General features: G+C 43.3%; 2 protein-coding genes across 2 annotated transcripts; both read left to right on the forward strand.

Moving 5' to 3' along the window:
• Positions 1-265: 265 nt before the first annotated feature.
• Positions 266-32,931, forward strand: LOC141069545 (solute carrier family 2, facilitated glucose transporter member 11-like). The gene is made up of 13 exons (XM_073559199.1): positions 266-376; positions 1,710-1,865; positions 1,960-2,058; positions 12,659-12,819; positions 13,429-13,553; positions 13,645-13,774; positions 13,942-14,090; positions 14,583-14,770; positions 16,475-16,585; positions 18,208-18,309; positions 21,127-21,202; positions 22,750-22,877; positions 32,328-32,931. Exons 1-13 carry the CDS (start codon positions 266-268, stop codon positions 32,523-32,525), a joined length of 1,734 nt encoding a protein of 577 aa, XP_073415300.1. The 3' UTR covers positions 32,526-32,931.
• A 10,284-nt stretch (positions 32,932-43,215) lies between these two features.
• On the forward strand, positions 43,216-58,078 carry LOC141069532 (macrophage migration inhibitory factor-like). Its single transcript, XM_073559173.1, has 3 exons — positions 43,216-43,466; positions 45,314-45,486; positions 57,815-58,078. The coding sequence occupies exons 1-3, from the start codon at positions 43,359-43,361 to the stop codon at positions 57,879-57,881; spliced, it is 348 nt and encodes a 115-aa protein (XP_073415274.1). The 5' UTR covers positions 43,216-43,358; the 3' UTR covers positions 57,882-58,078.
• Positions 58,079-72,089: the final 14,011 nt, after the last annotated feature.

Consider the following 72,089-nt stretch of genomic DNA (forward strand, 5'->3'; position numbering starts at 1 on the left):
CTTAGCCTGAAATATCTAATCCAAAGGTCACCATGGTATGTAAAAATTTAACTTCATTCAACTCTTTGACCAGCAACTTCTTATAAACCCTGCAGTACTCAGAGACAACACAAGGAATAGAGCTCACACAGTCCTTCCAAAATGTCATCATGGATGAAGGAATTGGTAAGTATTCATTCTCATTAGGACTGATGTAAAGCTATAGAGCACGACTGCTGGCAAAACGTAATTTATTATTGAAGAGACTAGACAGGTGCCGTGGATGATGGGAAAGATTTATCAAAACTGGATTAAAAGCAAGAGGGAAGCATTTGCCAACATAACCATTCAAGGTTCAGCTTTAGGACTCATTCACTCCAGCAAATCATATGGTCGTGTACTGTCAGTGTTATTATAGACAGCAAACCAATGTTATTCAATAGGGCTGTTCAGAATGGCACACAGATTATAATCGCCATTTTTTTCTAGATGAAAATTGAAGCATTTTTCATATCCTCATCTAAATCTGGTCATAATTTACTCAAAAGGTTGCCATTGTCTTCTGTAGATACAGTATAAGATTTACTCATGCTTATGCCTGGTTCAAAGGAGCGTATGAGAGGAGACACAGATTAGATATTAGAACAAAACTTTTTGACAGTTAGAGTGATCAATGAGTGGAACAGACTGCCACGAGAGGTGGTGAGTTCTCCTTCAATGGAAGTCTTCAAACAGAGGCTGGACAGACATCTGTCTGGGATAATTTAGTGAATCCTGCTTTGAGCAGGGGGTTGGACCAGATGGCCCAGGAGGTCCCTTCCAACGCTACCATTCTATGATTCTATGAAAAATCATCCGATTTTTATAAAAAGAAAGTTGGAAAAAGTCTAATGCAACATGGATGATCCATATGGGATCCGACTTTTTTTGCCACCCATAGACTACAATGGGCGAGTATCATGTGAATGAGCTCTAATAGTCACCATGCATATTAATAAAAAGTCATCCAAACATACTATTTTTAGTGAGACTAGGTCTCCATCTAATTGAATATAGAAAATCATGCCTAAATTTAATCACAAATGGACTTAAGTCCAAGGGAAGTGGGCAACTCGATATAAAGGCATACAACAGAGACACAATTGAGTTCAGAAAATGCCCAATAAGTAAGAACTACATCATGAAATACACACAGAATAATATCTTGTGCAAAAATATCAAAATTTTTATTAGACTATTAAAGCATTAAAATATCAGTAATTACAAAATATGAGTCGGTACATTGGTGAAAGACAACATGGCCAGAACACCCGGTAAGATATAGTAATCAGGTGAATGGGGGCTAGCAAAAGGGGTTTACAGGAGAAATAGGTGACCCCAAGTCCAAAAATGGGCATATAGTCAAAAACTATGTGTCAAAGTAAATACAAATAATGCCCTGACTGGGGTAATTGCCTTTATATGCCATTTGCACTGCTCAGTAACCAACCTTATAAATCCCACAGTATATTGCGAAGCTCCCCAAAATTCAACCGTCAGTACATATAAAAAAATAACTATTTCTTACCCATAGTGGTTAGTCCCGGGGTCCCGCCACCGCCCCTACGCGTTTCGCACACAAGGGCTTCCTCGGGGGGCCGTATGCCATCTAATATGTATTATGACCTCTCAAATTTCCTACAACAAAAGCTGAGACAAGTATGATTTGACTTGTTTAATTTTAACACTAGAAGTTTCCTTTTTCCTGGGAGAGAAGTCACCGCCAGAAATGTTTGGTAGCAGCCTACTCCCATCTGCGCAATGAAAACACAAGGATGAACAGCACAAACACAGTGGTCTTGCTTTCAGTGAATGACAATGTCATTGCTCGGCTATTAATATATGAAGTAATATGCCTTATGTAAATATATATTTATCCTTATGCCTTGTTCACGAACCACATCAACATAATCATATTTTACGCTTTCATTGTGTTTTCAGGTTCAATATCGCGGGCTATTCATGTTGATCTTTGTATTGGGAATTGGAGGATCTTTTCAATATGGATTTCAAATATCCATCATGAACTCTCCTTCTCAGGTCAGTATGTAATACCGCTTCATCACTGAGAATAACTGTTTGAATCACTTCAGCTGTAGATGCACCTAGATTTTCACCTTGAGGTGAACATAGTAAATGCAAAACACTATACCTGGAGAAAGAATCCCATTAAGTAATACAAAAATATATTTAATCTTTTAGCTATGGTGTAATTTTAAAGTTAATGTAAAAAAAAATTTTTCACATCATGTGGATGTTTCCAGTCCCAAATTTTGATACAGATATAGGATTAAAATTTCACCCATTGCATGGAAAAGATGCACCCATTTCATGATGCACATGGTTTGTGTGCAGTGTCTAAAAGTCTACCAGATACAGAACCATGTATTCCAACCAGTCTTTTGACAAGTATTGCCTTGTATCTCCAAACCCACAGTGGCTATTTCGCTGCTTTAATTTAGTGCATTTTAGGTAAATTCTCACCATAGAAAAACTGAGAACATGATACCTGTGTACAAAATTTCACAATTATGAGCGCAGGCTTTTCCTAATAACTGTGACGCTGAGTCACTTTTCACGAACAAGCCATAAGACGGCATAATCAAGGAGTCCAAGGTCAAAAGCCAGGAGGGTACATAATAAACAGAAGGAAGAGACAATGACGTAGTCAAGTAATGATTCGAGGCAAAAATACCAGGAAAATTGCAGATCAGAGCAAAGGGATTAAACAGACAGATGGTTAGAACAAGGTCCAAGGTCAGGTAATAAAAGATCAACAAACAGAACACAAGGCACAGAGAGACAAACCACACAAAAGCTGAATGTTATGTCTGGTAATGGTCTGGGACTAACAGCCCAGTTAATTAGCCTGGTAATCACCTGGGACAATGAACACCTGGAGTCAGCCAGCACCTCCCAATCTCAGATTGGATTGCTGAGCTGTCAATCAAAACATCGACAGTTCAGCACACCCCTGCACCAGACTGGACAACTGAGCTGTCAATGAAAGTACTGACAGCTTCAACACACCCCTGTACCAGATTGGATAGCTGAGCCATTAGTAACTGCATCCCAGACACACTGATGAGTGGAATCGTGACAATAACTAAGTGGAGATATTTATGTAAATTGGTATCTTTCCCATTGGGACATTTAGGAATTTTGCACATCTGTTATGAGATGAGAGACATAAACTTAATTTTCTATTTCTAAATGTATCTGACATGGTGTTATTAGCATAAATTCTACCATCAAATTGAATATTGCATTGATTGTTACTTAACAGTTACAACATTTGTCAGTTTGAAGATATTTGTAATAATATTTGTCATCTGCTCTGGCTACAATTCTATCACTGAGAGTCTAACACACACACACATGGAGAAAAAACTGTTGGCACCCTTCTGCTAAAGTAAGAAAAACTCACAATGATCACCATAATTAAACTGAAACTGATAAAGTAATTTTCAACATAAATTTATTGAATATCAACTAATAAAAATCAGACATTACTTATGAATTGTGGCTCTATAGAAAAAAAAATAAGGAAAATGGCCTGGACAAAAATCTTTTGCTCTTAGCCATTCTTTGATGTTTTTAGCATTGTGTTATGGGTAATTATGCTGTTGGAGGACTCACGACGACTCAGACCAAGCTTTCTGACACTAGGTAGCACATTTTGCTACAGAATACCTTGATAGTCTCAAAATTTAATTGTGCCCTGCACATATTCAAGACAACCTGTGCCAGATGCAGAAAAACAGACCCAACTGGAGATGAATGAACCGGAACAGTAAAGTTTGGCATCCTTACAGAACACCTACTGTTTTGGCACAGACACTGAAACCGGACATCCGTGTTACTGTTTGGGTTGACAGCATGGCAAACACTGCTACAGATAATAATAATTTAATAATCTAAAAAACGGCATGGGGTCCCCCCAATTTTTCTTAGGCTGGTATTTACCCCTGCCAACCTAAAAATAGCAGCCCGCAACTGCCCAGAAAAGGCACATCTATTAGATGCGCCAATTCTGGCTCTTTGCCTGGATATTCCCACTTGCCTTGTAGGGGTGGTAAGTGGGGTTCATATTAGTGGGACTGATGTCACCTTTGTATTGTCTGGTGACATCAAGCCCAGGGGTTAGTAATGGAGAGGTGTTTATAAGACATCTATCCATTACTAATCCTATAGCTGTATTGTAAATAAAGACACAATTTTATTTGAAATAAAACAAAACACTTTTCCGTTTCTATTCAAAAATATCAATCGCAGTTATACTCACCTCACGCCCATTTCCCCTGAGCCATCATCTTCTGTAATAAAATAAAAATTTAAAACAACCATATCCCTTACCTGTCTGTTGTTTTGTCCCATGCCATAATCCATGTTTGGGGAATAAATAGTTTTCAACCTGGAGTGTGCCAAGATGCGTCCGACCAAGTTGAGAATCACTGGGGAAAGAGCAGCTGCGAGCACAGCCTCAGTAACTAGCAGTGACGAAGAGGTTACTGCCGGTCACTGTGTTCCCAGCCGGGCTGAACTGCATGAGATCCCCACTAGCACCAGTGGTTCTCAGCCTGGACGGCCGCACCTTGGCACCATCCAGGTTGAAAACTCTTTATCCCCCAGACATGGATTACAGCATGGGACAGAACGACACGAGGTGAGGGATATTGTTGTTTTTTATTTTCTTTATTTTTGTTTTATTACAGGAGACAAGGAATTCAGTGGAATTAGGCGTTAGATGAGTATAACTGTGTTTGCTATTTTTATATAAATAAGTAAAAGTGTGTTTTGTTTTCTTTCAAATAAAATACCGTATATACTCGAGTATAAGCCGAGGCCCCTAATTTTGCCACAAAAAACTGGGAAAACTTATTGACTCGAGTATCAGCCTAGGGTGGGAAATGCAGCAGCTACTGGTAAGTTTCAAAAATAAAAATAGATACCAATAAAAGTAAAATTAATTGAGGCATCAGTAGGTTAAATGTTTTTGAATATCCATATTGAATCAGGAGCCCCATATAATGCTCCATAAAGTTCATGATGGGCCCCATAAGATGCTTCAAACAAAAAATATGTCCCATATAATGCTGCAGAAGTGTGAATGGTGGCCCCATAACATGCTCCATATTAATATATGCCCCATATAATGCTGCCCAAAGGTTAATGGTGGCCCCATAAGATGCTCCATAGAACAATATACCCCATATTCTGCTCCATAAAGGTAAGGTTGATGGCCCCATAAGATGCTCCATAGATATTTATGCCCCATATGCTGCTCCATAAAGGTTGATGGCCCCATAAGATGCTCCATAGATATATTTGCTCCATATGCTGCTCCATAAAGGTTGAAGGCCCCATAAGATGGCCAATAGATATATATGCCCCATATGCTGCTCCATAAAGGTTGATGGCCCCATAAGATGCTCCATAGATATATATTCCCCATATGCTGCTCCATAAAAGTTGATGGCCCCATATGATGCCCCATACAATGCTCCATAAAGGTTGATGGCCTCATAAGATGCTCCACAGATATATATGCCCCATATGCTGCTGCGATTAAAAAAAAGACATACTCACCTGTCGTCGCTGGGGGCCAGGTGCCGGTGTCCTGAGAAGGCGGGGACACCGGCGCACTATGGGGGCCAGGTGCTGGTGTCGCCGCTGGCTCAGGCCCCTGACACCTGGGATATTCACCTGTCCCCGTTCCATCACCACACGCTGCTCTGTCTTCCATGTCTATGCAGTGACTGTTCAGGCAGAGGGCACGCACTAACCACGTCATCTCACCTACGGCCTGAACTTCACAGCCAGAGGACGCGGAAGACAGAGCGGCGTTCGGTGGTGGTACGGGGACTGGTGAATATCACATGGCTCTCCCAGTCCTCCCCATCATACTCACCCCCTTCTGGCATGGTCTCTGCAGTCCCTGCTTCTCCAATGGTCTCCGACGCCAGCAGCTCCTTCCAGTGTTCAGCGGTCACGTGGTACCACTCATTAAAGTAATGAATATGCACATATTCATTACTTTAATGAGCACTACTACGTGACCGCTGAACACAGGAAGAGCTGCAGTGCCAGAGACAATCTGAGAAGCAGGGAAGTACACAGACCGCACCAGGAGGGGGTGAGTATGATCTGAAAGCCGCGCTCTCCCTCCCCCGCCGACCCCCTGGGACAATGACTCGAGTATAAGCCGAGAGGGGGGCGCTTTCATCTTAAAAAAAATGGGTTGAAAATCTCGGCTTATACTCGAGTAAATACGGTACTTTACTCTGGCTGCATCTTTATTTACTATATAACTAAAGGATTAGTAATGGATAGGTGACGTATAGACGCCTCTTTATTACTAATCCATTGGCTTGATGTCACCTGACAATACAAACGTGACATCAACCCCCCAAATATGAACCCCACTTGCCACTGCTACAGAGCAAGTGGGAAAAGCCAAGCAAAACACCAGAATTGGCACATCTAATAGATGCAACTTTTCCGGGCGGCTGTGGGCTGTTATTTTTAGGTTGAGGGGGGCAATATCCTTCGCCACTTACCAGCCTGAGAATACCAGCCCCCAGCTGCCTGCTGTAGCTTGGCTGGTTGTCAAAAATGGGATGGACCCCACGCTTTTTTTTAATTGTTTATTTAAACCCATCTATTCTTGATAACCAGCCTTGCTGAAGCTGACAGCTGAGGGTTGCAGCCTCCAGCTGTGAGTTTTGCCTAGCTGGTTATCAAATATACAGGGGAACTCACACCGTTTTTTCATTTAAATTATTTATTTACAGTGCAAGAGCCAGCTGATGAATACTCCCTGCTCTCGCTGTTATTAGAGACAGCATCGGCTGATGTGAGCAGTAGTTTCATCAGCTGACAGCAGTAAACTTTACACCTCCAATCACAGCTACGCGCTCACGCTGTCTTTTGACAGCGTGGGTATCGCGTCTGTCTGCCTGGTGGTGATGATTTTACCACTGATCAGAAGCGGTGTTTGCCACGCTGTCATGCACATGACAGCGTGGCACACACCCAGTGTGTTGGCAGCTGAACTCGAACAGTAACACGGTGAAGTCCATTTTCGGTGTCCGTGTCCGAACACTAGGTGTTCAATACGGATGCTAAACATTACTGTTCAGGTTTGCCCAGCTCTACTAATGACAGGACACACCTTAGTTTAAATAGTCCCTATGGTCAAATATTTTTTTTATTAACTGATGAACTACAATTGAAAAGCAATGTCTGATTTTGATATTCAGTAAATTTAAATTGATAATTACTTTTGTCAGTTTCAAGTAATTTCAGTGACCAATGTAGACTTTTCTTACTTTAATAGAAGGGCACCAACAATTTTATATTGATTCAATGATGAATTGAATAAACCACACAAATTAAGATTCCACTGGTGGGCAATGGTATATACACACATACACGCTGCTAAAAGTTTGGGGATCACAACAAATTTTATTTCTCACAAAGTTTTGCTGTGTCGGTGTTTTAGATCTTTTAGTCAGATGTTTGTATGGTTACTTAAGTACAATTCTAAACATATTATAAGTCTTTTTTTACTTGTACTGACAAATAAATCAAGTTTAGGCAAAGAGAAGAGAATATTTTCAGTGTCCACCCTAATTCTCCAATACTTATGCAATTAGCCCTGAAATGCCAGATATCAGCTTCTTGGACTAATCCTCAAAAAGAGAAAAAAATCCTTCAAAAAATTCAGATACCTTACATATATTGATATGTTTTTTGTGCACTTTTTATGTTTCTTTCAGGGTGCAGTTGGGCCCAAATGGTTCTGTAAACTGTGGCCTCTGTTCACACGGGATGCATTCTAGTTGGCACTGGGCAGCCCCCCCTATATGGTGTTACTAAGAGGTTGTGAACCAGAAGCCCTGCATTCCCTGTGTGAACATTGCCACATACGGATTATTTCTTCTGCACTGGTGTACCACACGGCCAATCCCTGATTGTAGGCTGGCTGTTTAATTTGGTATTTATGCACCTGTGCAGCTGCCATTTTACTTGGGTCCGCTGCACCCTGGATTAGTGCAGATGCATTTAGACCTGTCTGGTTTGTAGCTGAATTTTTTGGAGGATTTTTTTCCTCTTTTTGAGGTTTTCATGTTAGAGTAGGACTGGCAAGTGTAAGGAACTCTGGGACTAATCCTGTCTGATGGCAACACATTCTTTTCTAATCAGTCCTTGGAGTTTATCCCATAGATTGTAAGTTGAAAGCAGGGTCCTCACTCCTTCTGTAACTTTTGAAATATGTTACATTGTATTGTTTATATTGTTGGTACATGTCCCTGATTAATTGTAAGGTGCTGCGGAATATGTTAGCGCTATATAAATAAAAATTATTCTTCTCACAATTTCTGTATTTTTATTTGTCAACCCGCTTTTTGAGGATTGAGATCCTGAAGTTACCTTACCATGGACTTAAAATGTCAATGTTTTGTTCAGGAAAGATGTATATCTTTGTACAGTGTTAGCCAGTAGATAGAAAAATATTCAGGATTGAGAGTCCTCAGTGGTTGATACCTTTTAATGGCTAACTGAAAAGATGGTAACACATTGCAAGCTTTCGAGACTACTCAGGTCTCTTCATCAGGTTATACTAATACAAAATCTGAAGTCACATATTTATGCACAATACAGCCTAGAAAAAATGCAATAGATAAGACAAGTGACGTGAAGCAGGACTATCAATATGGGAGAGGGAGAAACATAAATATAAACCAAATTACAAGAGCCACCAGGTTGTCAAGGAATCACCTGCTACATTACAAAGCTAAAGAAGAAAATAACCGAGTGCCTCTAGTAGTCACCTACAACCCAAATCTGGAGGTGCTAAGGGGAGCTGCACGGAAATTACAACCTTTACTACAAAAAGATGCCCGATTAAAATCCATTTTTCCAGACCCCCCACTGCTGTGTTTTAGGCAGCCCCCAAATTTAAGAAGCATCATTGTCAGAAGCTCCCTGTCCTCTCCAACAGCTGCAGGAACCTTTCCTTGCAACCAGAAAAAATGTAAAACCTGTCCATTTATAATGACCACGGACAAGATAAAGATCCCCAACTCACATCAGGACTACAAGATCCCAGGTACTTTCACCTGCATTACATCTAATGTGGTGTACTTAATTATTTGTACTAAATGTCCAACTGGGGGTCTGTATGTGGGGGAGACAGGGCAAAAGCTTAGAACAAGGATGAATGCTCATCGTCACACAATAAGAGAAAAAATAATGGATCTACCTGTGGCAAAACATTTCTGTATCCCTGATCACAACAACGTGGATATGAAATTACTGGTATTGAAAGGTAACTTCAATTCTCAAAGAGAGAGACGAGTTTGGGAGTACAAATTTATGACGACCTTTGACACTCTCAGTGCTGGAATGAATGTGTCGCATGGATTTATGTCTTTTTACATCAATTAAGGAATTTCCTTTTAAAACCTTGTGGGGGCATCACAACACAGAACTAGACCCCAATCAGAGGACCATAAAACATCCGGACTCCTTATCTATGAACTGGTCCAATGTTTATATTTATGTTTCTCCCTCTCCCATATTGATAGTTCTGCTTCACGTCACTTGTCTTATCCATTGCATTTTTTCTAGGCTGTATTGTGCATAAATATGTGACTTCAGATTTTGTATTAGTCTAGCCTGATGAAGAGACCTGAGTAGTCTCGAAAGCTTGCAATGTGTTACCATCTTTTCAGTTAGCCATTAAAAGGTATCAACTACTGAGGACTCTCAATCCTGAATGTTTTGTTCAGTGAGCTATTTAGTTATTATCACTTTTCCATTGTGACATGGTCTCCATCATACTGGAAAAAAGCACTGTTCATGACCAATTGCTGTTGGCTCTTTGGGAGAAGTTGCTCTTGGAGGATGTTTAGACACCATTCTTTATTCATGTAAGTGTTCTTGGGCAAAATTGTGAGTGTGCCCACTTCCCTGCACGAAAAGCAACCCCACACACAGGGCTCATAGTAATGCTCACTTTTTATTCTACTTCTTATACTAAGCCAATATGTGTTATTTAACTTAATTTTCATGTCATGGAATGACTTTGCAATTTTTTGGGATCTAGCTACATCGAACATATTAGGTGAGTTTCGCTGCTCTAGTAAATTAATTCTTCAACAATAATAATAATAAGACATTTTTTAATTCATAATGTGTTTTAACGCCGTCTTTACCAATTGGAAAAACAAACAAATACATTTGGCTTTTTCACTTGCTAAAGACACTGGTATAGTGTTGAAATGCATTGAGAATAAACAGAATATCTTCTCATCAATGAAGTATCAATTTAATCCAGCATCACAGCCCACTTAACATGTTTCATCCAACTGCATCCAATATCTCCTGGAGGATTTGTCCACCCGCCAAGGGGCAGCAGGTGTTTTTCTTCATGCCTATGTAAGGGGGTGACAGAGGCCGCCATATGCCGCCTCCTCTTTGAACAGTGTTCACATTAAATACATGCGGTTCCATAGAGTTTATAAATGTTAATGTATTAATTTATTGTTACTGTAATGTGTATTATTATTATTATTATTTATTATTATAGCGCCATTTATTCCATGGCGCTTTACATGTGAGGAGGGGTATACATAATACATACAAGTACAGTAATCTTAAACAATTACTTTACATGTATTGTGTATAGGATCATGGATAGAAGATAGAATAGAAGGGTAGCAGTAGTATAGGAATAGTGGGGGCATACTAGAGATAGAGAGTGTTAGACAAAGCATAGTAAGCATAAGGGGTTTTCCAGGCTGGGAGGAGTTACAAATGAGTGTAGTGCAGAACAGTGTGATAGAGTGATCATGATGAGACTTCCTGGTTGGAGGAAAGTAGTGATGCAGCAGTGAAAGAGGACAGTCAGATAGCCGTGGGGGTGAAATTGCTAAGGTAAGAAGGAACCCCAGGCTGGGCAGCATGCAAGTGGCCACCAACTTATACGGCATCCATTCCAAGGAGGATCCGGAGCTATGGCTGGGATTGAAGGAAAAACACCGTATGCACATCTTCAGAAGGTGCTCAAGTAGGGCCCCACACCATACATGTATAATAAAGAAAACTTGGCACTCAACTTCTAGAATTTTTTTTGGATTTTTTAATGCAGCTAGAAAATAATATAGATGTTTCGGCCTCACTGGCCTTCACTGGGGGTGCCGGTGTGCAGTCATCAGCGACGCGGTATCTACCACAGCGGTGGATACTGCGTCGCTGATGACTGCACGCAGGCACCCCCACACACCCAGGTACTATTTGATACAGGCTCCATGCCCAGCGCGTAGTGCATGACCAGCCACTCTTAAAGTGACTATGGTGTCACTCCTATTATCTCACAGAATGCGATTAACTACTATACTGCAGTCTGTTACTGATGAAGGCCAGTGAGGCCGAAACGTCTATATTATTTTCTGGCTGCATTAAAAAATCCAAAAAAATATTCTAGAAGTTGAGTGCCAAGTTTTCTTTATTATGGCTGGGATTAGGCAGAGCTGAGATGGCAAGCCTTTTACCTTTTCCTATTGAAACCAGACAAGGGGAATGGGAGGAAGCTGGTGGACCTAAAGGCACAGATGTCGCAGAAGGGTCAGAGATTGCCGAGAGACAGAGATTGTCAGACAGGACAGAGATTGTCCAGAAAGGCAGAGATTGCCAGGCGAGACAGAGATTGTCCAGCGAGGCAGAGATTGCTGGGAGAGACAGAGATTGTCAGATGGGACAGAGATTGCCGAGAGAGGCAGAGATTGCCGGGGAAGACAGGAAAAGCTCCGGGAATGTCATTGCATGATAACTGTGCGGCATCTGTAACAAGAATCCTGTTTCTAAGTAAAGTTGAACTGTTAAGCATGTACATAGATTCTGGAGTTGTTAGTGAGAACCGGGAATCTGGAGCTGGATGGCTGAAGCAGAAGGAACCCTAGAATCTAAAGTGTTCTACTTTGTTTACTTTGTGGGGTGCCAGGGTGTGGGAATGCAACAGCACCGCTCCACGACTACCACCCTGGCCTCCTCACACCTACATAGGAGTTGTGCCTGTCACAACTCCACCAGTTGAGCATTAACCAAGCTCTTACCCACGCTTCCTCCCTGGGGTATCACCCAACTGTGCACTCTGTTCCCTACATCTAGATTTCTTTGCAATATTTTTTGGCAATTCATCTGATTACTAGAGAATTAATGCAAGTTGCCACTATAAAATCTAAAGCAGCAAGTTTTGTGAAGGCCAAAATTATGTCATTCTCAAAACTTTTGTACACAACTGTACATATATGAATTGTGAATAACAGTGCTACATTTTTAATAGGGATATTCATATGTTGTATAGCAGTGAGTAAGAAAGTATTGGTATCATTAAGGTGCGTAATGCGGCACTTTCTTACACAATGTAATAAAAGTAAGGTCTGATTCTATAATATTATTTAGAAAATAAAATACTAAGAAAACAACCTTTCATTACACCAATGAAGGATCTACAATGAATTTTGATGCATAGCAGTAAAATTACCAGTGTCTAGGATTAGTGATATAGAAAAACTTGTAAGTAAGCCAAGTGCATGTACATTTTAATAACTGCTTAGTAATTCTCTTCCAGTTTGTAAAGAGGTTTATCAATGACACATGGATACATCGCTACTACCTACCAATTACTGACAACAGCTTAAGATTGCTTTGGTCTTTTATTGTATCAAGTTACTGCATTGGAGGACTGTTGGGCTCTCTGGGATCTGGATATTTAGCTTCTAAATATGGGAAGTAAGTATCTATTTCAGAATACATTTATGGTAAAGACATCAAAATCACATCTCACTCTCCTTTATTCACTTTGCCAAAGTCATCAGGAAAAAATGAGATTACTACCCATAACAAGCACAGATTAGAGCTCCTTTAAAGACCCTTTTACATGAGTCACTGCAAACTCTATGGGGCAAATGATTTTTAATAAGATCATGCAGTTTGCATATTGTTGGCACCATATCTTCTGTTTACATGTGGCGCTGACAATTTTCTTTTAGGCCTCATAAAATGTGATATGTTGAAGAACAAGTGTTTTACTCTTTTATTGACAGATTGCCGCTATGCTTAGATGTGTCAATAATCAGGATGGATTGGGAAGCTTTTCAATTATTGGCCAAAGTAAATGTTACTTAACTGGGTCGTCCAAGTTAATTGAGAGCCTCACTGGTATACCACTGACAATGGCTGCGGATGTCAAGGCTCATATACGGCACATCACATCTGCAGCCAGTCACTAGCATCAGCAGTCTCAGCGGATTGGCTGCAAACATCACTGTACACAGACAATCTGGGCTAAAAAGAAGACTTTACTAAACTACATAATTATCCATACCTCACTTATTACAGGAAAAGATGCCAGCTGTACAGCAACATGATCCCCATAACTGCAGCACTATTGATGGGGCTTAGTGCCACCGCCAGATCTTTTGAGATGATTCTGATCGCCCGCTTTCTGTATGGCATTAATGCAGGTATGACTTTGTGCTGGTACTTTGGTGTGTATATCTACGCCAAGATAAATCTAATGTATGAATGATAAATATATGTATACAAATACTTCAGGATTTGGACTCAACATCCACTCTCAGTATGCAGGAGAGATTGCAGACAAGAAACTGCGCGGATTTACTAACACCAGTATATCCATATTTGTGACAACTGGCAAATTGACTGGGCAAATTTTAGGGCTCAGGTGAGTATTAGACTGACCATTTGTCACCTTCTGGCTTGTCTACCAAACAGTGAACAACTGTATGTTAACGTTTGGCTCTTACATTTTAATTATCTTTATCACTTTCATAGTGTTATTGAAATGCCTAATAGAAAGTCTGACCTGCTTACATTTTGTCATTACCCCAGGGAGATCCTAGGGATTGAGTCTCAGTGGCCTCTTCTATTAGCTTTTAGTGGGTTCTGGGCACTTGCTCAGATAGTCACTTTGCCACTCTTTCCAGAGTCCCCACCATACCTCTTAATGGAAAAAGGAGACAAAGATGGCTGTATAAAAGGTAAGCAATAGCATAAAACTTGTTTCCTGCCTCAAAGAGACCAATCAGGTCTAATGACTGTCTATACTATACCTGCTTATATGCATATTTCATTATTCTAACAAGGTTTTTAATGAAAATGAAATAATTTAAAATTAAATTTTAGACTGCAATGTCGCATATGCAAACAAAGCGGGACTAGTCCAATGGAGCAACTTTTTCCTCAGACTAGTCCTGCCTCAGATCACGCTACCCTGCCTGTGATTAACAGACTGTGCTCAATCCTCATTTATTGTACGACCATTATGTTGGCTGTAAATCACGTTCAGGGGTACATGATTAGAAGATCTGGGGAAGTCGAGGTAAATGTCGCCATGCCGGATCAGTCCTACCTCTTTTGCATAGTGTAGAATAGAAGTACATTCTTCAAAGATTACAGCTCCTTATAAGTTGCAAAAAACACTTCACAGTTATCTCAATCTATTGTCCTCTTGTTATGCTTTTCCCACCTAGCAATAAAACAACTGTGGGGAGATCGAGACCATCAAAAAGAGATTGATGAAATGTTACAGGAACAAGCTTCTCGGAAAAGTGGTCGTAGTCTGACCGTCCGAGAATTGCTGCGAGAACCTTCACTACGCTGGCAGCTGTACATGCTTGTTGCTTTAACCATAGCTCTGCAGCTATGTGGGATCAATGCGGTAAGCCTTATTTCTCGTTTTCATCTTTTCTGCTTTATAAGTAAGGTAAATATAGATGTAGATATTATAATAAAATTATATATACACAAAATAAACAATAAAAAAGGAAACTTCAGAGAGACTGCCATGTATAGAGGTCATCTGAGAAAATCATGTTCATCCAAAAGCAACACTAATTTCCAGAGGGAAACAAATTTTTCAGCAGTATGAAAAGGATTTTAAGAGCTTTATAGAACTTGTAGTTCTGGATATCTATATCAGTCTGAGGTTAGGCATCATAGAAGCGATTTTTCACATGCATCGATTATCATCCAGTTGTGCTTAGAAGAAGTAATTAAGAAGCATAAAAAGTGACGTATGAATTAAATAGGTTTCAACTTGCAAAATATATTGCTCATGTTATTTTTAATAGGATTACAACATTTTTTTTACTAATATACTTTTACTTTCAAACGTGCCTTGATCTACAGATTCCATTTTGGCGAGTTTCAGCAGCTCCACTTCCAGCCCTTTCTGCATCAGCATAAGTGATGTGTTTGAATGGTACTGACTGTTCATTTCAATAGTTCAGCCAGATGGCTTAAAATTCCTGTTATGAATAAAAAGTAGTATTTGAAAGTGGGCATCCCTTTTAAAGAAATACTCCACTCTTCTAGACCCTGGAAAAATACCTATATAATGTTAGAATCTCACTAGAAATGGCCTCAGAGTCATTTCTGACATTTGCTGATCTTGAAAACAAATTGGCAAAGGTCTCTTCAGCATTTCTTGTGCACGGTTGTGCTCCTGGCCCTTGCTGTGTGGTTAATTCCAACACAACACAGATCTATTTAAGCGAATAGGGTAGCATTGAATTTGGATGGCAGGAATTGGGCATACACATGAAAGATTAGCAAAGACTCCAAAGATCATGGGATTTCCAAAAGTCAACCGCTCACTGATGAGAAAGTGACAAAAATACCAGCCCATAGTACTGGTGGAAAAAAATCGCTTTACAGCAACATTACACTCTGGTGCAAATCACAATGCATGACTGGTGCAAAGCCTTGAGTGATGCATGACACAGAAAATCTCTTTGTAACTGTTGTGTGGAGTGTCCCTTCAATAGCTTGGCATGCTGAGCAGGTATGTCACTCTAAAAAAAGTTACCCCTTTGACCTCAGTCCAGAGCCTCTCACCTAGCCAAATCAATGCTCATACTTTGCACTATCGAGGGGAAACACCCCAAAACACTGTGTCTGCAAATTGAGAGTCTGATTAGGCTTTTATCCTAAGCCACATTTCAAGGTCTGTTATAGAGTCAATAGTAACTTGCAGGATCTCTGCTTCCCACGGGTGGTGCTACAGAGTTCAAGTCCTCTTCCGCTCTGAAGAGGCAATTTGCACCTTTAATAGCTACAATACATGCAAATGAAAGCATTGTAAAGCAGACGTGGCAGACAAAAAGTGCAACACACAGATTTATGTAGCGCTAAATTGGCAGCCCTCATGTCTAGCTTCATACTTTGGGTACTTAAGGTTGGTGATCAATCAGAGGGTCCAGAATTGATAAAAGCAACCTTACTTACTTTCTACAAATCTAGTAAAATGTTAACAATTCTATTTTAATGCTTACCAACATGATTTTAGAAAATGTAATGCGCACATATCTTATCATCTTACCAATATAACTCAGCAATCTCTTACATACCCAATGACTTTTAGGTATATTTTTATGCTGCTGAAGTATTTAAAGCTGCTGGGTTTTCAGAGAAGCAAATCCCATACTTAACAGTTGGTGTTGGAATATGCGAGACCACGTCGGTGATCATGTGTGTAAGTGCAGCAACATTTTCTTGTATTTTTGTAGCAAACAGATATGTAGAATTTCTAGAGAACACATAGATTATGTAACTGTGCATAAAGTTGTGACTTCCATACCGATCATATCTTACTAAGCTTGGTTACTTATTTGCTTTTTTGTTGCATTTTAAACACTTCCGTCTGATAAAATTTAACTCGGCCTAAAAAGTCAGTGAACCATATATTCGGGTAAAAAAATATATATAGGGAAAGCACATTACATTAAAAGGCTATGGACACCTTTGACACGGAAAAAGTAAGCAGGTGTAAAGATGTATATAAATGATTGACCCGTCCATCAAGCGCATGTACTTGGTTTGAACAGTCATTCTGTGCTGACAGAGTCCCCTTAATACCAGATTGCCCTATTATTTTTTCTTTTTTTGTGAACAGCTTTTAACATTCTTACATGTTTTGTTGCTGTATTCTTATGGAATTGGCCCTGCATATTTCCTATCAGTTTGGTGTTTTCCTAAGTTTTGTCCCTATTGGGCCAGTTATTTGTAACACATAATTGGTGCTCTCTGTAGCACCTGCCAGCGCCTCCATGGTTCCCCTCCTCCCACCATGTGGGGAAGCTGGCTTACTCACTGCCCCGATGTGGTCCTCTGCATTTTACTGCTTCCTGGTCTGCACTCCGCAGTTCCTGGCGGCACACCTAATACAAGCATGCTCACCTGCTTTTAAAGGGACAACTGGGAGGCATTTAGTTAATGTGAACCATGCTAGATGTCTCCCAGCCAATAGCTGCGAGGCATCTTGTATAAACGGCACCCTCCCCAATAGGGAGGTGCCTGAGCAACCCCTATAGTTAGTATTAGTGGTGTTGGTGTGTGCAACTGTATGTTGCCAGGTCCCCCATCCCTAGTATACTCTAAAGTTATTCCTGCATCCTATGTCCAGTATAGTTTGCCTGTGTTCTTGTTCCTGAAACTGTGTCTGCAGTACCTATGCCAGAACCCTGGTCCAGGTGTGGCTAGTCCTGCGTCTGTTGTTCCCGGTTCCAGTGCGGCCAGCTCCAGAACTGCGCCTGATCTCTACAGGTGTGAACAAGAATCTACTTCCTACATCCACGTTGTCCGTACAGTCCATCAGTGTCCTGTTTCGGCTAATCAGTGACCTCTGTCATGTCTCCCCTCGTCAGTGAACCCGACCCCTGCGATCGGCAGCTGTAGTACCGATGCCTGCTTAAGAGTAGTGCCTGGTGGCTACCTGCAGCCTAGCCTGTCTCCACCATCAGGAGCTCCAGCAAATACCAGGTAGCAGCTTAGCTACGCCTCTTCCTAAGCAGGTCCAACCCTGAACCACATGCGCCACCTGCAGGCGTGACACTCTCTATGGATTATGCCATCAAAACAGGCCTGCTTAGCAGTGGAGTGATTCAGTAATAGACATTGGCTATTCTTGAATCTCCTGTGTCCTTTTGCAAAACCTATACTGGGATACTGATGGACACTTTTATAAAGAAACAGGCACTAGGCATTTTGGTAACCAATATCCATGGGGACCCATCGATCCATGCATGCACTTAAGTTTGTATTTATATAATTATTGTACAATACCTTGAGCATTTTTTTGCTAAAATTCATTTTCAGGGTCTAGTAGTTGATCATTTTGGCAGAAGACTTATTTTGCTGGCTGGATATGCATCCATGATTCTCTCCTTGGGACTTCTGACACTGACTATTTCACTTCAGGTAATTATATTATTGCTACCACAATATTATTGAAATTAAAACAATTTCCTTTAACAGCAGTGACCTTATGTAGATAAACAATATACAAGAATAGGAAAGTGTGCATCAGTTGATCTATCTAGGCAATGTACTGATAGAGTTTTCCCTCCTATTAGCCAGACTAAAGAGAAAGAGAGGCAACCAAGAGCATGTCTCTTTCTCTAGAGAGGACATGAAAATGAGCTCTCACCGGTCAATTCCTGTTCACTTGTGTTTGAAATGGTTACCAAACTGGACATTACCTTAATCTGCCACCATTTTTGTACATAACTTGAACTTCATTGGCTTCATACCTGCACTTACACACCTTGGCTGCTATGAATGAGATTATTAATATAGATGGGCGAACCCGAACAGTAAAGTTCGGGGTCTGTACCGAACACCTACTGTTCAGGCATGGACCCAAACACGGATTTCACCAAGAAGTCCATGTTACTTTTCAGGTTCGACACCCCAAACCCAGGGTGTTTCTCACGTTGTCATCTGCATGACAGAATGAGAAACACTGGCGGCTCTGATCTGCGGCAAGATTACTCCCGCCGGTCAGAGAGCCGCGTGAGCCGGCAGCTGTGACCGGAGGTAAAAAGTTTACCTCCGGTCACTGGTGTCAGCTGATGAGACTAATACTTTGATCAGCCTATGCCTATTGCCACTAATAACAGCGAGCGCAGGCGTGGCTAATGGGAGTATTCATCACCCAGCCTCTGCGCTCTAAATCATTAAAAAAAATAAGACATGTATTTTTGATAACAAGCCAGGCAAAACTGACAGCTGCAGGATGCCACCCACAGCTATCAGAGTTATCAAGGCTGGTTATCAAGAATACAGGGGTCCCCACACCTTTTTTTTTCTTTATTTAAATAAATAATTTTAAAAAACGGTATGGGGTCCCCCTAATATTTGACAACCAGTCAAGCTAAAGCAGACAGCAGGGGCTGCTATTCTCAGGCTGGAAAGGGACCATGGATAATGGCCCCCACAGCCTAAAAATAGCATCCCGCAGTTGCCCAGAAAAGGCACATCTATTAGATGCGCCAATTCTGGCGCTTTGCCCTGTGGTGGTGGCAAGTGGGGTTCATATTTGTGGGGTTGATGTCACCTTTGTATCGTCTGGTGACATCAAAACCAGATTAGTAATGGAGAGGTGTCTATAAGACGCCTCTCCAATAGTAATCCTATAGTTATATTATAAATAAACACAAAACCAGTCCTTTATTTGAAATTAGTTTTTTTTTTACTTTTTTATTTAAAAATAAACACAGTTATACTCACCTAAGGCCTGTTTCACACTTCAGTTTTTTCTGTCAGTCAAAATCCGCCAAAATAGCGGAAAACGGGCGGACTAACAGAAACGGGGATGAGCGGATTGGCGGATGTACGGATCCGCCGAAGGTAAAAATTTAAAGGAACCGCGCCTGGGGAAGGAGAGAGAGAGAGAGAGAGATTTTTTTCCAGCAGCCAGAAAAGATTCAGGGTTAAAAAGGGAAAATGCAGATCTGCAGGGCCAAAAAACGTTACAGGGTCCGTTCGATGATCTCAGCGGACGGCAAAAATTTGGCGGATCCGCAAAAAAACGGATCCAACGGATGGCCATCAGTCAAGATCCGCCGGTAATGCAACTCAATGGGGAAAAAACGGATCCGCCAAGCAAAATAGCAGATCCGTTTTTTTTTTGCAAAACGGCGGATTTTGACTGATGGTGACAAACGGAAGTGTGAAACAGGCCTAACGCCCATTCTACTGAAGCTCTGCAAGAAAAAAAAAAATTAAAAACAACCATATCCCTCACCTGTTCGTCGTTCTGTCCCACTCCGGGGATACACAGTTTTCAACCTGGACGGCGTCAAGATGTGACCATCCATGCTGAAAAGCACTAAGGAATGAACTGCTGCGAGCGCAGAGTCAGTGAATAGTGGTGACACTATCGAGGTAACCGCAGGTCACTGAGGCTGCGTTTGCAGCCAGGCCCCTGAACTGTGGTGAACTCGGTGAGATCCCCGCTAGTACAGTGAGAATAAGTTTCACAGTGCAGCGGTGAGTTCACCACAGTTGTTCATCCCTATTTTCATCCTTACGCCACTTGTGCGTCTGTTTTTCACGTCCGTATGCAATTCTTATGTTTGTTTTGAACATCTGTATGGCATCAGTTTTCACACAAACAATTTAAGAGTTAGTAAAGGTCAAAAACAGTTTTCTATCTTTATAATAGTAAGGATGGTAAACCTTACCTGATTAACTAATAACAGGTGAATCTGATTCAGAGGATGGATTAAAGTAGTGTATACTGCATTGTATTACACGTTGATCATCGATCTGTGTGCAAAAATATTCATGTTAACTATTTCACTGACTTGTATAGGTCAGTGTCCCGTCCGTATGCTATATGTTTTGCATATGGACAGTATATGGATGTTTACTTCATCTGCCTGAACAAGCCCACACTGAAATGTTTTTCACAAACATGAGGTCCATGCAAAAAGTAGAGCATGTGTACTAGCAGAGAGGCTAAAATTGGTGCTGTTCATATGAGGTACTTTTTTTTACAAGGACAAAACTAAAACAGCAGGTATGTTCATGTGAATGTACCGTTACGTGTATTCCCATGGATGTCAGCAGATCACGTTGAAAAGGGCTAGTGATGCAAATATTTATAGTCTTTGATGTGAATGTCTGAATTTTAGATGCTATCATAAAGCTGTAGCTGTCCATTTGAAATTAATAAAGTGCGTGCTAATATCATTATCACACATGTGACCATTTCTCATTGTTAATACTCAGAGCACTTTCTCCTGGATGCCGTACTGCAGTGTAATCCTTCTCCTCATTTACACACTATCATTTGGTACAGGAGCCGGTAAGTGATCACCCTTCTAAGAGCAAAGTCACACGAGGCAGAAATTCCTGCTGATGCAGCATCAATCTGAAAATAACAAGCAGAAATAAATCTAATTCACATCTATGGAACAAATCTGCTGCTTGTGAATATATGTCTAGGCTTTATTTACATGAATATATTAGACATCTTAAGGAATGCCATATATTTTACATAAAAAATGAGATTGGATGTTTTTTTTTATCTTTTGCTTTTGTTATAATATACATTGTTCATACGTTCATATAATGAAACCTCAGAGCTGACCATACACATTAGATAAACGATGGCTCAAATCTCCCACAGCAGAGAAAGGATTGGGCTGCTGGATTTCTAAATGTCTAATTTTTTTTTGCTTAGGGGTGATAAGCCAAACACCAAAGGTGTCTTGGAGGGTTATTCTCCACTCTCCCCATTCAGAACACATGGACGGTCCGCCAAGCTCAGCATGCATGTGTATGGAGGAGAGGGGGGAATTTGAACGAAAAACTGTTGGCTGAACAAGCAAGCAGTATAAAGTGTACAGCCGCCCTTGGCACTTTCATGCACCAGTATTTTGAGCATCATTGATGAAACACAGAGTAAAACCTTTCCATACACATTCAATGAATGTAGGCAGAACCCAATGCCCTCAGCAGAAATAGCAGCCCGCCTAAGTGAAAGGGGTGTCCCAATTCTTCCATGACTGCAGATGTAGGCTGGCATTTACTTTTTTTCTTGACACCACCAGAAGTGTTTGGAAGAAGCTTATTCCCTTCAAATCATTGATGGAGTTGCAGCTATAGGTAGAAATTGAAGTTTAATCCTTCCTGCAGCAGCTCATTTCCAGTCATCAGGGCAGTGCAAGGAGTCACCTCTCAATATTCAGTAAGTGCACTGTTATCGCTCCCTGGCATATTGATTTAAACCTGCTCTGCAGCAAAAGTGTGTAGCATGTGTGTGCAGAGTGGACTGTCAAGTGGACTGTGCAGGGAAGTGATTACAGTGTGCTCTCTTCCAATACAGTAAATGGAAGCGAGCATCTACAGGGAGAATATAACTTTATTTTCTACCAGTACGCTGGCTACTTCCCTGTAAATTACCTCTATATCTGCATGTAAACTGCGTTTCAGGACGTTACACGTACGCTATAAGAGGCCATGCCTGCTCAGCCCAAGCAAATATGGTAGTTCAGGAGAATTAGATGTTCAGGTTACATGGCCAGCTCTAGATTGTGTATCCAGATGAAACCTGTGGAGCAAGTCAGTAGAGAAACTGTAATGGCTATCTTTACAGGCAACGTATATGTTAGATGATATACTGCACACCATGTATACAAAATCAAAGCTTGTTACTAAGCATGTTATACCATTACTTAAAAAGTAAATAAAGTTTTAATAATTTGCCCAATTCTAATTCATACTTGTGTGGGTAACTTCTTTACTCTAAGATTGGATATCCTCTTTCATTTACATATTAATATGCTCCTCAGTAGCCCGTTGTTACTGTATATACACAACATGGACTCACTATAAGCTTCCTTCCTTCAGGTGGGACCACCATTACTATCAATCTGGAAATCTTTTCTCAAGAAGCTCGGGCACCCGCAATGGTGATTGTAGGGGTAATAAATTGGCTGGGTCTGACGATCATTGGCTTGGTCTTCCCCTTTGTGGTGGTAAGAGAAAACATTGCACATTTTGAGGTTTAAAGTGTTGACTTATGCCTGATTTATCATTTTTACATTGAAATTTCAAAGTTTGGGCACATTGTCAACTAAACTGAAATAATGAAACCTGAAATAGCTACAGTTGTTCTGAAAAGTTTATATACCCTGGCAGAATTTTTGCTTTCTTGGCCTTTTTTCAGAAAATATGAATGATAACAGCAAAACTTTTTTTCCACTCATGGTTAGTGGTTGAGTGAAGCCATTTATTGTCAAACTACGGTGTTTTCTTTTTGAAAATCATAATGACAACCCAAAACATCCAAATGACCCTGATAAAAAGATTACATACCCTGGTGATTTTGGCCTGATAACATGCACAGAAGTTGACACAAATAGGTTTGAATGGCTACTAAAAGTACCATCCTCACCTGGGACCTGTTTGCTTGTAATCAGTGTGTGTGCATAAAAGCTGAGTGAGTTTCTGGAATTCAGACAGACTCTTGCATCTTTCATCCAGCCACTGATGTTTCTGGATTGTGAGTCATGGGGAAAGCAAAAGAGTTGTCAACGGATATACGATGTAGTTGAACTGTATAAAACAGGAATGGGATACAAAAAGAGTGACTTGATAATGCCAGTCAGCAACGTTCAAACTATGATGAACAAATGGAAAATCAGGGGCTCTGTAAAAACAAAACAATGGTCAGTTAGACCAACAAGAATTTCATCCACAACTGCCAGGAAAATTGTTCGGTATGCAAAGAAAAACCCACAAATAACATCAGCTGAAATACTGGACTCTGTGAAAACTATCAGTGAGGCTGTTTCAAGATACACAATAAGGAGGCACTTGAAGAAAAATGGGCTGCATGGTTGAGTCGCCAGAAGAAAGCCATTACTGCGCAAATGCCACAAAGTATCTCGCCTACAATATGTAAAACAACACATAGACAAGCCTCCAAACTTCTGGAACAAGGTAATTTAGAGTGATGAGACCAAAATTGAACTTTTTCGCCACAACCTTAAACCATTTGGAGAGAGGTCAACAAGGCCTATAATGAAAGGAACACTATTCCTAATGTAAAGCACGGTGGTGAATCACTGATGTTTTGGGGATGTGTGAGCTACAAAGGCACAGGAAACTTGGTCAAAGTTGAAGGAAAGATATACGCAGCATGTTATCAGCAAATACTGGAGACAAATTTTCAATCATCAGCTGTGCATGGGACGTACTTGGATGTTCCAGCATGACAACGATCCAAAACACAAGGCCAAGTTGACCTGTCATTGGCTACAGCAGAACAAGGTGAAGGTTCTGGAGTGGCCATCTCAGTCTCTTGACCTTAATATCATTAAGCCACTCTGGGGAGATCTCAAGCGCGCAGTTCATGCTAGACCGCCCAGGAATTTACAGGAACTGGAGGCTTTTTGCCAAGAAGAGTGGACAGCTTTACCATCAGAGAAAATAAAGAACCTCATCCACAACTAGCACATAAGACTTCAAGCTGTCATTGATGTTAGAGGGGGCAATACACGGTATTAAGAAATGGGGTATGTGAACTTTTGATCAGGGTCATTTGGGTACTTTGGGTTGTCATTATGATTTAAAAAGATAAAATACAGTAGTTTTATAATAAATGGCTTCACCCAACCACTAACCATGAGTGGAGAAAAAGTTTTGGTGTTATCTTTCATATTCTCTGAAAAATGGCCAAGAAAGCAAAAATTCTGCCGGGGTATGTAAACTTTTGAGCACAACTGTAGATCAAAATCCAGGCACATTGGAGAACTATATTAAAGGGTTTCTTTCAAGTTTGAAAGTTATCTCCTATTCATGGGATACGTTTTACGATTGCTGGTGCTCCGTCCGCCGTGGCCCACATTGATCCTGAGTGGAGCAAAGGTCAATCATGCACGCTGTCCCTCTGTTTAATTCGCTGGCTTGTCATCAAGTCATCTATGCGCACAAGTGACGTCACATCAGCCCGGATAATCACAAGCCGAATCTGGAATCCTGGAGCAATCTGCTCATCTCTAATTGTATTGACCCCCAGAATAATATTAACATGTTAATTATGCCATGTTAAAACAAAACAAAGAAACAACCTAGAATTGCTGTTTTTTTCCAAAAAGTAAAATAAGTGAACAAAATGTCACATGTATAAAAAGTTTTTGACAATTTAAACTACAGCTTGTCCTACAACAAAATTGGACTTCATACAGCTCAAATAATGGAAAAATGTAGCAATACAAAAACATTTTTTTTCTCAAACAGTATATTTTATAAAAGTACAAAAAAAAATAAAACTATATGAATCTGATATCTTCATAATCATGCTGACCGGCTGAATAAAGTTAAAGGGAATCAATCAGTAGGATAAACCCTCCTAAGTCGTCTAAATTGGCATGTAGATCATAGGAAGCTGAACAAAATAGTACCTGTATACAGTATCTGTAATCCAATGTTTTATTCCAGAAATAGCCATGTTTTTCTTAATAAGTAAAGAGCTGTTAAAGCACTACTCCAGCGTTTCTTTATTATTGCAGTGCTGGAGTGGTGCCATTATACTAGGGTCCCTGCCCCTAGTTTCATACTTACTAGCCTCTAGTTTCATCTGGTTCCCACGCCCCTCAAGTCCCACGCCACCATCTTGTGACTACAACTTCAAATTGACCAGAAGTCAGAGGAAACAGTCACAATCTGTCAATGCAAGTCTATGAGAGCCTCGTTCTTGCTTTTTTCTGGCTCTCATAGACTTATATTGAGTTGTGATTTGTGGATCGCTCAGCAAACACTGGAGCAGTCCAGCTGGTCATAAACTGCTGGAGACTGACCACATATAGGCAGTGACACAGGCGGTCACATAAATTTAGAGAGATCCTGCCACTGCAGGGTCCTACAATGTAGACGGACATGAAATATTTTTCCCACTGGCTTTAATTTAATTTAGCCCCGATGAATCCCCAAGACTGGGGAGGAAAGGCGTAGGATGATTTGTACCGCTTTTGGGGATGGTTGGCAGCCCATAGCAGGGTATACTTGGGGCCTGTCCTTGTGAAGGCAGGAGCACTACAGGGGCACGACAGGGAGACAGGGAAAAACCATATCCCCTCTAACCTTCCCTCTGTATGAACAACTGATCCTGATAAAGGTTAAAGGCGAACCTGCTGAGGAAAAGCGTCTGTTACATTGATGAGATCAAATCAATTTTTACCAGAGCACTGGTATGCAAGAGCACTTTTACATGTGGTTTTCTTTTTGTGTCAATATTTGTCCATATTTTAAGTATTTGAGTAAAAGTTAAGTCTTAATATTAAGGGAAACTCTCCAAGCTATGCTCTATTGGTGTCTATGGTAACCTCGAAATTGGAAGAGGAAATTCTTAAAGTCCAGTCGTTGGTTCCTTGCACTTCCCCAGGGTCTAAATTATTTGTACCTGTGTTATTAAGATTGGGGGTGTTACAGGAATTTCATGATTCCGTTTCAAGTGGTCATCCTGGGGTTACTGCCACAAGGAAAGCCATTGCTAGACTTTTTTGGTGGCCATCCATGCATAATGATTTTAAAGATTTTGTATCTGCTTATGAACTCTGCACACGTGTCAAAGTCAGTCATAGCCGGACGGCTGGGGAAATGGCTCCATTGCCTATTCCTGAAAGACCATGGACTCACTTGTCCATGGATTTCATTACAGATTTACCTCTGTCTGATGGGAAGACTGCTATCTGGGTGGTAGTTGATCGATTCAACAAACAAGCTCATTTTGTTCCTTTGTCAGGATTACCTAATGCGGAGACACTCTTCAGGTATTTTTTTTCTCATATTGTGAGGTTACATGGGATCCCTCTGAACATTGAATCTGATAGGGGAGTACAACTTGTCTCTGTATTTTGGAGAGCTTTTTGCAGTAAACTAGGGATTGACTTGTCTTTTTCATCTGTTTTCACCCTGAAACCAATGGTCAGACTGAGGACAAATCAGTCTTTGGAACAAATTTTAAGGTGCTTTGTGGCAGCTCGGCAGGAGGACTGGTCTTTGTTTAAACCTCTCACTGAGTTTGCGTTTAACAGTCGTGTAAATTAATCTACCAGGACCGCACCATTCTTCGGTAATTATAGTTTTCATCCCCAAATTGGTGAATTTTCTAGGATCAGTTCTGAATGCCCTGGGGTGGAGGTAGCCGTGCCTAGACTTGGGGATGTCTGGAGGGATGTTCAAAAGAATATTGGGACTGCCCAAATTCACCAAAAACGAAAGGCCGATAGAAGACATTCGGCGGGTCCCGTTTTTAAGATTGGGGATGAGGTTTGGTTGTCTTCCAGAAACATTAAACTTAAAGTGCCATCAGCGAAGTTGAGTCCAAAGTTTATTGGTCCATATGAGATCCTGGAGGAGCTCAATCCTGTGGCATTTAGATTAACGCTTCCTCCATCTCTTCGCATCCCTAACGTATTGCATAAATCCCTATTAAAGGAGTATGTCCCTTCTGCATTGTCTCCTTCATCCCCGCCTCCTCTGTTTTCAGAGGATGGTAGCCTGGAGTATGAGGTTCAGAAGGTTCTGGATTCTTGGAGGGTCCATAATTCCCTCCAGTACTTCATTCACTGGAGGGGATATGGACCAGAGGAGAGATCCTGGGTCCCTTCTCGAGATGTGAAGGCCTATCGGTTAGTTAGGGCCTTCTATCTAAAATTTCCTGGACAGCCTGGGGGTCCAGTAGCCTCCCCAGAAGATAGGGTTCTGTCACGGTTCCACCCCTCAGTGTATCTGGGATGCGGTTACTGACAGCTCGGCCGTCCAATCTGGTATAGAGGCGTGCTGAGCTGTCAGTGTGTAATTGACAGCTCAACTATCCAATCTGAGACTGTAAGGCGTCAGCTGTCTCATGTGTTCATTATTCCAGTTAATGGCCATGCTTCTTAACAGAGCTATTTCCCAGAACACTGCCAGATGTACATTCATCTTGTGAGGTTTATGCTTTGTTTTCCTGTGCCTTGAGTTCTGTATGCTTGATCTGTTGCCTGACCATGGACTTCGTTCTTACCATCAGCCTGTTTAACCCCTTCACTTCTGATCCGTTATCCTCCCGGTACTTTTGACCTCAGAACGTTACCTGACTACGCTTTTGCCTCTTCCTTCTGTTTATGACGTACCCTCCTGACTTCTGACCTTGGACTCCTTGACCTCTCTGACTCACGGCTTGACCATGAGAAGTGACTAGTGTCACATTAGTGGGGTTAAGAATTTCTTCTTTGAAGCTGAGAAGGCTATGCCACCTGCTGAGCCATGTGCCCTGTTACATCTACACATGTTTTCAGGAGGATTGCAAGCTGCCATTTAGATTCTCCCATCCTTCACACCAGCAATATCCTTTTTATGGCCAATTTAGAGTATGGTGCTCACACATATTCCCTTACCCAAACACACAATGAGTATGATATTCCCACAGTGAATCCCCACCCACTACAATTTCAACCCATATGTACAGTGTAGTACCTGTCAGTTTGATACCCCCACCCAGTATGATAACCCCCACAGCCCCCCCACTCAGTATAATAGCCATGAGACTCAGTATAATGGTCCCCACAACCCCTTACACAATATAACGGCCCCTGTAACCTCCCACTTATTATGATGGCCAACACACAGAATGCGGACCATCACAGCACACCAGTCAGTATTATTGCGCCTACTCAATATGAGGGCTCTCACAATCCCTAACTCAATATGGGAGTCCTCCCAATCCCCCTCAGCCCCTTAATATAATGGATCCCACCAGCCCCCTACACAGTATTATGACCTTCACTAACTCCCCACTCAGTATGATGGACCCAACTACTAACATTAAAAAAGAACTACTCACCTCACTCTGTTTTCCCAGCATGCTACTACAGTCTATATGTATTGTGAGTACTGAGACTCCACACTACAGACACCCCAGTCTCACAGGCGCAGGCTGAATGGTGGATCAGAGAGACTTCCTCTTGATGGTCCATCATTCTGTTCACTGGAATTCGCGCCCTGAGGATGTGGATACGGCTGAAATTGTGATGACAGGAGGAATAGAGGGGGCCAGAGTTGAGTGGTGCCATCCCCAGACTAACGGGCCCCATAGTGGCTGTGGGCTGCCGCTAAAGACGGTACATCCCTGCTCTAGAGGCAGATTCTAAGGGAGATATATGTCTGGTCCGTAGTTCTGTACAGCTCATTTACATATTAAGAAAAACTTGGATTTCTCTGGAATAAGGGTATGTTTCCATGGTCAGGATTGGCTCAGTATTTGCACAGGATTTGACGCAGGTAAAATCTGCATCAGAGGTCACTGGCAGGTCAACTGCATTTTTTATGCGTTTTTTACATGCATTTTTTATGCGGTTTTTTTCATGCGGATTTGTATGCATTTTTTTGTAAGCTAAAGGATTGTGATGTCATTTCCTTGTCCAACCTCTTATTTTACATACTCCATTGAAGAATGTTTACACACACAGATAAATAGATAGATAGATAGATAGATAGATAGATAGATAGATAGATAGATAGATAGATAGATAGATCATGTATTTCCATCCGGTCCCAAGTGCAGTGCGGAGTTTCTCGCATGTCTGACCTAATATGCAATGTCCTTTCCTTTTTTAATAAATATTTTTTTTTTTTAAATGGCGTGGGCTCCTGTGCACTTTTCTGCGCCAGAGAGGGAAAGCCAGCGACTTGGGGCCGATGTTTATAGCCTGAGAAGGGTTAATACCCATGGATCTTCCCAGACTATGAATATCAGCCTGCAGCTGTCTTCATAGCCTTTACTGGCTATTAAAAAAGGGGGAACCCCAAAAAAATAACGTGGGGTCCCTTATAATTAATAGCCAGAAAGGCTATGCAGACTGCTGCGGGCTGATATTCATAGCCAAGGAAAGAGCCATGGATATCGGCCCCCCCTGGCTACAAACATCAGCACAAAGCCGCCCCAGAAATGGCGCATCTATAAGATGCGCCAAATCTGGCACTTAGCCTCTCTCTTCCCACTGCCGTGTAGCGGTGGCATATGGGGCAATAAGGGGTTAATGTCACATTTGATTGTAAGGTGACATCAAGCCCGGTTAGTAATGGAGAGGCGTCAATAAGACACCTATCCATTACTAATCCTATAGTATGTAAAGGGTTAAAAAAAGTATTTTAATAAAATGAAACACCAGTTTTGCCATTTTATTATACGCCTAATTCCCCGAAGCCCTCGATCTCCTGTAAAAAAAAAAAAACAACAAACACAAATACTTCCTGTCCGACTTAGTCCTTAATAACAAGTGTCCCACAATGAGTCCAGCTCTGCTACATCTGGATGCATGACATCGAGAGATAGCAGAGCTTGTAGATGACCACCAGAGATCTCTGGCGGTCACCTACACTGTAGTTCTCATGGTCAGCTGACTGAGAGCTAGCCTAGTGTGACCGGCGATAACCCCCGGTCACGTGCATGGCAGTTCTAGCGGTAACACGCCAGTTCTCGCGGTAAGCTAAGTTATCACGAGAACAGCAGTGGACGGGGACTTCTGGTGGTGGGAGGAGGTAAGACCTTATTTAAATTAGTAGACATGCGTAGTAAGCTGCGCTTATGCAGTTATTACACAAGTGACGAATCATTAATCTAATTTACCGCATCTAATGATAGTCTGTGGTAAATTTACGGTGCGGCGACGGAGCGTCGCCGCATTGTAAACAGACATGCTGCGTTCTGGAAAGATGTGACGCATGTCTGTTGACGCGGGTCTGCCGTCTGCGTCTTTTAACGCATAGTGGAGATGGGATTTCGTGAAATTCCCTCCACTTTGCTGTAACATCTGGATGCTGCGTGTTTGACGCTGCAGCTGTATGCAGTGTCAAACGCAGCGTTTCATGACCGTGGAAACATACCCTAAGGCCAAGTGCCCACGTTGCAGAAATGCTGCGGAAATGTCCGCAACATTTCCGCAACTCCCCGCAACTCATAATGCTTGACAAGTGTGACCAACTTTTTACTATTGATGCTGTCTATGCAGCATCAATAGAATGTTAAAAATAATTAAAAAAAAATAAAAAAATAGGGATATACTCACCTTCTGTCGGCCCCCGAAGCGGTCCCACCTGTTAGCCACGCTACCGGCATCTTCCGTTCCCAGGGATGTCTTGCGACAATTACCTCTGATGACGTAGCATCTTGAATGACCGCTACGTCATCAGAGGTCATTTGCGCAATGCATCCCTGTGAACAGAAGATGCTGGCAGCGTGGCTGAGAGGCGGGAGAGCTCCGGGGGCCGACAGAAGGTGAGTATATCCCTATTTTTTATTTTAATTCTATTTTTTACAGGGATATGGTACCCAGGGCATGGAGAACAGTCTCCTCTCCTCCAGACCCTGGGTACCATCTGCACATAAAGCGCTCACTTCACGCATGGTGGGCATAGCCACATGTGTAAAGTGAGCGTTTCAATGCAATCCTACGGCGGCGGAATCGCAGCGATTCCGCAGTAAGAATGGACATGCTGCGGGTTTTACCGCTATGCGATTCCGCAGCGGTAAAATCTGCAGTATTGACACAGCAACTGCGGAATCCCATAGGATTGCATGGGGATTGCTTTTTTGAAGCGTTTCCGCGGCCGCAAAAACGCAGCAGAAACGCATAAAAAGCGCAATGTGGGCACACAGCCTAAGACATTAAATCACAGATATTAAGGTATCATTTTATTCAGCTTCCCGTGGACCTACATGCCCATATAGACGGTTTAGGGAGGTGGGGGGATCCTACTAACAGATTCCCTTTAAAGGGGTTTTCCACTACTTATATACTGTTGACACATTACATATTATGAGTTACATTTTTCTATCAACCAAAGCAAAGCGTTCAGTACCCAGCAGCAGCTACTAAACAATGTATGGAGCTGCAATGTTCTGCATCTTCACTGTTTATATCTATGTGCCCTTGGAGGTGATAACAAGAAAACATATATACTACCTATGCAGATAGAGGTCCTGATTCATCATTTGCTTTTTTGTCACTTTCCTTTCCTTTTTTTCTTGTGATATTAGTTGCCTTTTTTTTAAGCCAAATTCATCAAAATTGTGCACGTGATTCATCAATATGGCACAAAGTCAAAACTCGTCATTCTTCCTGTCTTGAACTAGTTTTGCAATTTTTGCTTCCAAAAGGATCACCGTGGCACCTAAAGTTGAAAAAAATTACACCAAAATGTTGGAGTACTTGATAATACACCACGGGGGATGGGAGTACAGTTGTGTCAAATTTTGCAATTAGTGAAATAGGCTTTAAAAAAGCACCAATAGAATAATGAATTGGGGGCAAACAAAAAAAGGCGCAAAACACAAGACTAGACCAAAAACAGGCACAAAGGCAATGATGTATCATGTTCCAGGTGTAAAAAAAAATCTGTCTTTCCTAACAGTTTACCTCTTCTATTTCTCTCTCCAGGCCACTATGGAGCAATTCTGTTTCCTCATCTTCCTCATCATCACTGCTGTCTGTGGGGCATTTCTCTACTTCTATCTGCCTGAAACAAAAGGGAAATCTTGGCTGCAGATAAGAGAGGATTTTGATAAGTACAATTTCACAAAACAGCACTGTACAGAAGACCAACCCAGTGCCATCGCTACATCTACCAGATTCTGATCTTCGGGACGTTCATCCTGGTCACAAGACTGTTCTGGATTTGCTTCGAGCTGGCCTTGAAAAGGAAGCACACTTAATAATGTATGTCTTATGGAAGCATCTGACAAGGAGTGTGAATCTTTCATGTCTGACCACACACATGACAGCAAGAAAACTGAATGTCTGATGAGGTTCCTTCATGAATATTCAGTTACTACATCCCGAGAAGCTACGCTACCTTTGTAATATGATGTATTAGGTGCTAATATCTAATAATTTATGCTAGAGCCAATATACATTTATGTACTGAACAGTTCGATGTCTTTATCTTGCACTTATTTATTCAGCCTACAGATATTCTTACCATTATACAAAGATACCAGTACCCATATACTTAGCGACTCATCATAATATACTTATCAAGGAAAATTGGGAGTCAAAATATGCTAAAAATGTAAAAGTTTTTACTAATACACAAAATTACAAATAGAAATAAACAATATATGATTACGAGTACAGATGTGATTTGGTCCTTGGGTGAAAAAAGGGTCCGGAGAACAGATCAGGACATGGTAACTGAATGCAAACAACTAAAAGTTTTCATGAGAGACATGAAGATAAACTGGTGCCCCTAAACTGAGTTTACACTCTATACTACGTAATGGTAGGACAGTAGTCCAATAAGGGGGCAGTCCAGTGTCTGTCAAAAAGCACCGGAAGGTTTATGCTGGACGCAATACATATTATGAGCGTAACAAGTAAGAGGAGTATTTACCCACTATATTTGCCAGTCCTGCCTGAACTTTGGCCACGTTCGCCAACGTGTGTTCCGCGTCGATGTCACTTCCCCCTGAGCAAAATGACATTGATGAAGATAATTATTTTTCCCCCCACATTAAAAAGGACTACCATAAATGCATATATGCATATTAGGCATAAGTATCATTCAACAGCACAGGCGACGACGCCGGCGCCATTTTGATGGCTAAACATTTTTTTTGGTAACCACACAATATTCTATGCATTATATAAAATAGGGGGGAGGTCACAGAGGGATCAGTGAATGTCATAAGCCCATAAGGATGAATCTCATTAACTGAAAACTGAAACTAAAGATTAAACAACAACCACAAGATGGATTTCATCAACCAAGGAATCATTTTACTCAATATAACAGCGCCGACTTGGCACTGTCAGTCAGGGCCGCCATCAGGGCATTACTGCCCTGACTGGCGTATGGAGCCCGGTGGGCAGAGGGGACCCGCACTGGGGCCCCGTCTCATCTGCTCACCAGGCCCTACCGTCAGGCTAAACCGGGCCCTGGCTAGCGGCGCTGCAGCAGTTCAACTCTATTGATGTGCGGGCCCGCACGTCAATAGTTAACAGCCGCCAGCCAATCGGAGGCTGGCAGCTGACGTCAGCCGCAGCGTACACGTCGCCGGTATCTGACGTCATTCAGTTGCCGGCGAGTGCGCGCTTCAGCTGAGTGGAGGGAGCTTCGCCGCAGAAGCGCGGCCAGGAGGGGGCAGAATGTGAGGCGCAGGGGTAGAGGTAGAATGTGACAGTAAGACACAGGAGGGGGCAGAATGGACACGGGGCAGAATGTGAAACAGGAGGGGGCAGAATGTGACAGTGAGACACAGGAGGGGGCACAATGCGAGACACGGGGCAGGATAGGAGACACATGGTGCAGGATCTTGGGGCAGGATAGGGAGATTATATGGGGGTAGAATGGATAGTCATGAGGGCAGGATGAGAGAAATATGGCTGGAGCCAGGAATGAGACACACGGGGGTCAGGATGGGGGATATTATTACCATAGGGGCTAATTAAGGGATATTATTACTGCAGTGATGTATTTATTTTATTTTTTTGAGGATACTGTTTTAAATGGGAGGAGGTTCTGTTACTGTGCAGAGCAACACTATGTTGCCTTTTTTTCTTCATCTGGTGTAGTGTAGAAGTTAGGAAAAAATTAAGTAATGTGTTCTGCAAGTGGAGCTCTAGATAACTGTATTATTTCCTGCAGTGACGAGTCCTGGCTGAAAGACGTGATGGCGGTCTGTGCTGGATGAAAGATGAAAAGCAAAGATGAAGGACTTCACCTAGAGACGTCACTGGTGAGTCAGTGTGTTATCTGTACATGTTATGTCGGACACTGTTCACACCAGGGTGTCCGGCAGACAGCGGCAATACCCCATCCTACCACTTTGTTCTCAGCGGCGCTGGTTGGTCTTCTGATCCGGCTTGGATTGGGTTAGCCAGGTTGTCATTCTGGCTGAGGGCTTAGCCACGCCCTCTGTCTTTAAATTGTCCTGCGGTACTATGGGCGTCGCCGACTATAGCTCTTGCCTTGTGCTAGCGATACCGGTCTGGAGTGGTGGTCTAAGGAGCATACTGTTTCTGGTGTAGTATATTCCGTTGTTGCCATTTTGCCTCCCTGTGTACATTATTGTATTCTCCTGTGTGTACGCGGTGTGGTGCGTTTCCTTTATCCCTGTCCATACTTATTTGTGGGGTCTGGTGTTTTGTCTCCTCACTGGGTGGAGGGTGGTGGGTTCAGCTTAGGGCTGGACAGGAGACAAGGACAGGGTGGAGGCCCAGGCAGGCACACCTTCAGTGTAAACCCTGGGTTGAGGGACAGACAGGGTTTCCCCTAGCCTGAGGGACACCGCAGGGGCCCCGGGGTTTTAGCCTATTGTTACCTAGGCTTCCCATGATAGTCGGCCCAAATTTTATTTACCATGGATCCTATAGTCTCCATAACCAAACAGCTGGAGGCTCTGTCCATACAGGTCACTGAACTGAGGGGGGCGGTCCAGCAACAAGGCCTGTCAGTTCCTGCTGTGCAAACTGAGGCAGCAGTCAGGGCAGCTGAACCCAAGTTACCTCTTCCTGAACGATTTTCTGGTGATCGCTGTAAGTTCGTTGTATTTCGTGAATCCTGCAAATTGTATTTTCGTATGCGCCCACTCACCTCAGGAAATGAGGCTCAGTGTGTGGGCTTGATAATTTCCTTGCTGAGTGGTGATCCACAAGCATGGGCCTTTTCACTACCTTCTGATTCACCTGCATTTGAGTCCGTAGACTTTTTTTTTTTCTGCTCTTGGTTTAATCTATGATGATCCTGACAGACTGGCGTTAGCAGAGTCTAAAATACGCTCTCTACTCTAGGGTGAGCGACTGGCGGAGGATTATTGTACGGAATTTCGTCGCTGGGCTGTGGACACTCAATGGAATGACCCTGCACTAAGGAGTCAATTTTTGCATGGGGTTTCTGGAAGGGTTAAACAAGCTCTGCTAATGTATGAGACTCCCGCCTCTCTGGAGGCTGCTATGGTGCTTGTAGTATGCATTGATCGCCGCTTTCGTCAGAGGTCGCAGGAGACATTGCCTGTGGGGAGGGGGCAGTTTCTGGTGAGGTTGCCTCGGGTGAATCCATGGAACCTATGCAGATCGCTGGTATATCACATACACATAATAACAAGCATAAATGTCCCTTGCCCAGAAAGCAAGGGGTCTGTTTTTTTGTGGCAAAAAAGGACAATTTATTAATGCTTGCCCCCTGGTACCTAAGAAAGACGTGCTGGCGGAAAACTGCTAGGCTCAGAGGGTTTGGAGGAGTCTAGTCTGAGCCTTTCATATCCTCCATGGTGGTCTCCCAGTGTATGCTCCCTGCCAAGTTTGTAATCGGGGGGCCAAGAGCTGTCAATTACTGTATTTGTAGATAGTGGTTCAGCCGCTAATCTCATTGATGAAAAGTTTGCGCTTACAGCGGGATTTAAGGTGGAAAAGCTGACTAATCCTATCCGGGTGGTTACCATCAATGCCTCCCCTCTCTCACAAGGGGAGATTAAAGAGTTTGTGGCTGATGTAAAACTCCACATTGGGGTCCTACACTCTGAGCGGGTAACATGTAAGGTGCTCAGTAATTTACCTGCTCAGGTAGTTCTGGGGTTTCCATGGTTGTCTATGCACAATCCGGTGATTGATTGGAAAACCCAGGACATAATCCAGGGCCAAGTTACCGAAAGCCAGGATGTTTAATATCTCAGGTCCTGACAGGCAAGCTCTCAAAGAATACATTGCAGAAAGTCTAAGCAAAGGGCACATCAGGCCTTCATCATCTGCATTGGCGGCGGGGTTCTTCTTTGTCAAAAAGAAAGATGGCGGATTACGCCCATGTCTGGATTTCAGGGAACTCAACCAGATTACTGTTCGTGACCCATACCCGATGCCACTGATACCCGATTTGTTCAACCAGGTGTCTGGTGCCAAATGGTTTTACAAGCTTGACCTCAGGGGGGCGTACTATCTCATAAGAGTCCGTCAAGGGGATGAATGGAAGATGGCATTTAATACCCCTGAGAGTCATTTTGAGAATTTGGTGATGCCATTTGGGTTGACTAGCGCGCCAGCAGTATTTCAACATTTCATAAATGATATCTTTTCTCATCTCTTGGGGAAATTTGTTATTATATACCTTGATGACATTCTTATTTACTCACGCGACCGTGATGCACACATAGAGCATGTTAGGCAGGTATTGCAGTTGCTCAGGGAGAACAAGCTCTATGCCAAGCTTGAGAAAATGTGTATTTGTCGTCCAAGAATTACCTTTTTTGGGTTATGTAATTTCCGCCTCAGGGTTTAAAATGGACACCGCTAAGGTGCAAGCGGTGCTGCAGTGGGATCGGCCTGATAATCTCAAGGCGCTTCAGCGATTCCTGGGATTTTCCAACTATTATAGGAAATTTATTAAGAATTTTTCTATGATTGCTAAACCGCTCACCGACATGACTAAAAAAGGTACCAATTTTTCTGACTAGTCTGAGGCTGCTGTGCGCGCATTTGAATTCCTCAAAAACAGTTTTGCTTCAGCTCCCATCCTGGTTCAGCCTGATGTCTCCCTGCCATTTACCGTGGGGGTGGATGCATCTGAGGTTGGAGTGGGGGCGGTACTGTCTCAGGGTCCATCCTTGGGCAAATTGCATCCGTGTGCCTACTTCTCCAAGAAGCTGTCGCCTGCCGAGCGTAATTACGATATTGGTAACAGGGAATTGTTGCCCATCAAGTTGGCATTTGAGGAATGGCGACACTTCTTGGAGGGGGCTGTCCATCAGATTACTGTTATAACAGACCATAAAAATCTGCTTTATTTAGAGTCTGCTAAACGCCTGTCCCCCAGACAGGCTCGCTGGGCGTTATTCTTCACCCGGTTCAATTTTTTTGTGACATACCGACCAGGTTCTAAGAATACTAAGGCGGACGCCTTGTCCAGATGTTTTCCGGGTGGAGAGCCACGTGAGGATCCGGTGCCTATCCTCCAAAAGGGAGTTGTGGTCTCGGCTCTCACGACAGAAGTTGAGGCAGAGATTGCTGAGGCTCAGGAGGAGGTACCGCCGGATCTGCCTCCTAATAAATCGTTTGTGCCACTACACCTACGCTTAAAGGTGTTAGGGGAACATCACGATACTGTCCTGGCAGGCCACCCAGGGGTTAAGGGCACTCTGGAACTTGTATCACGTCGTTTTTGGTAGCCCAAAATCCGGCAGGACGTGGCCTCATATGTGTCAGCCTGTACCACGTGCGCACGGGCCAAGACACCACGCTCCCGTCCTGCTGGCACGTTGCCTCCTCTCTGTGTGCCCAGTAAGCCATGGACTGAGATTTCCATGGATTTCATTATGGATTTGCCCTCCTCGGCTGGGAACACGGTCATTCTGGTAATAGTTGATCGGTTCTCTAAAATGTCGCATTTCGTTGCTTTGCCATCTTTGCCCAATGCGAAGACCCTTGCTCAGGTATTTATGCGCGAGGTGGTCAGACTTCATGGTGTCCCGTCTGACATTGTATCTGATAGAGGTACACAATTTGTGGCAAAATTTTGGAGAGCTTTTTGTTCACGCCTAGGGATTAAATTGTCTCATTCATTGGCTTTCCATCCACAGTCGAATGGGCAGACTGAGCGTATGAACCAAAACCTGGAACAATACTTACGCTGTTTTGTGTCTGACAATCAGGAAGAGTGGTCGGCGTTTCTTCCTCTGGCTGAATTCGCGATAAACAATCATTGTCAGGAATCGTCTGGGGAATCTCCCTTCTTTTGTGTTTATGGTCAACATCCCCAATTCTGTACCTTGCGCCAAGGGTGCTCTGTGGGCGTCCCTGAGGAGGACCAGTTGGGAGCACAATTGTCATACGTTTGGAGGAGAGTAAAGCAGCGCTTCCTGAATGTAGGTTCTAGGTACAAACGTGTGGCTGACGGTAGACGTGTGCCAGGTCAGGACCTGTGTGTGGGTGATTGGGTGTGGTTGTCTACAAGGAACATCAAACTCAAAATACCATCGCTTAAGTTGGGTCCCAGGTTCATTGGTCCGTTTAGGATCTCCGCAATTATCAACCCTGTGGCATTTCGTTTGGAGTTACCTGCCGTATACAAGATACATAATGTGTTTCACAAGGCGTTACTTAAGAAGGTCGTGGGTGCTGTTGATGTTTCTCCCGTGCCACCACCACCCGTCTTGGTGGATGGCACGTTGGAGTTTGAGGTGTCCAAGGTGGTTGACTCTCGGGTAGTGCGTCGCACTCTACAGTACCTAGTCCACTGGCGTGGCTATGGTCCTGAGGAAAGGACTTGGGTGCCGGCTTCGGACATACATGCGGACCGACTGGTTACAGTGTTTCATCGCCGCCATCCGGACAAGCCGGGTCCTCGACATTGTGAGGTTCCTGGGGTCCCTCGTAGAAGGCGGGGTACTGTCATGTCGGACACTGTTCACACCAGGGTGTCCGGCAGACAGCGGAAATACCCCATCCTACCACTTTGTTCTCAGCAGCGCTGGTTGGTCTTCTGATCCGGCTTGGATTGGGTTAACCTGGTTGTCATTCTGGCTGAGGGCTTAGCCACGCCCTCTGTCTTTAAATTGTCCTGCGGTACTATGGGCGTCGCCGACTATAGCTCTTGCCTTGTGCTAGCGATACCGGTCTGGAGTGGTGGTCTAAGGAGCATACTGTTTCTGGTGTAGTATATTCCGTTGTTGCCATTTTGCCTCCCTGTGTTGTATTTTTTGTTGCCCTTGCACATTATTGTATTCTCCTGTGTGTACGCGGTGTGGTGCGTTTCCTTTATCCCTGTCCATACTTATTTGTGGGGTCTGGTGTTTTGTCTCCTCACTGGGTGGAGGGTGGTGGGTTCAGCTTAGGGCTGGACAGGAGACAAGGACAGGGTGGAGGCCCAGGCAGGCACACCTTCAGTGTAAACCCTGGGTTGAGGGACAGACAGGGTTTCCCCTAGTCTGACGGACACCGCAGGGGCCCCGGGGATTTAGCCTATTGTTACCTAGGCTTCCCATGACAGTACACTGACACTATACAATATATACAGAGTGCCTTTGTACAATGTCAGCAGTGATCACTGTATTCTCTGTACACTGACCCTATATACAGAGTTCCTGTGTATAATGTCACTGGGGATCACTGTATTACCTGTACACAGACACTGCATACTAAGTACAGATCTCCTGTATATAATGGCACTTATGGTGATAGTATTTTTTTTTTTATTAATGATCAGTATTGTAGTATTCAGTCACCATGTGGTTGTAATATGTGGTCTGGGCATAGTGCGGTGGTATTTATGTCTTGTATGTGCTGTTATTCTGTCACTGGTGTTAATATGTGGTCTGGTCATGGTGTGGCTGTATTTGTTCCTTGTATGTGGTATTATTGGTCACCATGTGGTGGTAATATGGTGTCTGGTCATGGTGCAGTGGTATTTGTCCCTTGTATGTGCTATTATTCTGTCACTGTGGTGGTAATATGTGGTCTGGTCATGGTGTGGCTGTATTTGTTCCTTGTATATGGTATTATAGGTCACTATGTGGTGGTAATATGTGGTCTGGACATGGTGCGGTGGTATTTGTCCCTTTGGATGTGATATTGTTGGTCATTTTAAAAATAAATAAAAAATGTACCTAAATTGTATTGGATATTTTAACAAATGTTTAATAGGTTAGAATAGAGTAGGGCCTGGCCAAAAGAGTCTACCTTGTCGTGGTGGCAGATTTAAAAAATCTTTTGGCCAAAACAAGACCTGCTGGCTGTGTGTGATCTGGAGATGGGAACTGTTAATGTGTGATTGGTGAGTAGAGTTTTTACAAAAGAGAGTGGTGGGACTGTGGACAGTTTGGGGGGTGGAGGGCAGGGTGGAGTCTCAAGGGGGCCCTGAAAATGTTGCCAGTATGGGCCCCAAAATTCCTAGTGGCAGCCCTGCTGTCTGTAGATTACTGAGCACAATCCTGCTGACAGGTTCACTTTAAAAGCCGGGGACAAATCTGCAGCTCTCAAAAGTATGTGTGCACATAGCCTTAAGGTGCTTTCACATTGCGCTCTGTGTACCCATCGGGGCATACGTCTGAAATCCCCTGCAGGCAGGGCGAACGTGCACTCTGCAATACATTATTTTCAAGAGTGTATGCTTACAGGAGGCAGAAGTGTCTGCTTCTTATTAACCCATTAGCCACTGCTACAGGGCAATGGGAATAAAGAGGATAAGTGCCAGAAAAAGCGCCATTTCTAGGCAGTCTGGGGGCCGATTTATGTAGCCGGGGGAGGGGCCAAAAACAGTGTTCCCTCTCAAGGCTATTAAAATCTGCCCTCACTCACCTGCTTTACCTCTCGGATTGCGAGAGGCAAAATTCACTGCAGTTTGCATTGTACGCTATTTTCCTGACCTGCTTTTCCTGTCAGAGTCTTGGCGACAAGCAGGTCCAGTCACTACATGCGGCACGGTGACCACAGGCCATAAAGTGCTGTGCAATATGCTGGCGATACTTCACTAATGCATAAAAAACAATTCTAGGGCAGAGTCAGAACTAGTTTTCATTTGCTGTCTTCAGTACCTTGTGGGTAGCAATGTGACCCCATTCACTTACACTATGCTGTGATATATGTGTGTGTGGCATACAGTGCTCTCTGGCCATGCAAACTATGTCTCTGTGAAAGTTGCCGTGTAGCCCACCTGACATAACCTGAGCTACAGCCTGTGACTAGAGGACATATACAGCCTGACAGCCGGCCCTAACATGAGCTACAGCCTGACACCAGGACATAACGAGACAGATATACAGCCTGACAGCCGGCCCTAACATGAGCTACAGCCTGACACCAGGACATATACAGCCTGACAGCCGGCCCTAACCTGTGCTACAGCCTGTGACTAGAGGACATATACAGCCTGACAGCCGGCCCTGACATGAGCTACAGCCTGTGACTAGAGGACATATACAGCCTGACAGCCGGCCCTAACATGAGCTACAGCCTGTGACTAGAGGACATATACAGCCTGACAGCCAACCCTAACCTGAGCTACAGCCTGTGACTAGAGGACATATACAGCCTGACAGCCGACCCTAACCTGAGCTACAGCCTGTGACTAGAGGACATATACAGCCTGACAGCCGACCCTAACCTGAGCTACAGCCTGTGACTAGAGGACATATACAGCCTGACAGCCGGCCCTAACCTGAGCTACAGCCTGTGACTAGAGGAATATACAGCCTGACAGCCGGCCCTAACATGAGCTACAGCCTGTGACTAGAGGACATATACAGCCTGACAGCCGGCCCTAACCTGTGCTACAGCCTGTGACTAGAGGACATATACAGCCTGACAGCCGACCCTAACATGAGCTACAGCCTGTGACTAGAGGAATATACAGCCTGACAGCCGACCCTAACCTGTGCTACAGCCTGTGACTAGAGGAATATACAGCCTGACAGCCGACCCTAACCTGTGCTACAGCCTGTGACTAGAGGAATATACAGCCTGACAGCCGACCCTAACATGAGCTACAGCCTGTGACTAGAGGACATATACAGCCTGACAGCCGACCCTAACCTGTGCTACAGCCTGTGACTAGAGGAATATACAGCCTGACAGCCGACCCTAACATGAGCTACAGCCTGTGACTAGAGGACATATACAGCCTGACAGCCGGCCCTGACCTGAGCTACAGCCTGTGACTAGAGGACATATACAGCCTGACAGCCGGCCCTAACATGAGCTACAGCCTGTGACTAGAGGACATATACAGCCTGACAGCCGGCCCTAACATGAGCTACAGCCTGTGACTAGAGGACATATACAGCCTGACAGCCGGCCCTAACATGAGCTACAGCCTGTGACTAGAGGACATATACAGCCTGACAGCCGGCCCTAACATGAGCTACAGCCTGTGACTAGAGGACATATACAGCCTGACAGCCTGCCCTAACATGAGCTACAGCCTGTGACTAGAGGACATATACAGCCTGACAGCCGGCCCTGACATGAGCTACAGCCTGTGACTAGAGGACATATACAGCCTGACAGCCGGCCCTAACATGAGCTACAGCCTGTGACTAGAGGACATATACAGCCTGACAGCCTGCCCTGACATGAGCTACAGCCTGACACCAGGACATAACGAGACAGATATACAGCCGGACAGCTGAACATAGTCAGGGCAGGCTATCAGACATGAGCCGGAGAACACTGCTATACAGCCTAACAACCAGGCACATAACACTGAGCTACAGCCTGGCTACAGGACATAACCTGGGATACAGCCTATCAGCCATGACCCAGGCAGATAGCAGTGATATACAGCCATTACACACCACGACATGACCGCCACATCCGGGGCCTGCTGCTGTTTGTACCCACCAGACAGTGACACGACAGGCGGGCGCTGCTATTCTCCGCACGACCAGCAGGGGGAGGCGTGGCCTCGGACTGGCTGATTCTCCGTAGCTCAGTGTTCCGGGCTCACGTGCTCTCGTCTCCCGCCGCCGCCGTCTGTACAGACACATCATGCCCACCTTCGAGCTCTTCACTAACGTGGCCCGGGATGCCATTCCTGAAAACCTCCTGTGCAGCCTGACGGAGAAGCTAGCTAAGGCGACTGGCAAGCCGGCAGATGTGCGTGGTAAATGTGGAGGGGGAGAGGGGCGGGTGCCGTCAGAACCGGCAGGCCCTACTGCTGGCAGAGAATGCCCGGCGGTGCCTGCTAGTGCTGCCAGGTCTACCTCTATTAGGCTGCATGTACTAAGCCTCCATTCCGTATAGTAAAGCAGTCACAGCACGTTCCGGGGAGTAAATCACTTTAGTCCGCGTCTGAAGGGTTAACTCTGGCCGCTTTGTCCAATGATATCACTGCGGATACAATGTATACCTACAGTAAGTGATGAGCGATCGTGCTCGGATAAGGTGTTATGTGAGCATGCTCCTGTGCTAAGCGGCGCGCTCAGAAAATCCGAGTCCTGCAGCTGTGTATAGTGCTGCTGCTCCACAGTGTAAGGCTGTGTGCACACACAGTTTTTTGGCTCTGCGGATTTTGTAGAGAAAACCGCAGGTAAAAAAAAAATCTGCGGTTTTACACCTCATAATGGATGAGGTGTAAAACTGCAGCGTTTCTGCCCCAAACAATTGACATGCTGCGGATTGTAAACCGCAGCAAAAACGCGCGGAAAAATCCGCAGCATGTGCACTGCTTTTTTTTTTTGCATTGGAAATAAAGGTACTGTACAACCGCAGGGCCAAAACTGCTGCGGAAACGCAGCAGAAACCGCAAAGTGTGCACATACCCTAACACATGCAGGGATTGTCAGGTAAGACGAGACACGCAGCCCCGGGGACTCAGACATAGTATTCAAGCCCGCCAGAGACTCTTGCTTAGCACACGAGCATGCTCAGATAACACCTTATCCCAGCACAGTCGCTCATCACTTATTGTAATGAGACCTTATAGACTCTTCACAGGAGACTGATACATTGTAATGAGCCGTTACAGAGCCTTTCATTGGCTGATACATTGTAATGAGCCGTTACAGAGCCTTTCATTGGCTGATACATTGTAATGAGCCGTTACAGAGCCTTTCATTGGCTGATACATTGTAATGAGCCGTTACAGAGCCTTTCATTGGCTGATACATTGTAATGAGCCGTTACAGAGCCTTTCATTGGCTGATACATTGTAATGAGCCGTTACAGAGCCTTTCATTGGCTGATACATTGTAATGAGCCGTTACAGAGCCTTTCATTGGCTGATACTTTGTAATGAGCCGTTACAGAGCCTTTCATTGGCTGATACATTGTAATGAGCCGTTACAGAGCCTTTCATTGGCTGATACATTGTAATGAGCCGTTACACAGCCTTTCATTGGCTGATACATTGTAATGAGCCGTTACACAGCCTTTCATTGGCTGATACATTGTAATGAGCCGTTACAGAGCCTTGGCTGATACATTGTAACGGAATGATTGATAAGATTCAGATAAGAGCTTACCAAATAGTTATAGCATTTACCGAATATCTGCATCGGGAACCCGGATACCTGGAGCTCTCCCGATAATCAGCACCGCAGCTGCATGTGTCGCGGCTGTGTGACAGTCACAATATACAGGCTCTCCATGCAGGTGCTGTGACTGTCACACAGCCCCGACACATGCAGCTGCGGAGCCAGACAGCTGATTATTGGGAGCGCTCCAGGTATCCAGGTTCCCGATGCAGCTATTCGGTTACTGCTATAGCTATGTGATTATCCCTAGTGGTAACAAATCACTAGAGAGCCTGCCGTGCACCCGTTGCATGATTAATGTATTCACATGGCCCTATAATCAAAATGGCAAAAAAAGTGAAAAGGGGTCTGTATCACTGTTTATACAACTTTTGGTCATTATAATCAATTGTGCAGCAGATTATTCCTATCTGCGCTTGATCTTGTGACTCACATTCCTTTTGGTTGGTAATTTTTTTGTTTTTCTAGTACATTGCTGTGCACATCCTGCCTGATCAGATGATGAGCTTTGGGGGCACAACGGAACCTTGCGCCCTGTGCAACTTGAAGAGCATTGGCAAGATTGGAGGTCCACAGAACAAACAGTACACTACTTTACTGAGTGACATTTTAACTAAGGAATTGCATATTCCCGCCAATAGGTAAGCCTCTTGTTTAGTATATAGAATTCAAAACAAATAAATACCGTATTTTTCAGACTATAAGATGCACCTAGGTTTTAGAGGAGGCAAATAGGGAAAAAAAACTGAAGCAAAAACTTTGGTCAATTCTGTACTAATATCCCCCATCCTGGTATATATACGTCCCCACTCCAGGTATACATGGCCCCCTCATCTCCATCCTGGTATGCATGGTCTCCTTATCCTCATCCTGGTATGCATGGTACCCCCCTCATCCCTATCCTGGTATGCTTGATCCCACCCCCCCTCATTCCTATTCTGGCATGCATGGTCTCCCCCTCATCTCCATCCTGGCATGCATGGACCCCCCCCCCCCCCCCTCATCTCCATCCTGGCATGCATGGTCTCCCCCTCATCCCCATCCTGGCATGCATGGACCCTTCCCCCTCATCCCCATCCTGGTATGCATGGTCTCCCCCTCATCCCTATCCTGGTATGCATGGTCTCCCCCTCATCCCTATCCTGGTATGCATGGTTCCCCACCCTCATCCCTATCCTGATATGCATGTGCATGGTCCCCCCCCCCCCCCATACCCTATCCTGGTATGCATAGCCCCTATCAGAAAAAACAGTGAATATTCATTCCCTTTAATAGCGGGCACATATGATCGCCCAGCCGCTGCAGGAATCCAGTGGCTGCGGCTACTGTGCCTGTTATTAAAGAGATATGACTATTCACTTCTCCCCACACCCATGGAAGTGGAGAACAGTGAATATTCATTCTTTAGTAGCGGGCATCCGTGATCGCCCAGCCACTAGAGGAAACCAGCGGCTGCAGCTCCGGTTACCATTGTGCCTGCTATTAAAGAGAAATGAATATTCACTGCTACTCACACCCATAGTCCCTCCAACCTCTCTGCACAGACTTCAATGCAAAGAGGTGGGTGGAACTATGGGCGTGGGGAGCATTGAATATTCATGTCTAACAGTGGGCACAGTGTTAGCAGCTGCCTCCTGTGACCTACTGCTCTGCCTGCCGCTGCTTCTCCGCCTCCCCATCCACAGCAAGTACATCTGGACTAAAAGTGCATTTTGCAGTCCATAAAATACGGTAAGCTGTCTGATTTGCCATCATTATTAAAGTAAAAGTTTGTCTCCATTCAGTTTTGTTGAACTTTGAACATTGGTCCATTAAAAAGAAAATAGTTAAAGAAGAGTTAGGAAAATAACCATCCTGCCCATGCAGTGTTCGTATGAATTGAGTGTTAGCTGCCTGTTCCACCGTTCAGCCTGTGCGTCTGAGATTCTCTAGATCGCACCTACTGCGCAGAGCCTCAGTCCACATGCACAGAGCAATGCGGAGCAGCATGTCGGGATTACGATGTGGGGAGTATTTTTTTTTTTTATTCAGTTCTTTTGGGGGCATGATATAGTGTGTACAGGGTCGTGGGGCACATCACGCTGTGTGGTGGAAGGGTGTCATGGAGCACATTACACTTTGAAAGGGGGGTAGCTTTTTTGAGCACACTAATAGACTTCAGTAAAGGAGCAAATACTTTATTCTTGCTGCAATACATGTCCCTATTTCTGTCTATACAGTCATGGCCAAAAGTATTGACACCCCTGCAATTCTGTCAGATAATACTCAGTTTCTTCCTGAAAATGATTGCAAACACAAATTCTTTGATATTATTATCTTCATTTAATTTGTCTTAAATGAAAAAACACAAAAAGAATTGTCTTAAAGCCAAATTGGATATAATTCCACACCAAACATAAAAAAGAGGGTGGACAAAAGTATTGGCACTGTGTGAAAAATCATGTGATGCTTCTCTAATTTGTGTAATTAACAGCACCTGTAACTTACCTGTGGCACCTAACAGGTGTTGGCAATAACTAAATCACACTTGCAGCCAGTTGACATGGATTAAAGTTGACTCAACCTCTGTCCTGTGTCCTTGTGTGTACCACATTGAGCATGGAGAAAAGAAAGAAGACCAAAGAACTGTCTGAGGACTTGAGAAACCAAATTGTGAGGAAGCATGAGCAATCTCAAGGCTACAAGTCCATCTCCAAAGACCTGAATGTTCCTGTGTCTACCATGCGCAGTATCATCAAGAAGTTTCAAGCCCATGGCACTGTGGCTAACCTCCCTAGATGTGGCCAGAAAAGAAAAATTGACAAGAGATTTCAACGCAAGATTGTGCGGATGTTGGATAAAGAACCTCCACTAACATCCAAACAAGTTCAAGCTGCCCTGCAGTCCGAGGGTACAACGGTGTCAACCCATACTATCCGTCGGCATCTGAATGAAAAGGGACTGTATGGTAGGAGACCCAGGAAGACTCCACTTCTTACCCCGAGACATAAAAAAGCCAGGCTGGAGTTTGCCAAAACTTACCTGAAAAAGCCTAAAACATTTTGGAAGAATGTTCTTTGGTCAGATGAGACAAAAGTAGAGCTTTTAGGACAAAAGCATCAACATAGAGTTTACAGGAGAAAAAAGAGGCATTCAAAGAAAAGTACACGGTCCCTACAGTCAAACATGGTGGAGGTTCCCTGATGTTTTGGGGTTGCTTTGCTGCCTCTGGCACTGGACTGCTTGACCGTGTGCATGGCTTTATGAAGTCAGAAGACTACCAACAAATTTTGCAGCATAATTTAGGGCCCAGTGTGAGAAAGCTGGGTCTACCTCAGAGGTCAGAGGTCTTCCAGCATGACAATAACCCAAAACACACTTCAAAAAGCACTAGAAAATGGTTTGAGAGAAAGCACTGGAGACTTCTAAGGTGGCCAGCAATGAGTCCAGACCTGAATCCCATAGAACACCTGTGGAGAGATCTAAAAATGGCAGTTTGGAGAAGGCACCCTTCAAATATCAGGGACCTGGAGTAGTTTGCCAAAGAAGAATGGTCTAAAATTCCAGCAGAGCATTGTAAGAAACTCATTGATGGTTACCGGAAGCGGTTGGTCGCAGTTATTTTGGCTAAAGGTTGTGCAACCAAGTATTAGGCTGAGGGTGCCAATACTTTTGTCCGGCCCATTTTTGGAGTTTTGTGTGAAATGATCAATGTTTTGCTTTTTGCTTCATTCTCTTTTGTGTTTTTTCATTTAAGACAAATTAAATGAAGATAATAATACCAAAGAATTTGTGTTTGCAATCATTTTCAGGAAGAAACTGAATATTATCTGACAGAATTGCAGGGGTGTCAATACTTTTGGCCATGACTGTAAATGGTGCAGTCACGGCAGGGCATAGCTCCAATGTGCTGTGACCCTGCCTACTGTGCCAAATTTTGGTTTACTTTTTATATTTTGTGGTGTTAGTATGTGGGGTGAAGAAGCGGGGCCAAATTAAACTTTTGCTATGAGGGTTCCATGATTTCTATGTACAGTGCCTTTGAAAAGATGTTCGCATCCCATGAACTTTTCCACATTTTTGTTTTACGCTACACCCACAAACTTAAATTTATTTTATTGGAATTATGTGATATACCAACGCAATGTAGAAAGTATTTGTGACGTGTAAAGGAATCTAATTATTGTGATGTGCATATGTATTCAGCTCCCTGAGTCAATACTTTATAGGACCTCCTTTTGCTGCAATTACTGGTGTGAGTCTTTTGGGGTATGTCTCTACCAGCAATGCACATCTTGAGGCTGACATTTTTGCCTGTTCTTCTTTTCAAACTAGGTCTTGCTCAGTGAGATTGGATGGAGAGCATGTCATGGGGCTACCGCGGCAGAGAGGGCCAGAAGATCAGTGTCTGATCACACGAAATCCTGTACTGATTAGAACTCCTTCACCATCCTGTTAAACAGTGCAGGTTTTTCTTTGCTCTGTCATTGCAAGGGTTAATTAGTTCAGTTGATCTCCTGGAGCTCTCCATCCTGAATTGCCTCAGCTGTTCTTTTTTGTCCACTCCTCTCAGGTATTCATGCTTCCCACTTGCACTTGTAATTTCCAGTGATAGTCCTGACTTCATGGTTAGGTGTTGGAGGAGATATTCAGGGTTTGGAGTAGGCGGTTGGAGAGTTGTTCAGGAGATTTCTGCGTGGAGTTGGTTTGCATTTTATTTTCCTCCTCTCCTATTTGGTTTCTCCCATCTATCCCTCCCCTGTGTTCCACTCTGTTCTTTTGTGAGTATATTTGTATGACTGAAAGCATATAGAGAAACAAAGCACCAGGTGAACCATTGTGTGATGATACAACATAACACTTTATTGAAATCTGCAAAGCTTGTAGGGTGAGGAACAGAGATAAAAAAACAAAAATGGAATCGCAGGTCAAAGGCACTAATGGTAAGTTCAATATGCCAGGTAAAATAGTAGTGGTTTACAGTATAATGTGGGAAGTGAAAAATTAATTCAGCTCACCCTTATAATGAAGTCCACACAGCACATGAATGATTTTATCCGAGCAAGGAAGCGTCTCTGCTTGACGTCAAATATTTGTAGAAAAAGAAGGTATCCAGCTCAGGAGATAGAAATCCAACACTTTATTTGAACAGATTAAAAAATGATAAGCTGCTTCATAGCCAGTATATACTGAAGGAAGGAATGTCCTGGGTAACTGGACGCGTTTCGAACACGTATAGTGCTCTTACTCCTCAGTTTCACAATGAGCAGTCTTACAAAAGTTAAAATACGCCATAAACAAGTGATGAACTAATGAACATACTCGCTTCAAGGAAAAAAGATTAACACTTGAATGACATGGCAGAAAACACACGTAACATATTTAAGTTGCAACAATACGTAACATATATAAGAACTACAACAAAAATTGCTTCTTCAAATTCAAACCCAAAGGTACTCGAGTATTTAACAAATAAATCCAAAATGCCTCCCTATCCGGCAATTTCTTCTCCCTATCTCCACCACGTATGTTACCATGTACCTGTTCTATTGCATAAACACTAAAATGTGCAACTTGTCTATTGTGCAGGTTTATGAAATGATTGGATGCATCAGATGTATGACGAGTTGTTGTGGGTTGAGCGATGTCATAAAGATGCTCCCTAATCCTGTCCTTTAACCCCTTAACGACCAGGGGTATTTTTGGTTTTGCATTTTCATTTTTCCCTCCCCTTCTTTCCAGAGCCATAACTTTTTTATTTTTCCATCTATGTGGCCATGTGAGGGCTTATTTTTTGCGAGACGAGTTGTACTTTTAAATGACACCATTGGTTTTACCATGTCGTGTACTCGAAAACGGGAAAAAAAACTCCCAAGTGTAGTGAAAATTGCAAAAAAGTGCAATCCCACACTTGTTTTTTCCTTGGCTTTTTTGCTAGGTTCACTAGATGCTAAATCTGACCAGTCGTTATGATTCTCCAAGTCATTACGAGTTCATAGACACCAAACATGTCTATGTCCTCTTTTATCTAAGTGGTGAAAAAAAATTCCAAAGTTTGCTAAAAAAAAAAAAAAAATTTTGCGTAATTTTCCGAGACCCGTAGCGTCTCCATTTTTAATGATCTGGGGTCGGGTGAGGGCTTATTTTGTCCATGCCGGGCTGACGTTTTTAATGATACCATTTTTGTGCAGATACGTTCTTTTGATCGCCCGTTATTGCCTTTTAATGCAATATATTGGCGACCCAAAAAACCTAATTCTGGCGTTTTGAATTTTTTTCTCGCTACGCCGCTTAAGCAATCGGGTTAATGCTTTATTTTTATTGATCGGGCGATTCTGAACTCGGCGATACCTAATATGTGTATGTGGGATTTTTCTTTACTGTTTTATTTTGATTGGGGCGAAAGGGGGGTGATTTGAACTTTTAGGTTTTTTTTTATTATTAAACATTTTTTTTTTTTTTTTTTTTTTTTTACTTTTGGCATGCTTCAATAGCCTACATAGGAGGCTAGAAGCATGCGCAACCCGATCGGCTCTGCTACATATGGGCGATGAGAAGATCGCCCATATGTAGCAGATTTACTGCTGTGCTTTCAGCGCCGACGACCGGGTAGCGCTGAAAGCCATATGCCTGGAACAACCTTAGAGACCTCTGGTTGTCCAGGCAACATGACACCGACCCCCAATCACGTGACTGGGGTTGGCGATGAGGTCATTTCCGGCCCGGCGGCCGGAAATGCTATTTAAATGCCCGCTGTCAGCGTTTGACAGCGGGATTTAACTAGTTAATAGGCGCGGGCGGATGGCAATTCCGTAGAGACTTTTTGTCTGAACGGCGCCATAAAGGCTAGGGGATAAGGAATTGGCTAAAGACGGAGCACGTCTAGATACAATCCTGATACCATCCTTCAATACAGTATCCATGATCTCATCATCTCTCAAAATATTTAGATTTCGATAAATTTTTGGATCTGTGCTTGACTGGTACTCCTTTCAAAACTGTCAGTAGCTGTACGTATCGCAAAAAGACCGCAGGAAATACCATACTTCACGCACGTAGTTTCCACCCACCACATACCATTCGATCAATTCCAGTGGGTGAGGTCATTAGAGCTAAAAGAAATGTAGTGACAAAGTAATTTTTGATAGTGAAATAAGGAATATTGAAAAACGTATTAAAAATAGAAAATATCCTGATTGGACTGTGAATCGTGCTTTCAATATAGTAAATAAAAAAATCCAGAGCTGAACTTATTACATCGACTGTTGAACCAAGTTCTAAGTGTCAGATTGAACCCAAAAGTAACAACACTAATTTTTGTTCAGAACAGCCGGTTTTGGTTCTTACATATAGCACTTATTTTAAATCAATTTCTGTTATAGTTTATCGAAATCTAAATATTTTGAGAGATAAGATCATGGATACTATATTGAAGGATGGTATCAGGATTGTATCTAGACGTGCTCCGTCTTTAGCCAATTCCTTATCCCCTAGCCTTTATGGCGCCGTTCAGCCAAAAAATGTTTCTACTTGGTTGACCACCACAGGATTTTTCAGTTGTGGACAATTTCCCTGTAAAACATGTTTATGCTCCATAAAAACCTCTGTCTTCTCTTGTTCAAAAAATGTAAGGAATTTTAAAATAAAAAGTTTTTTAAACTGTAACTCAGATTATGTTGTATACATAATAGAGTGTTCAGCGTGTAATCTGCTATATGTGGGCTCCACGATCAGAAGATTAAAGGACAGGATTAGGGAGCATCTTTATGACATCGCTCAACCCACAACTCATCATACATCTAATGCATCCAATCACTTCATAAACCTGCACAATAGACAAGTTGCACATTTTAGTGTTTATGCAATAGAACAGGCACATGGTAATATACGTGGTGGAGATAGGGAGGCATTTTGGATTTATTAAATACTCGAGTACCTTTGGGTTTGAATTTGAAGAAGGAATTTATGTTGCATTATTAATGTAGTTCTTATATATGTTATACATGTTATGTATTGTTGCAACTTAAATATGTTACGTGTGTTTTCTGCCATGTCATTCAAGTGTTAAACTTTTTTCCTTGGAGCAAGTATGTTCATTAGTTCATCACCTGTTTAGGGCGTATTTTATCTTTTGTAAGACTGCTCATTGTGAAACTGAGGACTAAGAGCACTACACGTGTTCGAAACGCGTCCAGTTACCCAGGACATTCCTTCCTTCAGTATATACTGGCTATGAAGCAGCTTATCACTTTTTAATCTGTTCAAATAAAGTGCTGGATTTTTATCTCCTGAGCTGGATACCTTCTTTTTCTACATAATGTGGGAAGTACCTAATTCATAAGAGGGTAAACAAGCCCGCCAGTGAGCATTAACTTGTATTTGACAATACCATACTTAGCTATAATCATCTGAAGTGCCTTCTTCCGGGGGGGGGGTTGAGTCCTTTTTTACCTGGTGTATTGAACTTACCGCTAGTGCCTTTGACCTGCGGTTCCATTTTACAGCTTTGTATATTTTTAATTTATTTCAATAGTGCTATGTTGTATGATCACACAGTGATTCCCTTGGTGCTTTGTTTCTCTGTATGCTTCAACATGCTGTAATGCACTGAACCTGTTTCCCCAATCCTTCTACATTTACACAGTTGTTTGCACAGACATTGGTACTGTGTATTGTTGCCTTCATATATTTGTATGATAGTAGTTTTCTTTCATCCATGTCTGTCTTCCTTGTCTGTCTGGTTAGTGTATTCCTATACAATTCAGTCTCTCACCTCCTTGGGTGGGGGAGGGAATAAATAAGGTTTATAATAGGCGCATAGCAAGGTACGTGACACCAACATGTCCACCTTCTAAGGTAATCTGAGGGACAGTGATAGACTTGGGTGCCCCGTTGTTCGAGGGATTACATAGGCACCCACAGTCCCTAGTCACTACATGACAGAGCATTTGTTAACAGCAATTTTCGAGACTTGACACATTCACAATGTGATTTAGGTTTCGATTTTGACTGGACCATTCAAACACATGAATATGCTTTAATCTAAACCAGGGGTGCACAACTCCACTCCTCAAGGGCCACCAACCTTGTATATTTTCAGGATTTTCTTATTATTGCACAGGTGATCATTTAATCATCTGCACTAGGGATGATTCCATCACCTTGTGTAATGCTAAGGAAATCCTGAAAACATACTGTGTTGGTGGCCCTTGAGGACTGGAGTTGTGCATCCCTGATCTAAACCATTCCATTGTGGAATGATTGTATGTTCAGGGTGGTTTTCCTGCTGGAAGGTGTATCTATGCCCCAGCCTCAAGTCTTTTGCAGCCTTTAACAGGTTTTCCTCATGGATTGCCCTGTATTTAAAAGCTCCATCCACCTTCCCATCAACTCTGACCAGATTCCCTGTCCCTGCTGAAGAAAAGCATCTCCACAGCTAATGCTGCCACCACCATGTTTGACAGTGTAGATGGTGTTTTCATGTTGAAGTACAGTATTATTTTTCCACCACACATAGCTTTTGCATTTAGCCTAAAAAGTTCTACTTTGGTCTTATCTGACCAGAGCACTTTCTTCCACATTCTAGCTGTTTCCCCTACATGCTTTTTTTTTTTTTTTTTTTGCAAACCGGACTTCTTATGACTCACTTCAAAATTGACTTTCCTCTTGCAATCCTTCCATAAAGGCCAGATTTGTGGAGTATATGACTAATACTTGTCCTGTGGACAGATTCTCCCACTTGGTCTTTTGGATGCTTCTCTAATTAGTGCTCTCCTTGCTTGCAATGTCAGATTATTTTGACAGCCTTGTCTTGGTCGGTTTGCAGTTGTGCCATACTCCTTCCGTTTTTGGATGATGGATTGAACAGTGCTCCGTGAGATATTCAGAGCTTGGGCTATTTTTTTTTTTTTATAACCTAATCCTGCTTTACTCTTCTGTACAACTTTATCCCTGACCTGTCTATTGTGCTCCTTGGTTTTCATGAATATTGCCTAATATTCTCAAAACTCTGAGACCTTTACAAAACAAATTTAGTTATACTGAGAATAAATTACACAGAGGAGGAATTCATTTACTAATAATGTGATTTCTGGAGGCAATTGGTCAGGATTTTATTAGGCATATGAGACTACAGGGGGCTTAATGCAATTGCATGTCATAATTTTTAGATTTTTTTTTTTTTTTTTAAATCAAAAACACTTACATGTATTGCAGCTGTTTAACAGTTGCAAGACATGCAGCCGTGGGGACTCTGACATATTTTTCAAGCACGCCAAAGACCCTCTGTTAGCACAAGAGCATGCTCTGTTGAAACCTTATCTGAGCATGTTTGCTCATCACTACTTTAAACTTTACAAATTCTTGCAATTCTGTGTTGGTATATCAGATAAAATCCAGTAAAATACATTTAAGTTTGTGGATCTAAAGTGAAAAAATGGGAAAAGTTCACTGGGTATGAATACTTTTACAAGGCACTGTATGCCCCTGTGGAACTCAGCTGTCATTCACGTCAATAGAGGCTGAGCTGTGGCACCCAAGAACGACTACTACTTGAAAAAAAAATGTTGTCAATGATAGTGAGGTCTTATTGATAATAGTGGTCCCTATACCAAATGGTTTCAGCAGGAGCTGAAGAAGGTCTGTCACCAGATGCCCCAAAAATGCAAACAATGAATTTGATTTCTGATGGGGCCGCTATTCATTGACTTGGCTGTCACTTCATCCACCTTCATTTGATTAGTGGTTATGGATCGTATCTCTGAAGCTGTAGACTGAACGACGGGCAATCATTGTCTGCAGTTCTCTTAGTAAAACAGCCGCTTCCCTGTAAAATGTAAGTGATTGTGCCAGGAAACAGTGGAAAGACCACAGCGATCAGGACTGCTGCTGAGTGTGAACGAGTCAAGTATATGAAGAGGTAATTTACCGCGTTGGTTAATTTTTCTATGAAAATTGAAGCTAATTGATCAATCGACTCCGCTCACAAAGTATTTTCAGCACTTGGTAGGATTAAAATAGCTTCTTTATTGGATCTAAAAGCAGCTAAGCATATACATTTCTGACCTGTTTCAAGCTGACAAGGTCTCTATGACTAAGAGCAGAACTTATACAATGTCCTTTTCATCCTACCAGATGCTTTGTGTGACTGTTCTCTTCAGTACCACTGGCATTGTCTCGTGACGTCTACCCATTCCCAGTCCAATACATGGAAAATGCACATTCACCTATTCCCCGGAGCAGCACATTTCAGCACCCACTGATGGCTTGGCCGGGAGACAAGGGGTATTTGAATTGAGTAGTGTCTCTACACTTTAATTTTTCTGCTATGCAGTGATTTCGGATTGCAAATATGCAATAGGAGAGAGTTTGGTTACTTTAGTGTCCAGAATGAAAACTCACTTCCACCATCTTTTCATATAACCCATGCTCTGCTTTCCATAATGGTTCTTGAATAAGTTGTATAAAGTTACAGGTTGTGCTGCTGTTACAGGTAAAGGGAATCTGTCAGCACCTTTTTGCGATTTAATCTCTCAGCAGCATGATGTAGGAGCTGAGACCCTGATTCCAGCAATATATCACTTGGTTTACTGGGTGCAGCAGTGGTGACACCGTTTTCTCTGCTGCAGATTTAGCAGAGCTTGAATGCTAAGCCCTTTTTAACCCCGTCCACACCACTGATTGGCCGCTCACTACCTGTGTACAATGTATATTGAAACATAACTTTTAATCTGTTATATAAAAAGACCTAATAGACATGTCACCCAAAGTGAATATTTATATAAAAAATACCAATACAGTATAGGATCTAGCTAGCAGTAATCTATTCCCCAAAACTCTCGGCAGTCCACAGCTCACCCTATAATACACATGCCCTGCACTTTCCCTAAAGAGGGGGGGGGAAAGAAGAGTCCCAACGCGTTTCATCCAAGTAAATTCTTCAGGGGACTAACTTGTTGTAAAGTGCCATAACTAGAGAGACATAACTCTTTCTACTCTAGATGCTGTCTGCAGGGCATGTGTATTATAGGGTGAGCTGTGGCCTGCCCTTGTCAGGGCGGGAGTTTTGGGGAATAGATTACATGTCCCCGCTTAATTGTAAAGTGCTGCGGAATATGTTGGCGCTATATAAATAAAAATTATTATTATTATTATTACTGCTAGCCCCATAGGGATTTGACAGGGTATTGTCGTCCCATCGTTATCTACCAGGGACCGCTGTTGGATTCAGGATTTCTGATGACTCCGGCTCTACTTTTCTGCGGTGAGACTGTTCCTTATTTATTCACGTTTCACCTTTTAGCTCAAACATGCAGCCATTGTTTTTGGTTTTTCTTCCTTAGCATATGTGTGCAACTAGGCATTTTGACATCTAACTGTGTATTATCTATTGCTATATCCTGGAGATATTTTGTTGCCTATACTTCAGACTATTTTGGGCAACAATTTACATCCTGTGTAATGCTGTTAGTTGGTCTCCCTTGTTATGGGGATCCTATACTGTATTGGCATTTTTTATGAAAATATTCACTTTGGGTGACATGTCTATTAGGTCTTTTTATATAACAGATTAAAAGTTATGTTTTAATTCCACCTTTTGCTGTATATATACATCTTGTTTTGGTGAGATCCCTTCTTTTGTGTCAATTTTTGACAAATTGCCAATTGCTTTATTGCTACAATGTATATTGACAGAAAGCTGAAAATCAGTGGTGAGGGCATGGTTGGACCAGCAAGCACGAGGCAGCTAGTCAAATGGTGATGTACTCCTGATGATTAAACACCGAGTTTATTGAAATGGAAACTCACAGCCCAGTAAGTGACACATCTCTGGAATCAGGATCTCTACTACTACCCCATGCTGCTCTCAGATTACATGGTAAAAACCTGCTGACATATTCCCTTTAACCCCCAACATCCACCAAGTTCTATAGATCGGTGTTGTGGTACTTTGCCTTGTGTATGTGGCACTAACAGTTTCTCCATTTACAGGGTTTACATCAATTTTGTGGACTTGAATCCAAGTAACGTGGGCTGGAACAGATCTACATTTGCGTGATAAGGACTCGGTGCTCCATTGCCAGCAGAAGAAATGACAACCACTGCAGTATAATACGTGTTTGCCAATGTAATGCATTCCTTACTGATTAAAGTAATCCATAAAAAGGTCATTTTTGTGTCAGTCTGTAAGACCTTGTTTTATGTGTGATTGTAATTCTGATTCTGTACGTCATTAAAAAATGTTACATTGCTCAATTTGTTTTGAGACTGTCCAGTCTCATCATTGTGATACCGTTTTCAATTAATTTCTTTTTCTTCTAGCTCATGGAGGGTCTATGGATAGCGTTTGACTTCTCACCCTCTTTAACCCCTTCTAGACATAGGACATAAAAGCAGGGCTGTAAAGTCGGTATAAAATCAACCGATTCCGACTCCTAAACTATATCATACATTGGGTCCAGTAGTACAGGATGTGCTGTAAATGTTTTCATAATAAATTGGGAAAGTCATGAAATGTCCTATAAATGTCTATTCTGTTCCTGATCTAAGGATGTTTGCTGTTAGGTGAGATGAATCTGTGCTGCACTTTATCTACATGCTCAGTAGGGGGCAGTGTTGGGGAATTAGAGGTTTGGCTTACCGACGACTCACTTTTATGCAGGGCAGTATCTTCTACGGTATGTGGGTCCCCATGTTTGGAGGAGACTCAGAAGAGGCCAATCAATACGTCGAAAATGGTGGCTGTGTCACTAACGGCTGCATTTAAAGGAATCTGTCAGCAGGTGTTTGCTATGTAATCTGAGAGCAACCATGATGTAGTGGAAGAGAGCCTGAATACAGCTATGTGTCACTTACTGGGCTGCATTTTGCGGTTTCAATACAATCAGTGTTTTATCAGCAGAAGATTCTCACTACAGGACAACTGCCCTGCTTCCTCCTAGCCCCCAGCACTCGTTAGCAGCTATCGTGTCACTATACAATGTACACAGAAAGCTGCTAATCCGTGGTGTGGGTGAAGTTATACACAGCTCGGTGACTGAGCTCTGCTAGATCCACAGCTTGGCGACTGAGCTCTGCTAGATCCCACAGCTTGGCGACTGAGCTCTGCTAGATCTGCAGCAGAGAAAACTGATTCCACCACGACTGCTGCAACCAGTAAACTAAGAGATACATTGCTGGAATTAGGCTCCCTGATCCTACACTATGAGGCTAATATTGCATAGTAAAAATCTTCTGACATTCATTTTGTACAAAACCAAAATTCCTTTTGCTGTGTTTACACCGGGTTTGTGACATTTTAGCTGGAAAAGACAAACATTTTGCAGAATGGCGTAAAATGTGCCCAAAATATCTGGCACATATTACTCCAGTCTGTATCTGGAGTAATGTTGAGTGCCGCCAAATTTTGCATCTTTTAAACATTTTTGCAGATTATGAATGTGTCTAATACGTCTGGAAAAGCAATATTTGATGTAAAAATCAGTATAATAACTAACCTAAAAACAACAACTTGAAAGGTGAGGGTTTTTTGTAGATCCACTAGTGGGGGCGGATCCTGCTGGTGAGTGCAGAATGTATAGAGAAAAGGAGGATTCTGTCCGGCACGTCCATCCAGGTAATATAAAACTACATTTTATTGAGTGAACATTAAAAAAGTTGATAACTCGTTTCTGGTGCCCCAAGGCGCCCTTTGTCATAAATCAAAGTACCAGAATGTAGATAAATTGGGAAATCACTGCTAAGAAGACATTAATGACATAGGCAAAAACTGCATTCATCCAATGGGAAAACAACCATTAAACTAACGTATGATACGAAGCAAGAATTATACATATACAAATATAATCAATACAGAACAAGTCTTTGTTATAGTTCATACCATGAGGATATTTAGTATCTGATTGCAGAATCCAGACAGCTTTGCGCAAACAAGGTGTTTTGACAATTACCTCCACTTACCGGGCGAATAACCCCTTTAATACCATAAAAGGAAAAATGTGACTTCTCCCTTATGAACCAGAGTAAAATGTTTGATTTCACCTGCGTATGCACTATTATTGCAATTTAATATTTGTGATGTGCATGCCTGGATTGGGGATATTGGAACAGAATTGACCACATTATTTGCTTCAATTTTTTTTTTCTAATTTCCTCCTCTAAAACCTAGGTGCGTCTTATGGTCCTGTGCGTCTTGTAATCCGAAAAATACGGTATATCCTGGTACATTGATTCAGTTAGCTACGCTATGACTAATTGTGCCAAAAACACGGCGGGTTCAGTTTTATCAACTTTTTTAATGTTCACCCAATAAAATGTAGCTTTCTATTTCTGTGAATAGATGTGCTGGACAGAATCCCCCTTTCCTCTCTCCCAAATCAAAAAGTGACGAATTGAGTTATTCATGAAAAAAAAATAGCGGAAATACAATGATAAATCAGGCCCTATGTCTATACTGGGGATTTGAGCTCTGAATAAAAAAACTAAACCACCAAAAGAATCATAATAATTTTGGACTTAATTAGAGTAATAAAAAAAAAGTGAATACACGTGATACTGATATGTGCTTTCAAGGGTGTTCCACCTTACCATGTATGAGATTCGTAATCTTTGATCCTCTCTATATATACTGTGATTACCTTCATCGTCTTAAACTTTTATTTGGAATCACCTGTAAGCATTGTTTTTAGAAGCTCTAAATCAGGGGTCTCAAACTTGGCTGGGTAAATGGGCTGTACATAGAAAAAAACTGAATTTAAGGGACCACATTCTTTGAAGGATAAGATGACATTTTTAGTAATACCGTATTTTTTCTATACACCTTTTGATATATTTTTTTATTACATTTTTGGCTTATTTATTTTTTAAATGGCATCAATCATATGGGTTATTGTACAGATTTAGAGCCTGGGTTCATTACGGATGTGGTAATAACAAACATTCACTTTTTTTTGTTTATGTCTATTTGTACATAAAACAGCATTTTCCAGGACGTCCACCTGACAGCACCATGGAGGACGTCCTCCTTACAGGGACAGGAAAGCACACGAGAGGTTAAAAGGCCCCGTCCCACCCCTTTCCCTCAGTGTCTTTCCTGTCCCTGCACGGAGGGACATACGAGAGGAGCAGGAGGATTACCTGAGGGCGCAGGGGGATCGGGCGGCCGGTCCAATCCTTCCCCCTGTCAGGATGCCCAGGGCCGACACTTCCCAGTGGGGAGTCCCTCTGCCCCAAAGCCAGGAGCAGGACGCGCTCCTGGAGGAAGCCGCTCCTCTCGGTGGGAGGCTCCAGGCCGCGCGGCAGTCGCCCGGGTCCCCGCAGGCAGCGCCGGTGCGACATACAGACCGCGCGGCGGTTGCGGCTGTAAACGCTGCCCCACACGCAGCCGGCGGTGTGGGCGCCGGCGAGAGAGATCCCGGGGCAGCTGGAACCGGGTCCCCGCAATGGGCGCCGCCATTGCAGAACGCTCGGGGGGCGGGGCTTCAAAACAGGAAGCGGAAGTGGCCGGCGCGCGGCGATGACGTCACGCGCCGATTTGAAAACAGCGCGCCAGCAGCCTGGGCACGCCAGCAGCCCGCCGCATCAGCAGCTCTCACTGCATGCCAGCAGCTCACCGCAGACCAGAAGTTCACCGCAGGCAACAGCTGCTTCACTGGACTGACCCGACTATCCCTGTTCTGTATCGTACAGGAGAAGGGTACCCCAGCCCCCCCGACAGAGGTTAAGGACCCGGTAAAGGCCACATCTAAGTCTGTCAGATGCCCGGTTTGCAGGGTAAAGCTGCCAGACAACTATACCAAGACTCTCTGCGGACCCTACACTTCAAGGGTCATAAGACACGAGCAGCCGTCCCTCCTGGCCGAGATGCGATCCTTGATTCGGGAGGAAGTACAGGCCTCCAGATCCAGTCTCTCACGGCAGCAGTCCCCTAGTCCAGGGCCAAGCCGGAAGCGGCCGAGGTGGGAAACGGAGCTAGCCTCGGAGACAAGTTCGCCTGAAGGGTCAGACCCCCGGGACTCGGATCCCGAGGAGGGGGAGATCCCGACTGACAGGAGGGACCAAGGCAGGAAATACCTGTTTAAGTTAGAGGACACCGAGGACCTGGTGCAGGCGGTAAGGAACACCATGCAGATAGAGGATGTTCCAAAACCGCAGTCCCGACAGGACCTGATGTTTGGGGGACTGGTCGCTCGGAAACAAACTGTTCCCCGTAAGCGAACACATTAAGACAATGGTCCTAGAAGAATGGAAAGAGGCAGAATGGCGACTTGTACTGTCTCGGGACTTTAAGAGCCGACTGCCCTTTGACCCAGAGGAAACACGATGGTGGGAGGAAATCCCTAAAATCGATGTTCCTGTAGCTAGGGTGACCAAAAAAACCCCCATCCCCTTCGAGGACTCATCAAGTCTCAGAGACCCGATGGATCGGAAGGCGGATATTCTGTTAAAGAGAACATGGGAATCGGCAGCCGCCCTTACTAAGGTTAACATAGCAGCCACCTCAGTGGCCAGGTCCATGTTCCTATGGGTGGGGCAGTTGGAAGAGCATTTATCCAACAAGACCCCTAGATCTGAGATCCTAGCTTCTCTCCCTCTGATGAAATCAGCCACTGCGTTCCTTTCAGATACATCGGCCGAATCAGTAAGATTCGCAGCCAGGAACAGCTCCCTTTCCAACGCAGCTAGGCGAGCGGTTTGGCTGAAGTCTTGGTCTGGGGATAACGCTTCAAAGGCAAAGCTTTGCTCCATCCCCTTTTCAGGCTCAAGGGTGTTCGGGCCAGCTCTAGATAGCATCCTAGAGCAGGTGTCTGACAAAAACAAGTGGTTTCCAGAAGAAAAACCCAAGCGTCCCCAGTCCTTTCGTAGAGGGTCCTTTTTCAGGAGACAGACCGATTTTAGGAGCCAGGGTAGATCCAACAGGGGCTCCTTTAGAAACACTCAGAGCCAAGGGGGGAGAAGCAAGGCCCCTCTTTTTGCGTCATCCTCCAGGTCTAGAAGGCAATGACGCCATAGGTGTCGGGGGAAGACTGCGACGATTCGCAGCAAGGTGGCGCCAGGTAACCCAGAACCGGTGGGTCCTCAGAACCATCAAAGAAGGGTACAGCATAGAATGTTATTCCCCTCCCCCCGACAGATACATCGCCCCCACCATAGTCCCGGAAGACTCTACCATGTGGGCAGACCTACAGGACCTGCACCGGTCAGAGGTCATAGTGCCAGTTCCGCAGCAGGAGAGGGGAAAGGGTCATTACTCTTCCCTATTCTCCATTACAAAACCATCTGGTGAGGCCAGAACAATTATAAACTTAAAACCCCTAAATGCGTGGGTTGTATACAAAAGGTTTCGAATGGAATCAATACGCTCAGCGATTCAACTTATAGACAGGGATGCTGTCATGTGTACTCTGGACCTGAAGAGTGCATACTATCAGGTCCCCATCCATCCCGCATCTCAAAGCCTATTAAGATTCGCGATCAGTCTACCATCCCGGACCTGCCACTTCCAGTTCCAGTGCCTTCCGTTCGGGCTGGCTTCGGCCCCCCGTATATTTACAAAGCTGGTAGCGGAGGTGGTAGCCTACCTGAGGAAGCAGGGAGTCATTATAATACCCTATCTAGATGACTTTCTCCTAGTCGCAGGATCAGAAGAAAGGCTCATCCAGGACAGAAGCCGAATGATCAGAACACTGGAGTATCTCGGCTGGCTGATCAACGACCAGAAGTCAGACCTAAAACCAGAAAGCAGGAAGATCTTCCTGGGAGTCCTTCTGGATTCAAGAGACAGAATATCCCGGCTACCGAGAAAAAAGCAGCAGACAATTCAAGACAGAGTCAAGGGACTACTGAGAAACCGCTCCTCCATAAGAGGTGCAATGGAAGTTCTGGGTCTGATGACGGCTTGCATTCCATGCGTCAGATGGGCCCAGTCCCTTTCGAGGCCCCTGCAAAAGGAAATCCTCGCAGGATGGAACAGGCGTCAGGATTCTCTCGAAGGGCCCATATCCTTACCAGACACGGTAAGAAGATCCCTGCGGTGGTGGATACAGCCCCAGAACTTACAGGTGGGCGTGCTATGGACAACCTCGCCGTACGTGGTAATCACCACAGACGCCAGTACGTGGGGATGGGGAGCCCACGTAGAAGGGAGAATTTTTCAAGGAAGATGGCCGGTCAGCATCAGAAGCAGATCCTCCAACTTCAGGGAACTCTATGCGGTCTGGGAAGCCCTGCGTCAGAACCGGTCGGTAGTGAGAAATCGACATGTCCGGATATTGTCCGGCAACACAACGGCAGTCTCATTCCTGAAACACCAGGGAGGTCCGAGACATCGACCACTCCAGGCACTCGCAGGTCGAATATTCGCCTGGGCAGAAGAGGTGGTCCTCTCCATAACGGCAATCCACCTAGAGGGTTCTCAGAATGTAGTAGCAGACTATCTAAGCAGACAGCGGGTCAGCCCGACAGAGTGGGAGCTAAACGAAGAAATCTTCCATCAGCGTTGGGGAACCCCCAGTATAGACCTGTTTGCAAACCGGAAGAACTCAAAGGTCGCCAGATTCTACTCCTTGAACCCAGCAGATCACCCGGACGGAGTAGATGCCCTGAGCCAGACCTGGACGGAACCCCTCTTGTATGCATTCCCGCCACTGGCGCTGATACCGGCGGTACTCAGGAAGATCTGCGAGGACCGCTCGTCGATAATATTAATAGTGCCATACTGGCCAAAGAGAAGCTGGTTTCCGCTGCTAGGAGCCATGGCAGTAGGAAACCCAGTCGAGCTACCCCTGAAGGGAGATGTTATCCACCAGGGGCCGATTCGCCATCCAGACCCAGCAAGGCTACGCCTCTCGGCATGGATCCTGAAAGGGACATCCTGAGAGCAAAGGGCTTATCCGAGCAGGTCATATCCACTCTACTGGCCAGCAGGAAACCGGTAACATCCGCAATCTACAGAAAAATATGGAAGAGATTCTGCCTGGAAGGTGGCAGGTCCGACCTCTCGGCAGGTACCCCTGACCTCCCTAGTGTCCTAGACTTTCTGCAGTCGGGATATAATAAGGGGCTTAAACCCAGCACATTAAAGGTCCAGATCTCGGCTTTGAGCGCCTTCTTCGACTACCCTTTAGCCTCCCATCCTTGGGTGGTAAGATTCATAAAGGCCACGCAGCGTCTTCGCCCCACAATTAGGCAGCTCACCCCGCCCTGGGACCTCGGCCTGGTACTCAGATCTTTATGTAGGGACCCCTACATGCCTAGTGATAGAATGTCCATTTCGACTCTCTCTCGAAAGACGGCTTTCCTCGTAGCCATCACCACGGCCAAAAGAATAGGGGAGATCCAGGCCCTGTCCACCAAGGATCCATATCTCCAGATCAGAGATGATCATATAACCTTAAGATTAGATCCGGCTTTTATCCCCAAGGTAGCCTCTTACCAGAATATAAATCAGGAGATAGTGCTACCATCCTTCTGCAGCAATCCCCGCAATGAGAAAGAACAGCGTCTCCACTCCCTAGACGTAAGACGGGCAGTTATAAGCTATCTAGAGGCCACCAATGACTGGCGCATTGACTCAAACTTGTTCATCCTCTTCGGGGGTAAAAATAGGGGGAGAAAAGCCTCTAAGGCGTCCATCGCAAGATGGATCACATCAGTAATTTCAGACGCCTACCAGTCGGAAGGCGCCAACCCACCAGATACCTTAAGGGCCCACTCTACTAGGGCAGTTTCAGCCTCCTGGGCCGAGCGCGCAGGCGCCTCAGTCGAGCAGATTTGTAGAGCGGCAACCTGGGCCAGCCTGAATACATTTTGCAAGCACTACAAACTTGACGTGCTATCAGGCCAACATACCGCATTTGGGAGAAAAGTTCTCCAGGCGGTGATCCCACCCTGAGGAGGTGCTTTGGTACTCTCCATGATGCTGTCAGGTGGATGTCCTGGAAAATAGGTATTAGACCTACCGGTAATGATGTTTCCAGGAGTCCATCCTGACAGCACGGGTAGTTCCCTCCCTGTTATGTTTTGTTAAGTTATGTCATATGATGTAATATGATGATACCATTAAAAGAGTTATAGCATTATCCACGCTGTGGTTCTTGTTAAGTCACTGAGGGAAAGGGGTGGGACGGGGCCTTTTAACCTCTCGTGTGCTTTCCTGTCCCTGTAAGGAGGAGGAGGACGTCCTCCATAGTGCTGTCAGGATGGACTCCTGGAAACATCATTACCGGTAGGTCTTATACCTATTTTCCCTATCAGCTCACCATCTGCAATTAGTCTTCCTTGATGATACTTTGGCTTTGCAACTTTAGTGTCTCGAGTCTCTGTTAGAACTTCAGGAGACCCACTGTGCAGTCACTTGATCCAGCCACCAACCCACCAATACATCTCCGATGGACAATCCCAGATCTGATCTTCTGGTTCCAAACCCTGCCCTTATGTCAAATTCCCTTTTCCTCCTCATACTAGCATTGTGGAGCAACATTTGAGCACCACATACCGCAAAGTTATCACTAAGCTTTTCCTCGGTCAGGTAAGTACCATTCTCCTGGACATGTATTATGCTCTTTAATCACGAACACCATTAAACATGGACTCGCTTGTTACAGAACGCTATGTTTTACACTGTAATGCTGTTGGGCATAAGAGAGAATTTAGTTTCAAAACAATCTGGGCTCACTCGGAGGGAAGAAACTCAATCTGGCTTCACTCCGCAGAGTGGCTTCATTTACAGGCTAGCCAAGCAAGCTGAACTTTGTGAGGAGACACAGGAGGTGTCCAGCAGACACCTCGCCTTGTGCCAAAGCAATTCATAGCAAAACATGGTATTCTGTATTAGAGGAGACTTTCTGTATTTTACGTTGCTCTTGGGTTAGTCCCTATTAAATGACTGACAGGTTTCCTTTAAAGAAACATTCACGTTAAATTGTATTTGGATTAAATATGTGTGAGTGTATATGTAGATTAGTGTAGGACTATTAACATACTCACTCATCGCCATCTTCTCCAGTTTCCAGTGCTGCTTTGATCCACTTTTGAGTCAGGTGACTGAAGTTCCTGTGAAGAAGAAGGGGTAGGGAGCACCACCAAGGGGCAAAAAAATATATAAATTAGAAAAGCAAGGGGTGCTGCACAATGCATAGGCAGAGACAAATGATCAAAAGGAAAAAAAAGACCCCAGCATATAGAGCGCACACCCAAGACAATGAGGTATGTGATCAATACATATCAATTTTATTAGAAGACAAAAACAATAAAAACATTTAAAAAAGCAAGGCATACCCCCAAATGTCCCAAACAGGTCAGACAATAAACCCTAATAAACAGACATCACTAGTAAGAGATGTGTAATTAGTCAAAATGTACATAATAATACATAGAACATGACCCAACAACCCTAAATCTGGGCGTCCCCAGAGAAAAAAAAGAATGACACACAGCTGCTCACTAAAAAGTGGTTAACGAGACCAGGAGGCACTATAGGTGAAGAAGCCATCCACTATAGGACTAGAGAGAGTAATACACCAACACACCCTCCAAAAAAAGGCCACATAAAATAAGAGGGACCCTAAAGAGAACCCCAGTAAAAGAGGGAACAGGAGACCATCCAATATAGGGATGGACAGAAAGTCTGAACTGAAAAGAAATAACTACGGGCAGAAAGATATATAAGGATGCCAAAAAAACATGAAAAAATGGTCCCGGGACCACCTTCCTCTGACAACCTGACCCCGGACGTTGCATGTTGGGCTGCTTCTTATGGTGACTCCATCTTTTATCATTTTCTCATTTTCTCCCTCTTTTACCAGGGTTCCCTATAGGACCCCTCTTATTTTATGTGGCCTTTTTTGGAGTGTGTGTTGGTGTATTACTCCCTCTACTCCTATAGTAGCATCACAACGAGGCTCAGAACGAGCACCAAAGTCTTAGATTGTAATAGTGACTTCCAGCTCACACATAAACCCCAATGTGAGCTAGTAAATTGGAATAGGCGTCACCCAGAAGAGGAGTGGCACTGAAAACTGGAGAAGATGGCGATGAGTATGTTACTACATGTACACTATACATGTACATTCACACAGGATTAGCCCATAAAAATTTTACTAGGAATGTTTCTTTAAGGTGGGGTCAGTATAACATTTACCTCCTTCCACACTCATGAATCCTATTAATCTGCAAGTAATAAAGCCATTTATTCATTAGTTTGTTAGTGTTTGCTTTTCTCCACTTTTGCTGCTGCTTCTCCTAAGGGCCTTTATTATATACAGTTGTGGCCAAAAGTATTGACACCCCTGCAATTCTGTCAGATAATACTCAGTTTCTTCCTGAAAATGATTGAAAACACAAATTCTTTGTTATTATTATCTTCATTTAATTTGTCTTAAATGAAAAAACACAAAAATAATTGTCCTAAAGCCAAATTGGATATAATTCCACACCAAACATAAAAAGGAGGGTGGACAAAAATATTTGCACTGTTCGAAAAATCATGTGATGCTTCTCTAATTTGTGTAATTAACAGCACCTGTAACTTACCTGTGGCACCTAACAGGTGTTGGCAATAACTAAATCACACTTGCAGCCAGTTGACATGGATTAAAGTTGACTCAACCTCTGTCCTGTGTCCTTGTGTGTACCACATTGAGCATGGAGAAAAGAAAGAAGACCATAGAACTGTCTGAGGACTTGAGAAACCAAATTGTGAGGAAGCATGAGCAATCTCAAGGCTACAAGTCCATCTCCAAAGACCTGAATGTTCCTGTGTCTACCGTGCGCAGTGTCATCAAGAAGTTTAAAGCCCATGGCACTGTGGCTAACCTCCCTAGATGTGGACGGAAAAGAAAAATTGACAAGAGATTTCAACGCAAGATTGTGCGGATGTTGGATAAAGAACCTCGACTAACATCCAAACAAGTTCAAGCTGCCCTGCAGTCCGAGGGTACAACAGTGTCAACCCGTACTATCCGTCGGCATCTGAATGAAAAGGGATTGTATAGTAGGAGACCCAGGAAGACCCCACCTCTTACCCCGAGACATAAAAAAGCCAGGCTGGAGTTTGCCAAAACTTACTTGAAAAAGCCTAAAACGTTTTGGAAGAATGTTCTCTGGTCAGATGAGACAAAAGTAGAGCTTTTTGGGCAAAGGCATTAACATAGAGTTTACAGGAGAAAAAAAGAGGCATTCAAAGAAAAAAACACGGTCCCTACAGTCAAACATGGCGGAGGTTCCCTGATGTTTTGGGGTTGTTTGCTGCCTCTGGCACTGGACTGCTTGACCGTGTGCATGGCATTATGAAGTCTGAAGACTACCAACAAATTTTGTAGCATAATGTAGGGCCCAGTGTGAGAAAGCTGGGTCTCCCTCAGAGGTCATGGGTCTTCCAGCAGGACAATGACCCAAAACACACTTCAAAAAGCACTAGAAAATGGTTTGAGAGAAAGCACTGGAGACTTCTAAGGTGGCCAGCAATGAGTCCAGACCTGAATCCTATAGAACACCTGTGGAGAGATCTAAAAATGGCAGTTTGGAGAAGGCACCCTTCAAATATCAGGGACCTGGAGCAGTTTGCCAAAGAAGAATGGTCTAAAATTCCAGCAGAGCATTGTAAGAAACTCATTGATGGTTACCGGAAGCGGTTGGTCGCAGTTATTTTGGCTAAAGGTTGTGCAACCAAGTATTAGGCTGAGGGTGCCAATACTTTTGTCTGGCCCATTTTTGGAGTTTTGTGTGAAATGATCAATGTTTTGCTTTTTGCTTCATTCTCTTTTGTGTTTTTTCATTTATGACAAATTAAATGAAGATAATAATACAAAAGAATTTGTGATTGCAATCATTTTCAGGAAGAAACTGAGTATTATCTGACAGAATTGCAGGGGTGTCAATACTTTTGGCCACAACTGTAGACACTTCTTATCTGTAGTCTCATTTGCTTCTTCAGTACAATAAGAAGGGAATACAATGTTATAAATCCATCATACAGGCCATCATATACTGCTTTCACACAAGAAAAGGCTCAGACCCAGTAAGGAAAGTTAAACTATGTGAAATTTATTATAATTGTGTATATGTGTTATAAGTATATGGTTTTTATCTCCCATCACTCACGAAGAGCATAAAGCTACACTCAGGTCAGGAAAAAACCCCAGTGGAGGAAACCTGCAGGGAATCCATGGCCTCTGTACTGCCCTTCCTCCAAGCACACTAAAGGAGGATAACAATTAAATTGTTCAGTGTTTAATACATTACCGCTCTTTTTGTTGGTCATCCATCATGGTCTTATCAGTTTAGGACCTCAATTGATGTCCCAGGGTCCTTTGCTGTGTTTATCCAGCATGGAAATGATGTTTCTACAATGGGCACAGGACACTGGGCTCTTCCATGGGCCGTGGACTTCAAGCTACCATGCATTCATATGCATGTACCGTATAGCCCAGCTGTGATTGATCCACCGGTTTTTCATCCATACCCAATGGGAAGGGTCTTATGCCATTATCTAGAATTAAATAATTTATAATGTAACTATAATATAAAAGGTATTATTATATACGGTATGTAAAAAAATCCAAACTAGATCACATGAGGCCACCCGCATTCTGAAGTCCATCCGGCGGTGCAACTGATTGCCTTGGTAATGCAGCTTTTCTTTCCGCTGTATTCAGGTTCTTCCTAAAGCCCACACGTAGATATTGTCACGGAAGTATTCGTCAAACTGGTTGGTTAAAAAGTTGAAAAAAGACTCTAGTTATGATCCATATACTTCAGTATATACTGAAGATATAGATATGTAGATATGTAGATGTGTAGATATGTGCACACGTTGCAGATTGGTCTGCGGAATTTCCTGCAGAGAATCTGCACCTCTTGGCAGAAAGCACAGATAAAAATCCGCGTGTTTTTTATGCGTGTTTGATGCGGATTTTCCTACGTTTTTTCATGCGGTTTGTATGCATTTTTGTAACATAAATAAAGATATGTTATTTAACAAAAAAAAAAGATTTGTGATGTCATTTCTTGTCCAGCCTCCTCTTTTACATTTGTCCAACCCACACTCCTTTACACACACAGATAGATAGATAATAGATAGATATGGGATAGATCTATAGATAGATAGATAGATAGATAGATAGATAGATAGATAGATAGATACAGGGCCGGATTTAAGAGGTGGGTGGCCCGGGGCCCATTTTGGAGGGAGGCCCATTTTTCAAGGTGTTGCAATATGTAATGCAAAAACACAAAATGAAACTAATGCAAGTTTATTTAGAAAAATCATTTACACAGAGTAATTCAGGTAAAATCATTCATTTTTTACAATCCATGCACTTTCCTTGATTTTCGTGCTGCAAAATCACTAATGATGTCACTAAAGTCCAATTCACGCAGTATATCTGACTCGATGCTCATGATAGCCAAATTTTAAAGTCGTTCCTGCTTAATGGATGTCCTTTATCGGTTTTCAACTAATTTGAGTTTTGAGAAGGAACGCTCACCATTGCAGTTTACCATCAAAATTAGAGCTTTTTCAATATTAGGAAAAGTGTCCTGCACACCCTTTTCCATGATAAGCTTGTACATTAAAAGTTCAGTGCTGATATCTTTTGGCTCCTCTTCTGTGAATACATTGGCAAATGTTACAAACTGACACAGTTCATCGATAAATGTAATGTCCAAGTCATCTGAATAAGACCTGACGAGTTGCTCTGCTGTGGCCTTAAGCTCGTCTGAAGACAGTTCTTTCAGATGGCTGAAAAAGCTAAATTTGCTTGATATATCTTTATATGCTTGAAGACATTGGTCAAGAGAAGCGATAAACTGATCAATGATAGGCAAGAAAGTTTCTGTTCTGTATTTTTCAGAGGGGCTGAATTGTACTTCTTCCGTATGGCCATAATCCAGTGGATTGAGAAAAACGTTTCAGCGCCTGTGTCGAGTTATCGTCTGAACATACTCAGATGAACCAGACAACTCTTCGCCTTGCTTCTCATAAATTTTGAAGGAGTCACGCTTTGATGCGACATAGTTTTTTAAGCTGGTCAGTGATGCCACAGCACTGTTTAGATCGAGTTTTGCATGTGGTAGATTTTTACTAGCAACATCTGTTCTTTGCAGGATATCATTTCAGAAGGTGGTGTCAATACCATTTTCAAGCTGATTCATTTGTCTTAACAGTCCTTCTGCTTCACACTGTACACAGCTTTTTTTCTTCAAAGTCATTAGCAATCTGTTTAAGTACATCTTTAATCTGCTGATAGTCATTCTTAAGGGCCTTAGT

The sequence above is a fragment of the Dendrobates tinctorius genome, unplaced genomic scaffold (genome assembly GCF_039654945.1).
Source record: "Dendrobates tinctorius isolate UK_male_01 unplaced genomic scaffold, ASM3965494v1 ptg000265l, whole genome shotgun sequence".
Lineage (NCBI taxonomy): Eukaryota > Metazoa > Chordata > Amphibia > Anura > Dendrobatidae > Dendrobates > Dendrobates tinctorius.

Excerpts from the sequence above, each read along its gene's own strand:
- LOC141069545 (XM_073559199.1), top strand. The coding sequence starts at position 266 with ATGGGAAAGATTTATCAAAACTGGATTAAAAGCAAGAGGGAAGCATTT. Across the intron at positions 13,775-13,941 it reads GGGCAAATTTTAGGGCTCAG|GGAGATCCTAGGGATTGAGT; the intron begins GTGAGTATTAGA and ends TCATTACCCCAG. Across the intron at positions 21,203-22,749 it reads ATCATTTGGTACAGGAGCCG|GTGGGACCACCATTACTATC; the intron begins GTAAGTGATCAC and ends TCCTTCCTTCAG.
- LOC141069532 (XM_073559173.1), top strand. The coding sequence starts at position 43,359 with ATGCCCACCTTCGAGCTCTTCACTAACGTGGCCCGGGATGCCATTCCT. Across the intron at positions 43,467-45,313 it reads CGACTGGCAAGCCGGCAGAT|TACATTGCTGTGCACATCCT; the intron begins GTGCGTGGTAAA and ends TTGTTTTTCTAG. Across the intron at positions 45,487-57,814 it reads TTGCATATTCCCGCCAATAG|GGTTTACATCAATTTTGTGG; the intron begins GTAAGCCTCTTG and ends CTCCATTTACAG.